Here is a 70,792-nt window from a genome sequence, read left to right on the forward strand (position 1 = left end):
AGACTGTTAGGAAGGCGCGCTGAGTGGGATGCTAGCAGCTAGCTGCTAGCTGGGGACTCTAACGTTAGTCCCTCAAGGTTCCTCTGATGTAACCTCGTCAGGCTATACAGACGTTTATATGTGTTCACTAACGTTAAATGTCTACAAGATCAGGCTGTTGGAGACGAGGAGGGTTAGACGTAAAACGAGGAGCACGTCATACGGGCGAAAAGTTAGTTTTACTTTCGAGTGATCTCATCTTAAATGTCCAACACAACAAGTTATTTAATAAGTTAGCTAATAAGCTGTTGTCCAGGCTACCATCGTGCCGCAGTGTTATTATTCTGTAAAATAAGGTGACAATAAGATCGCGCTAATAGACTTCGGAGTTTCCCTCTTCCACACAAAGCAGAGCTGCGATGATGCAATCCTCATGCAACAGGGAGAAGCACATGCGCACAGCTGACAGGCAACATAGTAACCCGTGGACCAATCAGAAAGGCGGGCTTAATTACCACCACGGCGCAATGCCTCCCTTAATTAACATTCCTCGCGAGATAACAGGCGAGATCAAATTAGAATACCGTGTAATTTTTTTTCACCGGGGCTAATAGGTAAACATCATGGTATCATTGAGCAGTGTGGTTCTTGAAGGAATATAAGGACAATAGTTTTTTGTTGTTTTAGCCATAGCTATTACTTGCAGCAACAGAGCTTGATGTTTCTATGATAACGGTAACCAACATCTCTCTTTTCTCCTTTTCCTCCACATGTAGACAGCCTCACCCGGCCCCCTCGTCACCCATCAACCAGTGCTAGTGGTTTTGTATCACCAGCGCCAGAAGGTGGTGGATCCAGACGAGCAGACCTCCCCATCAGAACCCCCCTACAACGCAACCTAACGGCGTGAGCGTCATCCAGAGCCAGGCACGCCGCGCCCCACCGGCTCCGCCCCTTGCCTCAGCCCCCCGGCGACCACGACCACAGCAGCGGCAGCAGGCGCCCCCGCCGGACCCAGCCCCTCGCTCCGCAGCAGGGGGCACAGCCACGCCCACCGGCAGGATGAAGAAGCCCTCGGCGGAGAAGGACAGCGACGAGTACCGGCAACGGCGCGAGCGCAACAACCTGGCGGTGAAGAAGAGTCGCATGCGCAGCAAGCAGAAGGCGCAGGACACGCAGCAGCGCGTCAACGAGCTGAAGGAGGAGAACGAGCGTCTGGAGGCCAAGATCAAGCTGCTGAGCAAGGAGCTGAGCGTGCTCAAGGACCTCTTCCTGGAGCACGCCCACAACCTGGCCGACAACGTGCAGCCGGCGGGCGCGGCGCCCGACGGGGCCAGCCCCGCCAACGGCGCCGCTAACAGCCACAGCCAGTGAAGCGCCGCTACGTGACGATTGGTCAGTTTTTTTTATTATGGAGGGAAGGGGGGAGGCACCGCCGTGAACATGGAACCGCCTTTTTTTTGTGTTCGCCGTTTTATGGATGGAACTATTTTATATACATTTGATCAACTCTTGATAAGTGAATAAGTTACTGGCTGAAACTCGACAAGCTTTGGTTAGTTGATTATATATTTTTTCCTTAGTACACTTCACGCCTCTTCCTCTTCCTCCACGGTTGGACAGTTCTGGAAGAGACTCTGAACTCTGTCACACCAAGTGGACTCACTGAGAAGAGACACTTTCTCCTGTGTGTGTGTGTGTGTGTGTGTGTGTGTGTGTGTGTGTGTGTGTGTGTGTGTGTGTGTGTGTGTGTGTGTGTGTGTGTGTGTGTGTGTGTGTGTGTGTGTGTGTGTGTGTGTGGGGTCCTGCTTGCTGCTGGTCAATAATCGGCAAACATAAAAAAACCATGTCTGTTAGAGGAAGGTAGGCGGGGGCAGCCAGATGCACTGCTGGCCGAGCGGACTCTGCACACTTGCCTATCCAGCACACACACACACACACTCTGGCTGTCTCTCTCTTTCGCACACAAACTTCAGGATCTTGGCACTGCAGTTTTTTCTATATTTAAATTTTCTACTGCTTTTACTCAACAGAACCGCATGTTGGTTATTTGCATGGGGGGGGGGATATTTTAATGTTCAGAAGAGAATTGATAACCTGTAAGGTTGTAATCAGCAACGTCTTGATATTATTCTGACGCAGCTTTGCAGACACCATTTTTCCACAGATCTGATGGTTGGTGTGAATGTTGCTGGGCGGCATTTCTCAGTGGTGGCCTGGTTTTTTTTATAAGTGTCTTGGGAATATGTATTGTAAAATAAAAATGTAATTATAAATGTTGACCTGTCTGTCTACTCTTCATTCAAGATGTTCATAATTCCATTCATATATAAATACACAGTGTGAATAAACACATTGTGTGTGTGTGTATATGTTATATGTAATAAATATGTATCACATATGCTATATGTGTAATATATATACAAATATATGTAATACAACATAGTATACAATATGTGATACATACTAAATGTAATAGTTTAGATAGAATATGTAGTATATTACCAGTATAACAATATATACAATATAGTATATGCGTATAATAATTATAACATAATATATCTGAGACAAAGACATTGGGTAACACTTTATAATAAGGTGCCATAATAAATAGCAAACTAGTCATTACCTAACCCTTAGGGTCGTGTGTTAGGGTTAGGGTCGTGTGTTAGGGTTAGGGTCGTGTGTTAGGGTTAGGGCCGTGTGTTATGGTTAGGGTTAGGGCTGTGTGTTAGGGTTAGGGTTATGCAAACAACTAATATTTAATTACTGATGAAGAAACTATTAACTTGTGCCAAATAGATATTTTAGTAACAATTGACAAATATTAACAAAGGATTAGGTAATGAGTAGTTTGCTATTTATTATGGCACCTTATTATAAAGTGTTACCAGACATTGCTACATGGCAGCATCCTAGGTGGCATACTGGGCTCCTCAGACCAGGAAGTGGTGGTGTTGGAAAACTGGTTTAATTAAAAGTTTGTTGAGAATGATCCATGACCTGGCGCTCCTTGTTGCCATGCAGGAGAGGAGATCCCTCCAGAGGTCTGTGGCGATGGCTGGTTTAACCTTTGACCATTGATTGCTCAATGTGCAACAGCTGTGCAGCCTCCCCCAGCCCCAGGGGCCAATAGCCTGACTTGGGCTGGGGAGGCTGCTTAAACCCGCCATCATCAACTCCACAATATCTATATAATATAGTATAATATATTATAGAGTTGATATATATAGTATAGTAATAATAAATATAATATACTATATTATACATATACAAGCCTATATATAATATAGTATATAATACATTACATATACTAAATACAGATTTGTAATAATCAACCTAATGCATGTTATAATTAATGTTATAATGCACCTAATGCATGTCAAAATCAATGTTATCATGAAGCTAATGCATGTTACTTGCGAATTGTTTTCGACCCTTTTCCGACGAATCAATACGAATTCCAGCGCTCCACTTAGAAGAGACATTGATGTGGTTTCAATAAAATCATGATAAATCACTCTCCCATAGAGGAGATAAGAGCGATCAATTGTAATGACATGTTTATAATAACAATAGTTATAATAACAATATTATTCATAACGTTTCCCAACACTGTATGTTAAGTACAGTGAAATGAGGTGGGATAAAAGCACAGTGTAATGAAAAATACAACAATGTTTATCGCAACCTTTTATTATACCATATGTTAAGTACAGTGTCATGTAACGTTAAGACAACAATGGTTACAACGTTTCATTACACTGCATGTCAAGCAAAGTGACATGACATATAATGTATAACCTGTTATGATAATACTATGATAGTGTTGGGTGAAGTGTTCAGCCTTGCAGTGGTATCTGGGAACGGGTTGAAGTCGGGTCCATCAGCGATCACGCACTAAATCTATTTATAAACCTGCTCTCTTGCTGTTGGTTTGCCTTGTTTGACAACTGGCCTGTCTGCCTAATGAGAACTGCTGTGCCTACCTGTGTGTCTGGCTGCAGCCTGCCTGTCTTTTTCCAAACCTGTCTGTCTCTCTGTCTACGTGTTGGACTGCCTCCCAGTCTGACCCCCTGCCATACCTGTCTGTCTGCCCTACCATGCGTGCCTGTACTTGTTTGTCGTCTACCATCTCTGTTTGCCTATCTGACTGTCTACCCTTCCGTCTGAGTGCCTGCATGAATACCTACCCGTCTGTCAGTCAGTCTGTCTACCTGTTTGACCACCAACACGTCTGCCCGTCCGTCTGTCTGCCTACCTGTCTGTCTGACCTGACAGCCAGAGGAGAGCCGGCTCGCTCAACCAGTCCGAGGGCTTCAATCTATTTTTAAACGGCGCAATGTCTCTCAGATGAATCATTAGACAACAGGCTGTTTAAGTTCTGTTGAAACACGCCTCAGCAGGTGGGGCTCGGACGTGACTCAGCTCCCACCGCCACATGGCAAACACTCATTACCCGGTATGACCGCCCTGCCTCTCCTCCCCTCTCCCTCCTCCATGTGGTCTGATAAGCAGGGATGAGCCCTAGACGTATCAGGCGCTCCAGGGAGACCCTCCCATCACAGAGTCCACGCTGGCCACAGTCGGCGGGCGGCTGCACGAATACACCGGCAGAGAGACACACCCAGAGACAGACAAACCCAGAGACAGACAGACCCATAGACAGACACACCCAGAGACAGACGGACCCAGAGACAGACATACACAGAGACAGACTGACCGATAGACCAGGAAACAGACATACCTATGGACACAGACAGACCTTTGAAGACATTGCTGGGAGTGAATGACTATCTGCTAATAAGCCGGCTAGGAGGAGGGGTTTAGGTGTGCTGCTAGGGGAGGCTAGGTAGGAGGCTAGGTAACAGTCGTACCTGGAGGCATGCTGCCAGGTATCCATGTCACAGCATACCTGTAGGAGTGCTGCTGGGACTCCATGTCACAGCATACCTGTAGGCGTTCTGCTAGGAGTGTAACAGTATACCTGTAGGCCTGCTGCTAGGAGGCCTACGGGTAAAAGCCGTACTAGTGTAAACAGAACAGGCCCAAGCTAAACACTCTCACACTACAGCAAACACACCCTATCGCAATAACTAACCAGCACTCAGGCCAGGCTAGCTCAAAGTTCCCCCATTGGAGGGACAGTAAGTGACCAGCACTCAGGCCTTGTGTGTCTGTATGTGTGTGTGTGTGTGTGTGTGTGTGTGTGTGTGTGTGTGTGTGTGTGTGTGTGTGTGTGTGTGTGTGTGTGGATGTAGGTGTAGGTGTGTAGGTAGGTGTGTGTGTGTGTGTGTGTGTGTGTGTGTGTGTGTGTGTGTGTGTGTGTGTGTGTGTGTGTGTGTGTGTGTGTGTCCAAACAAGAAAAGGAAGCCAACAGCCAAGTGGAGCTTCACACATGTGGAGCCACAGACAGGTGGAGTGAGAAATCTTGGGCTGTTCCTGGGGAACCATTCAGGGTGTATGCTGGGTGGATGATTGACAGGAGGACATCATTATCACAGCATACCTGTAGGAGTGCTGCTGGGAGTTCATGTCACAGCATACCTGTAGGCGTTCTGCTAGGAGTCTATGTAACAGTATACCTGTAGGCCTGCTGCTAGAAGGCCTACGGGTAAAAGCTGTACTAGTGTAAACAGATCAGGCCCAAGCTAAACACTCTCACACTACAGCAAACACACCCTATCGCAATAACTAACCAGCACTCAGGCCAGGCTAGCTCAAAGTTCCCCCATTGGAGGGACAGTAAGTGACCAGCACTCAGGCCTTGTGCGTCTGTATGCGTGTGCGTGTGTGTGTGTGTGTGTGTGTGTGTGTGTGTGTGTGTGTGTGTGTGTGTGTGTAGGTGTGTGTGTGTGTGCGTTTAGGTGTGTAGGTGTGGGAGTGTGTCAGTGTGTAGGTGTGCGTGTGTGCGTGTGTGTGTGTGTGTGTGTGTGTGTGTGTGTGTGTCTCCACCTGTCCACAGACAGGTGGAGTGTGAAATCTTGTTCCTGGGGAACCATTCATGGTGTAAGCTGGTTGGATGATTGACAGGATGACATCATTAGCATCCTGTCTAGCATGAAGAAGGTAGCTTAAGTTCTGTAACCAGCTAGCTAGAAGAAAGTAGCCTCCCTGCGTGAGCAGCAAGCTTGGGAGAAGCTCATGTCTGCTACCCTTTCTACCAGTTTGCCTACCTGCCTCTGACTAACTATCTGTGTCTGTGTCTGTGTCTACGAGTCTGACAGAGAGTTGTGCTGGTACTGTCTGTCGTGACAGAGAGTTGTGACGGTTCTGTCTGTCGTGACATAGAGTTGTGATGGTTCTGTCTGTCGTGACAGAGGGTTGTGGCAGTTCTGTCTGTCGTGACAGAGGGTTGTGACGGTTCTGTCTGTCGTGACAGAGAGTTGTGACGGTTCTGTCTGTCGTCACATAGAGTTGTGATGGTTCTGTCTGTCGTGACAGAGGGTTGGTGACGGTTCTGTCTGTCGTGACAGAGGGTTGTGACGGTTCTGTCTGTCGTGACAGAGAGTTGTGACGGTTCTGTCTGTCAGGCCAGAAAGCTAGAGACAGACAGATGTTATATAATACTATACAGCAGGGCTATTCAACCTCCTTAACAAGTGGGCCGAAAAGGAAAACCACTGGGGGTTCATGGGCCACACAGAGTAAAACTACGTCAATGAATCGCTAAAAATAAATCGTACTTCAAGTAGTGTTAACTTAATATATTGTGGTATCCGGCTTGGAGAACGTGCCGTGATTCAGGAAAACACGTGGCAACGGTTGGTTTAAGCCGACTTCGGCGTTTATTGCAATTATCAAAGACAGAATAAGGGTGCGCTTGGGTCTCCGTGAGCCTCAAGCCTCTGCAGTCCATGCGTGTCTCTGCCTCTCCCGTGCTCTTGGTCTGGACCTCCACTTAAAATGGCCCCTCTGTTTTCGGCCAGGTGTCCCCAAATCACCCTGATTGGGGGGAAGGACCAGGTGCTCTCCGTCGCCGGCTGGTGGGTGGGGGTGGTACACCCCGTCCTTCACGGTCCCACGGGACCATTCAGGCCGAGGCTTCAGGGGCGGGATGCCACACTCCCCCCCCGTTGCTCAAGCCCCTGGTCTCTGGGGAACCCACCCAGACAGGCATCCCGACGTGACAGGGCGTCGGCGTTGGCATGCTCGCGGCCCGGTCGGTGGTCCACCCGGAACCGGAAATCCTGGAGAGCCAGGAACCACCGTGTCACCCGGGCGTTTGTATTCTTGGCCCCCGCCATCCACTTCAGGGGGGCGTGGTCGGTGACTAGGGTGAACTCCCTCCCCAGGAGGTAGTAGCGCAACTTCTCCAGGCACCATTTAATGGCCAGGGCCTCCTTCTCCACGGTGGAGTAGTTGCGCTCATTGGGGAGGAGCTTCCGGCTGACGCAGGTTATCGGGTGCTCCTCTCCGGCCCGGACCTGGGACAAGACCCCCCCAAGTCCCACCTCCGAGGCGTCTGTGTGAACAATCACAGGGAGGTTAAAGTCAGGTGTGATTAGTACCGGTTCTGAGCACAGGGCCTCCCGGAGCGTCTTGAACGCCCGGTCCGCCGCCTCTGACCAGGTGACCCGGTCCGGCAAGGCCTTACGGGTTAGGTTGTTCATGGGGCTGGCCAGCGTGGCGTACCCGGGAATGAAGCGCTGATAGTAGCCCACCAGCCCCAAGAACGCCTTTACCTGCTTCTTAGTCCTGGGTTGCGGCCAGGCCCGTATGGCGGCTACCTTGCCTTCCTGCGGCCGCACTGTCCCTTTCCCGACCCGGTACCCCAGGTACGTCGTCTCCTCTCTCCCGAGGCGACATTTGGCAGGGTTGGCGGTGAGGCCCGCCTTGCGCAGCTCTCCCAGCACGGCCCTCAGCTGGCGGACGTTGATATCCCAGCTGGGGCTGTAAATGATGATGTCATCAATGTATGCCGCCGCGTAATCCTGGTGGGGCCTCAGGAGCTGGTCCATCATCCGCTGGAATGTGGCTGGGGCGCCGTGTACCCCGAAAGGGAGGACGGTGTACTGGTACAGTCCCCCCGGGGTGGAAAACGCCGTCTTTTCCCGGGCCGCACGGGTCAACGGCACCTGCCAGTACCCCTTGGTCAGGTCCAGGGTCGACAGGTACCGCGCCGGGCCCAGGCGCTCGATAAGTTCGTCGACCCGGGGCATGGGGTAGGCGTCGAACTCCGATGCCTCGTTCAGCCGCCTGAAGTCGTTGCAGAACCTAAAGGTTCCATCCGGCTTGGGCACCAGGACCACCGGGCTGCACCAGGCGCTGCGTGACTCCTCTATCACTCCGAGCTGCAGCATTCGGCGCACCTCGGTCCGGATGGCCTCCCTCCGGGCCCTTACCCGTATGCCGGGCGCCGTCCGGATGTCGTGGTGGGTGGCGGCAGTCCTCCCCGGCAGGTCGGAGAACACGTCCCGATGCTGGAGGATGATATCGTCCAGGTCGTGCCTCTGGGCCGGGCTGAGGTCCTCCCCCACCGGGACCTCCGGGATCTCCTGCCGGGCCGCCAGGGACAAGGGAGCGGGGTCGGCGGGTGTCTGCTCCCCCCCCCCTCCACTGCTTCAGGAGATTGATGTGGTATAGCTGTGTCGGCTTCCGCCTCCCTGGCTGGCGGACCCGGTAGTTCACCTCGCCCACGCGTTCCACCACCTCGTAGGGTCCCTGCCACTTGGCCAGGAACCGGCACTCCGCCGTGGGGACCAGGACCAGGACCAGTTCCCCTGGCTGAAAGGTCCTCAGCTGGGCTCCTCGATTATAGACCCTCGCCTGGGCCTGCTGCGCTTGCTGGAGGTGCCCCCGGACGATGGGCCACACCCGGGCCATGCGGTCACGCACCTGCTCCACGTGGTCCACGGTGGTGCGGTGGGGGGACGGCTGGCTCTCCCAGGCCTCCTTGGCGATGTCCAGGATCCCGCGGGGCCTCCGCCCGTACAGCAGCTCGAAGGGGGAGAACCCGGTGGACGCCTGAGGGACCTCCCGTACCGCGAACAGTACGTGGGGTAGTAGTTGGTCCCAGTTCTTCCCGTCGGCCTGCATGGCCTTCTTGAGCATCTGCTTAAGGGTCTTGTTGAATCGCTCGACCAGGCCGTCCGTCTGGGGGTGGTACACCGAGGTCCGGAGCTGCTTCACCTGCAGGAGGCTGAGGACCTCCTTCATCACCCGTGACATGAAGCACGACCCCTGATCGGTGAGCACCTCCTTTGCTATCCCCACCCGGCTGAAGAGGAGTATAAGTTCACGGGCGACGGCCTTGGCGGTGGCGGCGCGCAGGGGAAGGGCCTCGGGGTACCGGGTGGCGTAGTCAACTAGCACCAAAATATAGCGGTGGCCCCGGCTGGTCTTGGGAAGGGGGCCCACGATGTCTAAGGCCAAACGCTCGAAGGGGGTCTCGATGATGGGCATGGGAATGAGGGGGTGTCTAGCGGTGGCCCGGGGGGCTACCCGCTGGCACTCGGGGCACCCCTGGCAGTGGCGCTCAACATCCCGCTTAACCCCCGGCCAATAGAACCTGGCTAGGACCCGCTCCCGGGTCTTGTCCATGCCCAGGTGGGCTCCCAGGAGGTGGGTGTGGGCCATAAAAAGCACTTTACTGACGTAGGGACGGGGCACCACTAGCTGTTCCCCTCACTCCCCCCTCCCCGGAGGCTACTCGATACAACAGACGCCCCCTGGTGCTGAAGTACGGGTGTGGTGTGTGACTCACCGAGTCTCGGGCCTGCCCGTCATGAACCAGGACGTGGCTCCAGGCGTGCTTGAGGGCCTCATCCTGGAGCTGAGCGGTGGCGAACTGGCCGGGTCGGGACGAGCCTTCCCCCCCCCCGGGTAAGAAGTCCGAGAACTCAGTGAGGGGGGAGCTCTCCGGGTCTTCCGGCGGGTCTGGCTGCTCGGAGGCTGTGAGGGTCTCCGTGGTGTCGGGGGTAGGTTCCGGTGTCTCGCTCCGGACGGGACCTCTCGCTGTGTGCCCCGGGGTCCCCGGTGGGGAAGGTCCGTTCCCCTCCGATTCCTCGTCCTCCGCCGTCAGCTCCCCCGGGGATGATGGACGCCGGGTGGCCCCGTAGGCCTGCCGAACCCCCCCCGCCCCTCTGCGGGGAGGGCCTCTCCAGCTCCGTAGCTCCCGCGTCGGGTCCCACAGCCGGTGGAAGATCGGGCAGTCCCTCCCGATCAACACGGGGACCGGTAGGTGGGGGACAATCCCCGCCCTGATTGTGAACACCCCGTTTGGGGTGCGGACAACCACGTGGCACGTGGGGTAGGTCCGGGTGTCCCCGTGAACGCAGGCCACCTCCATAGGTTCCCCTGCCTTCCCCCCCGCCAGGTCGGGGCGAAGGAGGGTAACCGCACTGCCAGTGTCCAAGAGGGCCTGCGTGTCCCGGTTCATGACCCGCGCCGGGATCGTCGGACTACCCGAGGTTCCCTGCGACCAGCAGGTCGCCAACATGCAGGTGTGATCCACCCCCGGATCTGCGTATGCTGACGGCATCGATACATCCCGTCCCCTCGGGCAATAGCGAGCGATGTGGCCGGGCTGGCCGCACCCGAAGCAGCGCCGCACCTCCTGGTTCACCGGTACTGCGCTCGGTGGGGTGGAGCCGGGAGCCGGGGTCCTGACAGGGGGTCCCCTTGGGTCTTGGCGGGGCTCGGCGCGCCGGGGGGCTGGGGCGGGTCTAACGTTCAGGAGCTGGGCCACCTGCCAGTTCTCCAGCTGTAGGACCAGGTCGTCCACGGTGGCAGGATGATGGTGGGCCAGCACGCGGCGGGCGTCCGGCGGGAGTCGCCGCAGGGTGTGGTCGATAATCACCCGGTCGATGGGGTTGGGACCCTCTCCCGTTGTCAGCCACCGCTTCACCAGCTGGCTGTGCTGCGCGATCTGTGTGCGCACAGCTCCCTGCGCGTCAAACCGCCAATCCTGCGCGCGCTGTGCGCGCGCCGCGAGGTTGTGCCCGTAATAGGCCAGTATGGCCTGTTTGAGCGCCGGGTACTGGCGGGCGACGTCCGCCGGCAGGTCCTGGCTCGCCTGCTGGGCGGGTCCGGTGAGGAACGGCGCCACTATGTGCGCCCACTGCTCCTCTGGCCAGGCTTCCCTCTGTGCGGTCCGCTCGAATACCTCGAGGTAAGCCTCCACATCGTCCTCCGGTCCCAGCTTAGTGAGGCGGCTGGTCGGGGCGGCGGTCGGCGCAGCGCGGACGGCGTGCTGAGTCAGCCGCAGCACAGCCTCGCGGAGCAGGGCGAGGCTCTCGGTGGTCTCCCGCTGGTGTTGCTGGGCAGCCAACGCCGCGGCTCCGTCCGGGTTCTGTATGGTGGGGTAGTAGTAGTGGGAACGCTCAGAATGCCTGCATTCTCCACCATATGTGGTATCCGGCTTGGAGAATGTGCCGTGATTCAGGAAAACACGTGGCAACGGTTGGTTTAAGCCGACTTCGGCGTTTATTGCAATTATCAAAGACAGAATAAGGGTGCGCTTGGGTCTCCGTGAGCCTCAAGCCTCTGCAGTCCATGCGTGTCTCTGCCTCTCCCGTGCTCTTGGTCTGGACCTCCACTTAAAATGGCTCCTCTGTTTTCGGCCAGGTGTCCCCCAATCACCCTGATTGGGGGGAAGGACCCGGTGCTCTCCGTCGCCGGCTGGTGGGTGGGGGTGGTACACCCCGTCCTTCACGGTCCCATGGGACCGTTCAGGCCGAGGCTTTAGGGGCGGGATGCCACAATATATAGTACTATTACATGGAATAAACTTGTCAGACGCATTCATTCCTTCTTCACTTTTAATCATATCATTATAAAAGATTTCGTTCTCACATATTTTGGACACGTATTTAGAATTCCACAATGTGGTTTGAATCATCACAAAACAGAACTACTGTACATATGAGACATTTTGAGCCAGTGAGTCAGTGAGAAAGATTGCACTGCCTTGTTTGCCTAGTTTGGCTCATCCTGAGACACTCATGCAGCTTCTCATAGGTCATGGAGCAACGTGCCCTTGTTCTGATGGCATTCATATGAGAAAAGCTAGACTCATACGTATCGGTTGAGCCAAACATTGTCAGAACAGTGATGCCAGTTCCTGATTGTGGGATATTGATACTGGCTAGTATCAATGGCTACACACAGAAACCTGATTTGCATGCAACTATGTTTCTCCTTTATTTTATTTATTTTTTGCATGCAACCTCTTGCGGGCCAGAAAACAATTAAAAAGGGGCCGCTAGTTGAATAGGCCTGCTATACAGCAACAGAACAACACACACTTTGACCCTAACACACAAACTCTATACAGCTCAACATGCACACACATACACACTAACCATAACACACAAACTATACACAGCAAAACGCACGCACGCACGCACGCACGCACGCACGCACGCACGCACACACACACACGCTCCACTCCTCCCCTGATCTATCCCCAGAGAAGCTTTGCGCCGGGTCCTTTGCCATGGTTACCGCTAGCACACGTCAACCAAAAATATATATAACATCATGAACAATTGTGAAATGTCTTTACAAGTTTAGACAAGAGACCTGAGTTATGGTGAGAGAGTTTTGGTAAGAGAGATATGGTGAGAGAGTTTTGGTAAGGGAGTCAGGGTAAGAGGTCTTGTGAGAGGGTTTTGGTAAGAGAGATAAGGTAAGAGAGATATTGTGAGAGTTTTGGTAAGAAAGATAAAGTAAGAGAGATATTTTGAGAGTTTTGGTAAGAGAGATATGGTGAGAGAGTTTTGGTAAGACAGATATGATGAGACCTACTGTAAGAGATATTATGAGCGAGATATGGGAATAGAGTAATGGTAAGATAAATATGATAAGAAAGTTATGGCGGGAGAGATATGGTGAGAGAGTCATGGTCAGAGAGTAATGTTAAGAAAAATAGGTTTCAACAGATTGTCTGAAATGAGGTTAAGGTTCATGCTGATGTCATTGATTCAAAAATGTCTCCCCCACGCAGTCAGACCTCCGGAAATCTGCAAGCAATGGAGACCTGAAGATCAACAAGTTATCGCTCGTGTCTCAAGGAGTTTAGTTCCAGGTGTCAGGGAGAGGAGGAGAGGAGAGGAAGAGAGAAAGAGAGGAAAGGAACTGAAGTCTAGTTGTCTCTACCTCCTCAAATTGCCCCTCACACACACACTTACACAAACTGGCTACGAGGGTTCTGACCTTTAACCCTGGAGAGGGTTAATCTAGAAGAGTTGAGCTAATGAGTAACATCTCAGAGGCCATGAAGGTCAAAGGTCAAGTTGAGTGGTTGTACTAATATGAACAAAAATCTCTCTCACACACACACACACACACACACACACACACACACACACACACACACACACACACACACACACACACACACACACACACACACACACACACACACACACACTTTCTTCGACTTTCAACTCCCAAGGATCAGCTGTTAATTAGGGTTAGTGAAGGTAAGGTTAGGTTAGTTAAGGTTAGCCATAGTGAATAATCTAGTTCTTGCTCAATTACGTAACGACCACGTTTCTAGGCTCCACAACTCCAACCTTGCTGAAGATTGATATCAACAGCCCATGATTTGGTGAGTTGGAGCCTGATGAAGAATAATTGATTTTGGGACACTCTTCTTGACAGAAATGTATTGAATTTACCAGGCATATATTCAATGAGACAATTTCCCCTTTTCCACCGACAGTACCAGCTCAACTCGCCACGACTTAGCATGGCACGACTTGGTTAGGTTCCAGGCACGTCGTGTTTCCATCTAGAAAGTACCTCTTCAACGGTGACGGGTCGTCATAGCACAGCATAGCATAGTACAATAACATGCATGTACACCAACTTTCTAGATCACTAACACACTAGTATCTTTATATTCTAGATACGCTAACATGCTAGTAAACTTACATGCTAGGCAACCTAACATGCTAGTATACTCTGACCTGCTAGAACACTAACAGTCTAGTCCCTTAACATACAGGTACGCTACATGCTAGGTACTCTTACCTAGATCACTAAGAAAATGGTACCTTAACATTCCAGATATGCTAACATGCTAGGTAAACTCACATGCTAGTACACTCAAGTGTTAGAACATTAACATGCTCGTACACTAACCAACTAAATAGACACCCAACTTCACACATAAAGGTACCAGCTGGGTTTCAACCCAACGCCTTTTGGCTGAATCTTTGAATCGCCTGACTACAGACAGATTGAGTACATCTCCTAATAAATAATATCAAACATCATAAAGTTATTGGCAGCCCTTCTGGCTCTCATTGTGTCCATGTTCTACCGCTCAGGTACACCCAGCAGGTTCAAACAAACCAAAGAATTCTTCTTGAGCTATTGTATTTGCAAGCTCTTGGGACTGAACAGCGAACAGAACACATAAAACACAGCATGCAAGGCCGGCGTGTGGACTCCTGTATTCTCGCTCCCTCGTTTACATGTGGAACATGAACTGTTTTCATGCTTAAAATAAAAAATGAATAAATAATCGACTTGCTACAACTGTGCCACTTGCCCCTGTGGTAGTTATCGTACAGTGATTGTGATTAGTGATGATTGTACATTGTGTGATAATCATCGATGGTGTTATATTGGTAGGATGTGCGTTGGTCATCCTACAATTGCACATTGTTTTATTGTTATCGTATGGTAAGATCACGGTGTGTGTTCGTTATAGTGGGTGGTGCGTACATTGTGTAGTTAGTTATCCTACTTTCGCATCGTCGCATATTGTGTGATAATGATACATTTTCTGTATTTATTTTCTATGTATGTCTTTACTATTTTAGTAAAGACATACAGTCATAATTATAACTAACTGTATCATAGTGTCTTGCTACTGCCTGGGGGGGAGTGAACCCAAATACATGAAACAGAATCCAGAATCCATGGTGTTGTAAATCACCAAAAGGTTATACTAAAGGGAACTATCCCAATATCCTGCCATTCAAAACGGTACAATACCTTTTATTTTTATTACCTTTTATTTTATTAGCACCGGTACTTTAAGAATGAGCATATATATGAGCCATATTTCCTATGTGTTGCTTAGGTGTGCGACCGCGGGACCGCAGTGTTGTGTGCGCAGCGCTTTGTATTCACTCCCTGCAGGCATTGTGGGCATGTCATCAGTTATTTTCCCTCATATGCTCTCAGCTTTTATTTGAGAACCAGAGGCCCTTTCTCTCTAACTGATGGCACATAGTCTTTGACTGAATGAAGCTTATTTCATTCACCAAGCAGAGTGGAGGACATGACATGATGTTTTTTGCTTGCTATAATCCTAGAGAGCCCAGGCAGGTAAACTGATCATTGGCAGAAGACTTAAAATATTACTTTGAAGACTTGTTTAGCTGCAAAACACAGGATATTTTCAATGTACTACTTCGCCAAATGTGGAGTCAGTCTTCATTCATTGCAGAGCTTCTTTTGACATTGCTCTCGACGCTAAGCTCTCCGCCACACGCGGCGGACGGACAGGACTACACCATGCTGTCAAAGGTCATATTTAAGTTGGGAAATGCACATTATGATTGACATTTCTTACAATGTACTATGAAGAAACTAACAATTTGTGCACAAAGTATAATTTGTCTCAGAACCACAAAGTAAAAATGACGCTTTTTAATAAGTGATCTGGCTGCAAATATATAGAGATAGTTCAAAGAAAATTATAACTCACTGACCGGGATTTAAAGGGGACTTATTATACCACCAGGTGTGAGTGTGATTAGCCTTACAAGCCGTTTCGAAAATCTGCCTAATATGACATCACTAGTGGGTGTGTCCACCTAGATCTGTGCTGGATAGATGAGCAATGTTTACTTCAGTCCACTGGGTAGGCTGGTAGATAGATCTATCCAGCACAGATCTAGGTGGACACACCCACTAGTGATGTCATATTAGGCAGATTTTCGAAACGGCTTGTAAGGCTAATCACACTCACACCTGGTGGTATAATAAGTCCCCTTTAACTATTCAAAGTAATCGATTACATAATACTAATTATATAAAAAACATATTCATTGTCAAAAGCACACCTAAATTTATTTAAAAAAAAAAAGGAAAGCACAAAGTCAAACATATAACATACATTGAACACAAAATAATTACAAATAAATGACATTAACTCAAAGTCTCCCACTTCATGGCGATGAATCTGCACACAACAGTAGGGAAAATATGACGCCAAACTAATCATTGCACCAGCTTGGCGGAACTCAGTGTTCCTGATGTTTTAGGCGTTTGCCTTGGTATCGTTTAAGTATCTGCATCGAGAGATTTAAGGCAGGTATCATATCAAAGTCATAATTCTGGTAACATGACAACACTAGTATAGTGGGCCAGGCAGGTGGGAGAGGTAGCAGGCAGCATCAGCGGGTTCATACAGGCAAACTAGGCAATTTCCTAGTTTCCAAAAAAAAAAAAAGTGGGCCAATCAGGAGCCCACTTATAATAATAAAATAAAGGTGTCAATCACTCTGCACCCGCCTCCCTCCCCCAGCTCTCATACAAAATGAAAGCAGGATTACTAGCAGAAGCAGTCAGGGCATGATGGTAGAGCAGGCAGGCTTGAGGGACAGGCTGACAGGTAAGACAGGCCGGCAAAGAAAAGTAGGCCTGGCAGGACAGGGCAAACAGGTAGACCGGAAGGCAGATGGGGGGCCAAAGAGTTGAACTGGACACAGGGCAAACAGGGACTAGCAAACGTCGGTCAAAGTTCAATAGAATATTCAAAGTATACCAACCAGGGTTGGTATACTGCATTCTGATGATGAAGAAGATTTCTCTCAGGTGTGTGGGCAGGGGGGTTTTGAATGGATGACGTTATCAGGAAGCGGGAACTGGAAGCCATGCCGCCAACACATACGCATATACACAGACACGGAGAGGGAGAGAGAGCGAATGGCTGCTGGTAGGAAGCAGAAGTGCCTGGCACAACAGACCTGTCCTTCCTCCTTCCTCCATCCTCCCATCGACGACCCGGTGAAGGCGCACGTCATTAGAACATATTAATGCTGATAGTTGTTACGGTGCAGTCATATGTTGGTCACCAATTTATGCAATAAACGGTCTTGTTGGGAATGCAATGCAATGTAAATGTTTGTTTTCAAGCCTATACTGGTCATGGTGCTGACTAATGGTCATGGTGCTTACTAATGTTCAAGGTGGAGCTCATAGTACATGCTGAGAATATATGGGTCATGGGACAGTCCAGGTTTCTGTTGAAACATGCGTCACTTAAGCCTAACCCACGCACGCGCACACACATACACATACACACACACACACACACACACACTGTCGCTCTCTCTCTCACACACACACACACACACACACACACACACACACACACACACACACACACACAAACACACACACATACACATAGTCGCCCACACAATCGAACATATGAACAGACACACACATGAATGCACACACATAAACATTTAAAAGAAAATCATAGAGTCAATACAATTCCATCTGGTTTGTATACTCAGATAGGTATTTGAGTATACGAGTATACTAGTCTACACATTGCATGCAGACATCTCTATACACTACACACACAAACGCACGTACGCATGCACGCACACACCACCCCTGTGTATATTTTTGGCTCTCTGTAGTCAACTGTTGCGCAACGTGTGCTGCTAGTTGGCTGATGCGTGCTGTTAGCCTACGTATTAGCTGGGAGACTGATATTGCTGCATCAGCAGATACAACTATGGAACATGGCTTTGGAAGGCAGCCAAGAGATATGATGAAATAATGGTGTGACCTTTACCCTGCTATGCTTGCCTGTGGGAGCAGGGGTAACCCAAGGTCTGGTCTGCACTGAACACTGAAGATATATTCCATTATTACTATCATCTATTAATAGGCAGACAGTGTGAAGTGTGGGGAAAAGAAAGACAGGTAGATAGACAGGTAGACAGACAGGTTTGGCATGTAGGACGGGACAGATAGTTTGTACGACAGACAGTTGTGTAGTGTTGAGGATAGACAGATTGGTGCGGTGTACAAGAGAAAGACGGACAGGTCTGTGAGGAGAGGACGGGGGGGAGACAGTCTTGTATATCCCAATTCAACTTCCTAATCAATCCCATTCCAGACATTAATAAAACACCCAGACACCAGCCACACATCAAATGAGCTTCTCTTCACATCAGCTGATGTTTATCAGGAACATACGAGAGATTAATATATAATATCTACACTGGAGCTGATCACACAGTGTCCCTGCACTATCTTGGCACTCAGTCGTATGGACAGCTGCCCAAACTCAAAGCTCATTAAGTCAAGCGATAAGGACTGTGCAGCAGATACTACAGCTGTATTGGTCTCTAATGTAGGCCAACGGTCACGATGAAGTCATCACAGGTCAGCATGGAGACCAGTGATAGCCTGCACCACTTATGTTGGAGATCAGGCGTGCGTTGCACCAATCAGGTAGGACATCAGGCGTGCGTTGCACCAATCAGGTAGGAGATCTGGCCTGTGTTGCACCATTCAGGTAGGGGACCCCTGCATTGCACCAATCAGGTAGGAGAACAGTCATCCAATAGCATTGAAGACACTGGATGTTGGTGAATTCAACCAATCATCAGCTCTAGATGGGTTACTGAACATGCAATTCATGCACTGCTTTTACAGATTTGGTGTGTAGATGTCCTTAAAACATTAATTTAAAAAAAAAAAGGTTTTATGGTAAATGTTCATGAACATAGATAGATAGATAGATAGACAGACAGACAGACAGACAGACAGACAGACAGACAGACAGACAGACAGACAGACAGACAGACAGACAGACAGACAGACAGACAGACAGATAGATAGTCAGGAGGAATGTTATGTTATGATAGTTATGGAGGAAGTCAGGAAGCTGAGCTGCAACGAGCTGCAACGAGCTGCAACCTGCACTAGTGCCCTCCACATCCCCTGAGGAGACCCTGCCCGAGCAACAGGCCCATGGTCATTCTAATCTGTGGTGAGCTCAACGCCAGGACGGGACAGGGGTCTGACACAGCACACAGGGAGATAAACACCTACCAGGAGACGGGACCATCGCCTCCCTGCCAGATATAACCATGACAAACATGGACTACGACTACAGCTGTGCCGCACCCAGGGACTGTACATCGTCAACGGTAGATCCCGCGGAGACCCCTATGGAAGATACACCTACAGCTCATATCTCGGCAGTAGTACTGTAGATTATTTGATCACAGACCTTAGCCCTGGGTCTCTCAGAGCTTTCACAGTCAGCCCCTTAACACCACTATCAGACCACAGCAAAATCACAGCCTACCTACATAGATCAACACTTAAGCAAGAGGGATTAAAACCAAACAAACTACAGACTATAAACAAATGCTATAGATGGAAGGAGAGCAGTGTCGAAACATATCAGAACACCATAAAGCAAAATCTTTCAGTGCAACAACGAAGGGATCAGCATGGCAGTTGAAAGCCTTAACAACATATTTGACATCTCAGCCTTAGAATCAAACCTGAAGGTCTCAAACAGTCAAACTAAGAACAAAAACAACTTTAACGATAAGTGGTTTGACGAAGAATGCAAAAACACTTTGTAAAATGTGTAAACATTGTATTTAGAGTGTATCTTTAACTTATCTGTTTATACGAGATACTGTAATTTTTGTAATTTTTATAATATCACACATTTTACTTTTTAAAGTACTTTTATAGTTTAACATTTGATATTATGTATAGATATTTTGTGTTCAAAGGTTCATTCGCATTATTATTATAATATATACCTTACCTATTTACTTTTTATTTTTATAACACTGTTTATTTTATTCTTCACCTGCTTTGGCAATGCAAATGTAAAGTTCTCATGCCAATATAGATTTTTTGAATTGAATTGAATTGAATCTATAGATAGATAGATGGATAGATGGATAGATGGATGGATGGATGGATGGATGGATGGATGGATGGATGGATGGATGGATGGATGGATGGATGGATGGATGGATGGATGGATGGATGGATGGATGGATGGATGGATGGATGGATGGATGGATGGATGGATGGATGGATGGATGGATGGATGGATGGATGGATGGATGGATGGATGGATGGATGGATGGATGGATGGATGGATGGATGGATGGATGGATGGATGGATGGATGGATGGATGGATGGATGGATAGATAGATAGATAGATAGATAGATAGATAGATAGATAGATAGATAGATAGATAGATAGATAGATAGATAGATAGATAGATAGATAGATAGATAGATAGATAGATAGATAGATAGATACCATATCCCCGTAGGGAAATTACTTTGTTGCAGTACAACAAGACAGGACAAGACAAAGCAATAAAGAAACCCAGTGCAAAATAAAAGACAACAGTAATTGATTCATCATCCTAAAGTTTCGTACTTTCCATTTGTCAAAAACTATTCCACTATTCCATTCCAACCATACCTCCAGCAGCGTGCAGCGTGTACTTGCAGCGCACACGTACGTGCAGCGTACACGTACACACGTGTTATGACCAAGCAAGATATAGCCTGTCATGGAATTTCAAGGTTCATTTCGAAACAATAGCGGCCTCTACTGCCTGGTCTGAATGGTTGTGTCTCTATTGGGATGCAAGTACATCCTACGGAGTATTATTTTGCTATTCTCAGACCTGCAGTTGCATCGAAGCCGCTGACCAAAAAACCTCTTTCCCAAGTGAATTGCATTTCATGTTCCTTGTTGAGGCCTGTTTTTAACAGACTATAATGTTTACATTTATTCGTGTAGCATTAACACCTCTACTACTCTTATTGTAGGCCTACTGTAATAATTGTTACTTATTTTTTAGTTTTTGTTATTTTAAATCTATATTTTGAATAATCATTCCTGCCATTTACTTTCTGCTGTGACACCCAATGTACTAGTTGGGATTAATGCAACAATTAACAGCAACACATTTACGTTTTAAAAATTTAGAAATGCAGCAAATTACCTATAATATTTATTATAAACTGTATAGACCCTAGCTGGAGGAAATCCCTCCTACTGTGAACTTGGCTAGGCTTACTGGGGTCGATAATTTTAAGTTTTGGTATAAAAAAGAAGCCAGAGAAGGGTGGTGCGGTGATTGATGCATCTTATCTGATCTTTTTGCTTGGGGGCCTGAAAGCCAAGGTAAAGGCTTGTGTATGGATCACATCTCACAACCCTTACACCAACCGAACCCCTTATTTAAAAGCTACACAAGAGAAACTCACCAGCAGCTCTGCCAGAATCCGCAAGCCTCCCTATATATTTCAAGCAGTTTCATCACCCGGTTTAACCTCTGATGCAATCCCATGGAAATCTTCCAAATAAACCATCTGAATGGAGAAACAGCACCACCATGAGACCATTTTCCATAACACGCAAATTCGGAGGCAGTCACAGAGACGCAATATCACATTTTGCCCAGGCGTCCTTAAGAACAGGTCTGAAAGACTTCAAGAATATTAACTCTTCTGCTATGAATTCTTACTAGGGATTTTAGTCGCTTCGACCACTGTGTCTGAATTTAATGAGAATGGACAAGGAGGGAACCATGAAGGATGTGATATTCAGCCAAAATGTGAACTACCTCCTCACTGGTCTTTTATTAGATCAACTGGGATATTTACAATAAAACTCCCTTTATCACAAACACATTTCTGCTGAAAGATGCAATCTCTTCTTTATTGTTATCTTAAAATCAACATCAACATATCAACGTGCTATAGTGGCTTGAATCAATACAACTATACATTAACCACAGGGGAAAACTACGAAGTACAAAGTAAGTACAAAATGTAAAATTCAGAAAGATCACAGGATGTATTTGTGTTGATTGTGGATGTAATGCCTTTATGATGGTTGTGTATGTATGGTGGCTGTGTGTCTGTATGATAGTTGTGTGTCTGTATGATGGCTGTGTGTTTCGGGTGTTGACTGTGTCTTTATGATGGTTGTGTGTCTGTTTGATGGCTGTGTGTTACAGGTGTTGACTGTCTTTATGATCGTTATGTGTCTGTATGATGGTTGTGTGTTTCAGGCGTCGATTGTGTTTGCAGCTGCCAGGAGGGAGCTGAACAGAGAGTCTGGCTTCTGTCTCAACACATCAGGACTGTCAAACTCCACCACCTGGAAGACACACAGAGGATTGAAATGGGACTTTTGTTTGGATATGTGTGGGATTATAGGTGTACTCATATATCACCTGTCCTTGGTCCGTAACCAGGTCAGCTTCCATCACAGCGTTTATAAGTCTATGTACATCATGTATAGTAGTGTGCGTGCGTGTGCGCGCGCACGTGTGTGTGTGTGTGTGTGTGTGTGTGTGTGTGTGTGTCTGTGTGTCTGTGTGTGTGTGTGTGTGTGTATCACTGTCCCTGGTCCATGACTAGAATGCGGTGCGCTTGCATTAGGGTATTTATATGTCTATGTGTATCATGTATAGTAGTAGTGTGTGTGTATGTATCCAGTATATCTCTCACCTGTCCCTGCTCCATGACCAGGATGCGGTCGGCCTGCAGCACGGTGTTGATGCGGTGTGCGATGGTGAGGGTGGTGCATCCCTCGAACGCCTCCCTGATGGTGGTTTGGATCAGGGCGTCGGTCTCGGCATCGATGGATGCTGTGGCTTCGTCCAGGAGGATGATCTGAGGCAGGACATGGAGGAAGTGTGATTGGAGGAGGCCTCTGGATATATAGGGGTGTTCTAAAGTGTCAACAGAAGAACACCTTGATATATAGGGGTTCTACCGTACGTCCAGAACAAGATGTATGTCGGCTTTAAACAGACATGCAGAGAACAGAACAGAAAGGGACAGTCAGGCGGAGAGATAGACAGGGTCTGAGGGATGGACAGAGAGACACACCTTGGTGTTTCGCAGCAGGGCTCGGGCCATACACATGAGCTGCCTCTGTCCAACGGAGAAGTTTTCTCCGTTCCGCACCACTTCTGCCTGCAGCTTTTCAGGTAGCCCGGAGACCTGGACATGAACACAAATAGAGCTTGGGATCAGCGTCAGCCCACATTGATTACCACTATTAAAGGCAGAAACATTGTTACACAGAACAACCTCTACCACCATAGTGATTCTTGGTGGTAGATGTTTATACCCTGTCCAGACATTCGGGCCATACACATGACAAAAAAGCGCTATATAAATGCAGGCCATTTACATGTCCAGACGTTCGTCTGGACATGTAGATGGACTGCATTTATATAGCGCTTTTTTGTAACCAGTGGCCACCCAAAGTGCTTCACAATAGTGCCTGACATTCACCTATTCATGCACACACCGTTGGCGGACTCAACCATGCAAGACGACAACCAGGAGGAGGGGGCGGGGATCGAACTAGCAACCTTGCGGTTACCAGCCAACCCGATCTACTGCCGCCCCTGTGCACGCTGGTCATACTTGAAGACCGTGTTTCCGTGTCTGCAGGAGGTAACATACCAAGTCCTTCAGGTAGGTCTTCTCCAGCACTAACCAGAGCTCTTGCTCACTGTGTTTGTTGAAAGGGTCCAGGTTGTACCTGAAAGGGGACATTTGTAAAAAGCCTTAGTGTTTCTTTATAGGCTATCGCAGTCAACCATGTCTAGAAAAAGATGATGATTTTTGACCGTTATGCATACCCACAACACTCAACAGGCTATAAAATAAAACAACCTGTTGCAGGGCTGATCTGACCTGATGGTTACAGTGGGTAAGTCCGCTATCAATCACTCAGGCAGTATGTTAAAAGTACCTAAGTAATTGGTTCTTAGAGTGCTTTGAAAAAAAGTTACAGTACATTCACTTCTATTTCAGTACACTTTCACCACAGTAACATATGGTCGGCAAAGTAAAGAATATGTTGCCGTCATTCTTGCAATCGAGTGGCTTGAATAAAAACAAAAACAAAAACATTCGGAGTGTGCAAATTATTCTGAGGTCTACTCTCTGTGCGTAGCCCCGCCTACTCCAACAAACCAAGAAAGCTGGCTCCTTGACGAAGGAAGAATATACTCCCCGTGGTTATACACAGGCAAGGCAAGTGAAATTGCAGGGTGTTCCAAGCCACGACCGTACCGGCGTGGCGGTGTGAAAATGCCTCTACAGACACACAGTCCATCCATACTGGTGTGTGCCCGTTGATAACGCACCTTTCAAAATCAAACATATACTTGGAGGTTCCCCGATTCATACACCTTTTGCGAATCGGTGTGGGGGGATGTCAGGCTCAGGGATTACCTGACGGAACCGAGAAACAGGACGGGGTCCTGGGGGATGATGGACAGCCTACTGCGCAGGTCCTGCAGACCTATGTGTCTGATGTCCACCCCATCGATCAGGATGCTGCCAAATGCCGGCTCTACTAGCCTGAACAGGGCCACACCCAAGGAGGACTTTCCTGCAAACAAAGATATTGTGTATATCTTACAAGCAATGTACTCACTTACTGTTATTTCTCAATGTTACATGCACTATTAAAGGACCACAATGGCATATGCCAGTGTGGTGACACGCCCAGTAAATTTTGCTTTGGTAGATAAAGCAGATGATTCACCGACGGTCCCGAAGTCCCACTGTTGGTCACAAGAACGCCCCTTCAATGTAATGAAGAGTCTTTCCCTTCAGGAGTTCAAGGGAAAGGCTTTGTGTCTTGGTGTTTACACTCATGTTAAATATTCTTGATAGCAGGTCATTGAACACACAAATGCTAAGAACAGAAGGGAAGGAGCTATAGCATAAAACAAACATATCTGTAGTTTACCTGACCCGGTCCGTCCAACAATGCCAATTTTCTCCCCAGCCTTGATGTGGATTTGGAGTCCTTTGAGAACAATAGGTGTATTCTCCCTGTACCTCATCGTGTAGTTCTGGAAGTTTATGGATCCGCTTTGTGGCCAGCCTTCTGGGATCTGAGCCTCCTTCACATTCCGGGGACCCTCGGACCCACAGGTCTATACAAAACAAACCAACTGGACTTCAACCCCATATGACATATGCAGAGACCTCCAGTTCACAGACATATCCAATCCAACCAGCTTAAGGGAAGAATGGGAAAACGACCCAGATCCAGACGTTCAAAATGGACCCAAGAAGACCAGATACTGTTTCTACAAGATGGAAGGTGTTTCTATAAGAAGGAATATGTTTCTACAATAAGGAAGTTGGTGTTTCTACAAGAAGGAGGGTGTTTCTACAAGAAGGAAGGTTGTGTTTCAATTAAATCATCAGATCAGTTATCAGAAATATTATCATGTCTCTATTATCATTGGAGAGACTGTTGAATGACCAAGAAAGATTCCGTGTACTAATCATATGTAGGTAGCCAATGATGTCATGGTGTCTGAAGGAGGTTGGGTGTTGCTTGGTGATGATTCAGGCCATCGTGTCTTGATGTACCTTTATATACTCTTGGATTCTCTCTACTGAGCAGAACCTGGCGTCCAAACTTCTGGCCAAGTCCATCAGTGTTAGAAAACCGCTTACTAACTTAACACACACACACACACACACACACACACACACACACACACACACACACACACACACACACACACACACACACACACACACACACACACACACACACACACACCTTTATTTAACGAACAGACACTTTAAAGATAACCAAAACATTCATTGTCAGCTTGAAGGTGTCTTTACCTGTAGAACGCAGGTGAGTGCCAGGCCTTTCATGGAACCACTCGCGTCATCTTTGGGAGTGAGGACCACAAACAATCCAACACACAGATTCAGCAAAGAACTAATAAATGATGTCCAGAGATATACCCAGCTCATCCCTGATTGAAACATGTACATGTGGCTGGAGTTGAAGTCACACAGCAAACTGTACCTGAAACACAACAATAATACAGGGTCACACCTGTATCTGAAAAACAATGCGAAGTCAGGGTCACACCTGTACTGCAACACAACAAGAAGTTTTTGTTACACCTCTACCTGCAAAAAAAAACAGAGGTCAGGGTCCAACCTGAAAATAGTGCATTTTTAAGCATTTATTTGCCTCAAAAGATGACAGAAAATTCTCTGCTGATCCTGAGCAAAATTATCATCTGCATCATCTCTGTGAAGCAGTGTGAAGGGACCTGGATTTCCTCTTCAGCGTCAGCAGACCGTACCGTCGCTAGCAGTTGGACCGTCCTCTGGCTTCCATGCTGCCTGTGGTCTTATTTCTTTCTCCTCCTGCTCACTTGTTTTCTGTGATCCAGATTGCCAACCAGCTCAGAACCCTGCCTGCCTCGATCGCCTTGTTGCCTTGTTGCCCCAGCCTGGTTCTACAGTCTGATTCCCCTTCTCCACCTCCGGATAAGCCTTTGGTTCAACCTCCCCATGAGGAGTCTCGACCTGTCCATCCCCCCTACCCTGAGCTCTGGCTTCTTGAACCCCTGTTCGCAATAAAACCTACCCCTAACCCCTAACCATTAACCCTTAACCCTAACCCTAACCCTCTTTTAAACCCTACCAAAGTGTTTGCATCCTGCGTTTGGGTCCACCTGTGGCCTCAGCCTAACAACAGAATTATATGCCCATGCTACACATCATTAGCCTGGCTCCGCCCCCCTACGTACTTCCGCTGAATTTTCATTTCTCTTCAGTGCTACGTTTCGGTTTGCGGTATATTCGCGGGTTATCTCCAGCCAAATTTTTCCGGTCCAATCAGCGAACAGAGGGAGTGGCTGAGAACAATAACGTTATGATATGCAGATCCAAAGGAGCACTGGGCGGATCCCATAGTTTTAAACTCCAACAGATGGAGAGTGACCAGACTCTCTGTGCAAATTAAATGAAGTACGAGAGTCTGGCAGGACCAGGCTAACATATCATATTCATCCGTTCAAAAAAAACTATTTCCAGGTAGAATTTGACATTCCTAAATGTTTGGAATAGGCTGGATAAGAGCCTTTATAGAGCACACCTGGTATCTTACTGGTGTATGTAGCTGTCTGTCTTGCCATAGACGTGGATGGTGCTGAGGCCCTCGATGGTGGAGCTAGTATGGGAGATCCAGGGAGAGCGACTTGTGATCTCTGACCTCTTCAACTGACGGATTGCTCTCTGGCTTAATCTGCAGAGGATACATTTGACATGCTTAACATTCGCTTGCTTAGCATTCACTCTACATGCTTAGAATTTACTTTACATTCTTAGCATTCAATTGACATACTAAGCATTTAATTGACATGCTTAGCATTCACTTAACACTCTTAGCATTCATTTTAAGCTTAACATTCAACGTACATGCTCATTCACTTGAAACACCTAGTATTTGAATGCTCAGCGATGACTTAACATGTTTAGCATTTACTTTATATGTTTAGCATTGAGATTACATGCTTAGCATTTCTGTAAACTATAGGTAAATTATTGCCCCTTAGGTGTCCATTACTGTCACAAATAGTTAATTAATTTAGTCTATTGACATCAACATTTGAGTTGGAGCTCAAGGTGGATTGGTGACAACTTACACGTGGAAGGGGAGAGTGATAGCGAAGAAGATGATCAGAGGATAAACCATTTTATAAAATGCATAGATAATGAGGACGATGGAGCCCACAATTGATAGAGATGTGTTGACGAAATAGTTCACTTCAAAGGGAATCCAGAAATCGACTTCATCCATATCCTTGGAGAATCGATTCAGCATCCGGCCAATAGGGGTGGTATCAAAAAAACTCATTGGACTGGCAATTACCTGGAAGTGATGCACAAACAAGGCCTCATTGCACTACAGACCAGCTATCATGACTTATAATATAATTAATAATTAATCAATATGTTATTTTCTATCGGCTACTGGCCACTTCTAGGAGGTCTGCTTACCTTTTCTAACATCCTCATGTGAAATACTGAGGAAGCACAGAGGCTGACCTTGGCGAAGAAATATGTTTTAATAATAGAAACTATCACTATAACCAATGTTATTATTCCATAAACCTCCTGGTAGAAGGCGATGTCTGGGTTCAGCGTGACGTTAGCCTGGTCTTCAACAGTCACATTTGCAGCCTGGGTCAAAAAACACAAAGCTCAGTGCGTTACCGAGCATGCACGTTGAGAACAAGGAACCCATTCAGAACCACATGGTTTTACCCTCACTATGCTGCACCTATGCTGGCAGCTGCCCATTACTGCTGCAATCCTCTCCTCTGAGACATATAGGTATCTACACAAGGACGATTCCTTCTCTTGGAGCTTACCAGTACAACCCCTCTTCTGGTGGAGTCTGTGACAACCCTTTACCCCCTCTATGTGTCAGTGGATGTGTGTTGCTCACCCCAGATCCCTGCTCCATCCAGTAGGCGAGGAACATATTGCTGAATGCGGCTCCTCCAATTAGCGCAACGTAAAGAAGGAGGACGGCAACAGCAAGGAAATAACCTGAGGGGCAGAGCAACAAAATACACATGTTTCGGTCCCTTTAGACATGTGTGTGTTTTACACCCTCCAGAAACACTGAGATGTGTGCGCGTGTGTGGGTATTGGTACCTCCTAGCGCCTGGCAGTACACATGAAAGGTTCTCCAGGAAATAGAGCCTTGGCTGGAGAATTCCTTTATTATCAACTGCCCGTCACCCTCCTGGACTTCAAAGGAAAAATACTGTGGTCATTCAAAACGGTTTGATGCTTCTCATTTAACTATGCATAAGTGGAAAATATTTAAAGTCAGAGTATTTCCTATAAAGGATTGCAGAATTGGTGAGAACGGCCGGTTACATTTTCTGAACGTGCAATGACTGCTGGGTACATAAAGATAAATCAATAGTGAGAACACTGGTCGTAGTTGGTGTTTTTATCGTTGATCGACTTAACAACAATGGAGTCATGTAACTTATTCCCAAATCAGCTGATACTATAGGTATAAAGGTATCGGTATTGTTAAACACTTACTTTTTTTGTCAGACATGCTGACGTCATCCATTTCATCAGATATGTCAAAGGCTAAAAAGGAGACAGACGACAGGATGTTAAACGTGTAAGAGTCTACTGAACCGTAGCAATGATAATCTGTTATTTTCTCAGACCCATTGTACCTTTCAGAACAGCTGCTGTTTTATTAACCAGTCACCATTCCCAAAAATGTAAGAATAAGATAACCCAGAGCCGCTGCATGAAGGTTAACTGAAGAGCCATTGGACCTTCTACATTAACAGATATTAACACCACTGCATGAAGGTTAACTGAAGAGCCATTGGAACTTCTACATTAACAGATATTAACACCACTGCATGAAGGTTAACTGAAGAGCCGTTGGACCTTCTAGAATAGATTAACAGATATTAACGCCAAATCATGGAGGTTAACTGAGGAGCCTTTTTTTAAGACGCAACCACATTGGTCATTCATTTCCTAAACAAGTTATTTGCCTCACCTTGGTTCACAACGCCATTGGTTTGGTGGGGTTCAACAAATGGCGGATCCACGGCGTTCTCCTGTTGTAACAGAACCTGGGAACAAGGAAAGACAGAACTTTCACTTCGATCCATTGGGAAAGTGCACCCTTAAGGAACCTTCACAAAGTGGGTGACGAGGAGAGCAGTAGCACCCTCCTCACCAAGCTCCCATCCCCACTTCAAATCAAAACAAAGATGTAGGTTACGTTACACTAAGCTATGCTCTTCAATGAAGTATCATCAACGAGACTATTTTGAGCTGCCAACAATACAAGTGGATATCAGAGGTGGTAATGGTTGCTACACACACATAACGATATCGATACAACATTTTGAACATTATAAGACATATCAAACATGATGATCGAACTGACGATGGCCGCCCTCTTACTGTGGACTGTTCCAGCTGGTAGCGGCTGATGAGCTGGGCGTAACGTCCTCCCCCATTCATCAGCTCTTCATGTCTTCCTGCCTCCAGTATCTCTCCTCCGTCCAGGAGCAGGACATTATCACAGAACTGCATGTACTGGTAAGCAAATTTGATGTCAATTTTGTCATTTTTAAATGCAACGTAGTTTAGCACAACAAACACCTGGATCAAAATCCAGGTTTTCCAGGATGGTTGGAACCCTTTGAACTCATGCTTTCATTGAACGTGTTTCTAGCTAGCCTGCATAGGAAACAAATGGTTGCCTTGTATCTGTTCGTACTAATACCACTGAAGGAGAAAATGCAGTGGTCAATCTCACACTCTTGTTCCCCCTCACTCTAGTCTAGAACTACCTCCCAAGATGTCATCGACTTGGGATAACCACAACCTGGGTTGTAATGTTGACTCACGTAAGCTCACTAAAGAGTTAACCATAAGGTAGGTTGTTTGTGGTGTAAATGACCACAAACAACCTACCTTATGGTCAGCTCTTTAGTGAGATTACGTGAGTAAGCTGGGTAACAAACCGGGTGAAACAAAGAACGCTATTACTTAGTCCCAAAACAACATTCGATAAGCAGTAAACACTGTCCTGAGGCTTGAGGAGGCCACTCCAGTCCTATCAAAGACTGTATCAACGGGTCGTACCTGGAGCTGGTGAGTCACAAGGATGATGGACTTTCCAACAAGTTCTCTCTTGATGCATTCCTCAAAGATGTGTTTCCCCACGTGGGCGTCCACAGCAGACAAAGGGTCATCCAGGAGGAAGATGTCTCTGTCAGAGTACACCGCTCTGGCCAGGCTGATCCTCTGTTTCTGCCCCCCAGAGAGGTTAATACCTCGCTCTCCAATCTGCCAAGAACCCATGATATCATGTACAGTTTAAATCACCATGGCCAGTTACATCATGAACAGTAGCCTTCTTGTTCAATAGATGTTTGGAAGAACACTTGTCGATATAGATAGACACTGTCAGCCAGCCAACCCAATGTTTGCTGTAGAACAGGACCTACAAATTATGTCACAACGTAAGTTCACTATATTGGACCCAAGGTCCTATCCTCAGATTGGCTATCAAATAAAAGGATAAAATAGTATTGTAATATATTATGTTCGCTGTCTAGTTATAAACTTTGTCATTACCAACATGCAATAAAGTCCTCAGATACGCCTCACCTACAATTTGAGACCAATTAAAATACCTGTTACAATTACTTAGAAATTAGATTTAAGAATATAGAAAGCATTCATTCCTACCTCAGTCTGGTCTCCACCTGGGAGTATCTTCATGTCTGGTATGAGGCTACAGCAATGGAGAATTCTGTTGTAGCTGTGAGAAAAGAACCAAACCAGGAATTCATAAGTGAGGCTATATTGTCCTTGTTCTTGTAAATGCAGTTCATGAAGTATAACCAGGCAGAGAGTTTCAGATCCTGGGAAAATGTACTGAATGTCTGGCCTTCAGTAGACATATCATATCAGACATATCATTACCACAAGCACTTTGAGTCTGCCTTGTGTATGAAAAGTGCTATATAAATAAAGTTGCCTTGCCTTGCCTTGCCTTGCCACATTCAGATATGTGACGTTTTATAAAAATGCTGGTAATCTAGTCAGTAATAATGCAATTCATCTAAATCCATCCTTCTGGGTTTGTTCATTAAAACCGTTTCTACCGGTCCTGGTCAAAAGCTTCCCCCATCAGTATGTTCTGCTGAACCGTTCCGTGGAATATCCATGCTTGCTGGGGCACATAAGCAAAGCTCCCCCGGGCTGTGACGGAGCCCTGTTGAAGATGCATCTGCAATAGAAATCCAACAAATCCTTATTATAAACCAGCCTCCACTAAGTCCCTTCATGTACCCTCATGTGGGGCGCATTGTTCCATGGTTAGGAAAGTGTCCCTACGATTACTTTCGGTAAGCCGGTAACATCCTGTTTAGAAATGTATGGTAGCAACACATTAAATCACCTGTTCTAAGAGGCTGGATATCAGCGATGACTTCCCGCTGCCCATATTCCCACACACTCCCAGCAGGTGGCCCTTCAGGAGAAACATCAGAGGGAGATTTAAGCCTTGAACCCCCAGCCATGCCCATTTAGTATGCCTGACTCTAAGAGTCACCTTAGGTAATGTGAAGGAGATGTTTCTCAAGGCAGGCGGGACTTCTTCCTTTTCATCCTTGTCGTCCAACCGGTTGACCAGCAACCCGTTGTCTGTGTTGGCACGGACTTGTGTACTGGCTGGTTTGTTAGAGGCTTGTTCACTGGCTGGTTTGGGCCAGTACATAGTAGCATTTTCTGTCACTATGGCAGGGCCAGTATCCGTCTTCTGAATCAAGTATTTCTCAGGGTTCTTCAAAGTTAAAATTGACTGGCAAAATAAAGGTTTGAATTTGAGACAATTAAGAAAAAACATATGGCTGGCCACATCCCTATAGTCTTAGAATATATTAAAACAAAGTATACTATTGTATTTGAGTACTGGAAAGGACAGCAATTTAAGAACAGTCGTTTTAAATAGATGAATCAAAGTTAATGGACTGGATACCCGAGTCCGTCAGAATGCTTAATATTAGGCTAAATTAAAGGATTCTTACCTTGATTCGGTGCAGAGCCACTAATGCCTGTGCCAGGATCAAGATACCAAAAGGAAGCCATTGCGTCAGGGAAGCCATGGTGCTAAAGAGGGCAGTGATGGTCAAAGCCTGGAAGAAATGACATTAAGAATTGTATTTTAGAACATTTGACACCGTACTTAATCAACTGGCAATTGTATGAAGGTTTATAATTGTATCCAGTCAGCAGAAGATGGAAAAAACATGATAGCACATCATTAATATATATATATATATATGTATAAATATATATATATATATTTATATATATAATATATACATACATACATACAAATATACTAAAGAGCGGATGAGAGTAAGATTTAGATACAAATTGTTATTCAGAGGGGCAGGCATGCACTCACACAGTGCTACAAGCTACAGTGCTCCAGTGCCACGGCATTTATAAGAATCTCTTTCATAATAGCTATGCCTAAAGCTAGCTTTAAATTAACAATGAACTATAACATAGTTCATTCAAAGCTAGCTTTAAATGAACTATGTTTCTAAAAATATGATAATTAAAAAAAATGATCATAGTTGCAAACTTACTTGAGCAAAATTCAAGGGAAGGCCGATCGCGGTGTGAGTGATCATGAGAACACTGCCAGTGATGATAGAGTTGAGGATGATGATGTTAGCGTTCAAGCCGATGGTGAAGCATGACACTTCCAGCTTCTTCCTCTCCTCGATCCTTATATCTGTCAGATAAGTATAACACAACATTTGTGTTCACATATGTATACATATATATAAACATAGACCTGTTGGTTGGGGTGACTCCCTAATTGGAAGTTATTAGTTACAATTTCAACCCTATACTTGACAAAGAGACATAACTTGTGCATCACTCCCCAGCCTAAACTCTCAGTGTGTATTACTTTTGTCTGCTGGTGTCTCCCCAGCCTAAACTCTCAATGTTTACCATATTCTCAGTGCCATTAATAAATGTGGAAAATGGTGGAAACTAGTTCAGGCACTGTACTGCAAAACAACTCAAACTTGTATCGAATTGGACAGTGTAATATGTACTTCTGTTATTTTATGTATTACTGCATCCCTAGTGTGTGACTAGTTTGAATGTGTCTCAACGTTAAAGGTCCCATGACATGCTATTTTATGTATTCTTTAATATAGGTATTAGTGGGCAACTAACACAGTATTCAAAGACGTTCCCGAAATTCAGCCGTGGTGCAGAGTTACAGCCACTCCGAGCCAGTCGCACATTGAGCTTCCCCCAAATGCGCTGTTTTGGCGTCTGTAGCTATAATGCAAATGAGGAGGAGCGAGGCGGGTCAAGGAGGAGGGTGGGGGTGTGGCCCTCAGCAGCTTGCAGCCACGGTACCATGCACTCTGTTTACAGTGGATGTATCGCAATGGCGAGGCGCACACAGCCTTTAGCCGTGTTCTGTAAATATTCTAGAACACACGGGAGTCCTGGAACTCTATATCTAAATATTATCATATATTCTACATAGATATCTATATCATATAAAATATATTATCACGGCCAAAAGCTGTGTGAGCCGATATTATGAATCTCAAATGAACGCGTTGGGTTCTCCGACGTTCCTGGTTCTTCCACGTCCACATCAATGTGAAGTAGACTGAACCGCGGCAAGGAGGAGAAACGGATCGTTGCCGGGCAGCGCTTAGGCACCTCCGCCTCCGGCGGTGGTCCCTCAGCGGGTCTCAAGCGGGAGACATTTGCCGCCAACAATCCCTTTCTCATCCATGTCGTGGTTCATGTTCTTGAGGGAGTCAAAGCCAAAGTTCCTTCCCCCCAATTCATTCTCAACCTTGGCTGAGATAACCCCCACTACGAGTCTCGTTGTAGAAATACCAGAGACGAGAGTCGGACGTGTTATGCGCCATAACACCAAAAGCAGAACGGTTATCCAAATAACAAGGAAGTGTACAACACTTGCGTTACAGTCCTGGAGCTCTATATCTAAATAATATCATATGATACATAGATATCTATATCATATAATACATATTTTCACGGCCAAAAGCTGTGTGCGCCTCCAGACGATATTATGAATCACAAACGACTTTGTCGGGTTCTGCGACGTCTCTGGTTCTTCCACTTTCACATCAATCTGAAGTAGACTGAACCGCGCGCTGCCTGCTGCCGGCTGCCTGCTGCCGGGCGATGGTGCCTCGCGGCAACCGGCGGCATGTCGCAGTTTAATGTACTTCAGCGAGACAAAGCCATAGTTCCTTTCCCCCAATTCCTTCTCAACCATGGCTCAGATAACCTCCACTACACAGTCTCGTTGTGGAATTACAAGAGACGTCAAAGAACCGACAAGAAACACTTGCGTTACAGTGTGTGTATTCACACCTACACATGTGGCGCTCGCACGGCCGTGTCTCATTGGCGGGCCAACGCCTCTGGGCGGGCCAGGCAGAGTAAGGGGAGGAGCTTAGATGCTTTATGACGACATAAATAAAGACATTCCAAATCAGCGCACTTGAGCCTCCGTTTTTTCAAAGGCAAACAGAACAGCTAGTGCTCGTTTTACACCAAACGCAAGTTTTAGCCCCTGGGGGACCATAGGCAGGCTAGGGGAACTCATATTTATGTTGGAAAAACCACAAAAAGTGAGATTTTCATGTCATGGGACCTTTAATACATTTAGATAATCTCTTAGGTAAGCTATTCCCTGCTAGTTTAATACCTTAACCCAGGGGTTCGCACAGTTTTGACAGCTGAGGGCCAATTCAGGAACCCAAAATTTGACTGAGGGCCGCCAAAGGAAAAAAAAACTGTCGGGAAACGCCATCAGCATCCCAGTGGTGAAAAAAAAAACATTGCACCATGGACCTCTGGGAGTGAGGTCAAGTGAGGTCTAAATCACGAAACTGAGGTTCATCCTTTCAAAGTAATGGGATTTAATGGAAAGCTAGAGTTGACTTTTCTCTTTGCATTCATTTATTTTTGTTAAAAAAAAAAAAGTTATAACTTACATCTGTATGTCATTGCGGGCCACCAGGAATGTTTCTGCGGGCCGCACTTTGAGAACCAATGCCTTAAAGAGTATGTTCACTACCACATATGTTCGCTACCACATATGTACTATAGGTACATGTGGCATGTGGACTCAATTATTACTATAGTATTCTGTTTTGTGCAAAACTTCCGGTCTTACGTTTCCATAACGTGGCGTTTCTGCACAATATGTTCAACAATGTGAACAACTGGAACAGTGGGTAGTGTGGTCAAGGATAGGAGAAGCCGCTCTTACCTTTGATCTTCTTCTCGAAGGATTCCTCCCAGGCATACATCTTGATGAGTTTGATGGCGCTCAGCACTTCGCTGGTTGCGTTGACCCGGGCGTCTGTCCATCCAACTGATTTCCCTTTGCTCCATTGTATTGCTAAGAGTAAGATGAACTGTAAAAAGGTTTATTGTAGGAACAGTTACAGTATGATCTTTATCTTTATCTTTATATATGTATATATTAACCCCTATTGGTTGTGAAGTTGGGCCATTTCAAGGTAGGGGCCAATCAAGATGAGAATCTATCTAAAAACATTTTAAACAAGTTAAATTTTGCATTAAAATGAAAACACCTCAGAAAATAACCCATCTGTTGTGGTCATCTCAGTGAGAAGCGTAAACACAGGCATGCGATATACAGCGAACCAAATGTTGCAAATGTTAGAACGCTCACCTGGAATCCAATGAGGAGGAGGAAGACCAGTTGTCCTATGAGAGCAGTAGCACCCAGTAAGCAACAGGAGTAGATAGTGGCGATCAAAATAATAATCGGAGTAGCACAAAATATACTGATGGCAGTATATAGTTCCGGCAGCACTACGGAATCAGCAGTAATCACATTGATCATCTGAAAGACAGGAGGGAAAAAATGATCCATGAAGAGATTTGAAATCAATATGTTGTTTTGGCTGATAAGCATCAAATACAAATGTTTGGTTGAACGTGTGAACAATTTAGTGGTTATGTAGTGGACGATTCCTACCTCTCCCAGGGAGACAATTTCTCCCCTCAAAGCGATGATTTTCTTGTAGACAAACAAGCTGCAAGCACCTTTCAGCCTGATGCCTGATCGAAGATTAAACATCTTCATTGTGACGAACAAGAAGCTGAACAAAAGTTGCGTTACAAAGAAGGCAAAAGCCAGACCCACTCCCTGGCTGAGAGTCGAGGTCTCTGGCGAATACTGCAACAAATCGTAGACCACAGTACTCTGCATGGAAAGATATGAACATTTTAAACACTACTTCTCCGTGATTGTAGGTTTTTTTCTTCTGTTATTTATTTTCTGTTATTTGTAACTCAACCTAATCAAACTAAAAAGGAAGGGTTCTCTGTAGGTATGTCTGTTCTTCTATTTTCTCTACAACCGTATAGCAGTGCCCACTCCAAACTTGGCTGTTTGGAGTGGGCTGATTGCTTGACCTCAATTGCTGCTTGCAGCTTTGTCAGTATTTTTCATTATTTTATATAAAACAATAAATTAACAAAACTACTGGCTTCTATGATCTACAACACACAGAACTATATATATATATATATTGATACATTGATATATAAATATATATATGAAGTATAAAATAATATAGGCAATAATGTAATATAACATAATATAATCGATTTAAGTAATAATTATATTATTGTATAATAATTATTATAATTATATTTAAATTGAATGATCAAGAAGACAATTATAGAAATCTTACCGATCCAAAGGTAATCACACAGGCAAAAGCGATGGCAACAGTGGCAAGCACAAAGGAAGCAAACTGGAAGCGAAGAGCCACTCGTAACATAGAGACATTCTCCAGCCCTACTTTATCTACTTCTTCTTCTAAGAACTTCCTGAGCCTTTGAGGCAGGAGACAAACACAGAAACAAAAATAAGCAGACAGAAATTATTCAAATTTAACGATTTTCAAGAGAAAGACATTCCTCTATTCTATTCTATTCTATTCTATTCTATTCTATTCTATTCTATTCTATTCTAATTACTAGATTTCAGTAGAATAAAGTTGGATCTTTTGGGTCCATTTACTGGAAATGTATAGTTTTCCTATAGATCAACCTAACCGATTTTATTAAAAACATTCATACATATACGTACATGACATTTTCATGTCGTCAAGGGGCCTAGTCATCATGTGAATATTTAGCGCTAATTGAGGCTTCCTACGACACATTGGACTGAAAAACTGAAGAAGAAAAAAAGGCTCTTACAAGATCTCATTCCTGCTGGCTCCATTTCCTTGTGCCAAGGTGTAGTTGCTGACATCCAACTTTTTACGTAACAGACCCCATATGATGGTGCCCATCCAATTGCATGTTATAAAGGACAGGTAGCCTGGATCCTTCACTACGACGTTCCTGAACACATCAAACGATTTCAGTGTATCTTAAACACTCATTTAGATGGCCTCCTTCACTATTGTAAGTAAGTTACAGTTATTACTGCCGGTACAGCTAAGTTATCTTTCATGGGACCTTTATTCTTTATCAAAACATTGGAATATAACTGTCTTCCAATATCCACATGATAGGTAATCAATGTAGTACTTTAGTACTTTACTACTACTTTCTACAACTGTTTCTCATTTAAGGGTGGTGAATCCTTGAATTTTGGACATTAGAACTGTGCAAATACATAGCAAAACCATCAAAGTTACAGATTCACATGCAGGTTCTGATGTGTGAGTTACTGACTTCGAGACAAGGAACAGAGGTTTTGGAGTATGAACACTTTGATCTTCTGGACCTGTGAAGATGGTCTCTTGGTCTTCTGTGTCCTTCTTAGAGAGACAGAAATACACCAACATGTAGACTTAGACAGGCTCAGTGGTCATCTTTTATATGAAAAACACTGTTCTGACAAATGTACTTATTGTAAGTCGCTTTGGATAAAAGCGTCTGCTAAATGCCCTGAATGTAAATGTGACACAAAGAAGATCATATTGGTTTTCAAGGCCGATACTTACAGGAACAAGTTCCACTGCATCCTTGTTTTTCTTAGTGGTCCGTGACATTTTGCTGGTTTGCTCTGTCTGTTCAAATGAAGACTCCAGACTCCAGTGACTTTTATGAATACACGTAGCCTAACACAAAATAATAATAAAAATGCTCAAAACATTGATCATAAACATCCCTAACCTGTTATTTTAGTTTGTCATATGACATTCAGCTATTGTTGAAGGGCCGATTTGTCTTGTTTAAAAAATGGTACAATAGTATCATCTTGCAGTTTCTAGAAAATCTGCCACCTGAGGTCAAACCAAAATCCCAGTTTGACCATATTTATAGACACTCTATAAACAATATTTACAGCTTATCTATGGAAAACGCAACAGCAAATAGGATTATAAGGACGTGTATGGGAATTAAGCCCTAGTAATACTGTTGAACGACATATCCCACAACTTGAAAAACCTGGGTATCACCCTGGATATAAATAAATAAATACATTAATAGATTAAATAGTGTAAGATTAATATTTAAATGTCTCTGTTGATCAATAATTGGTTGGGTAGGACCTGAGTCACTATTTCGTAACCTATATCTCAGCTAAATATATATATATATATATATATATATATATATATATATATATATATATATATATATATATATATATATATATATATATATTATGTATATATATATATATATACACACAAGTGAAATAGTGTATTACCACGTACCTTGCAGAGCATCTTCAACGTGTCCCCTGAGAGCTCTTGGACAATATGATCTAACTAACAGCCTTTGCAATGTTTAACTTCATGTTTAGCTGGAGGCTTCGTACCAACAGATAAACTCATTCGCTCTCTACATACAAACCTACCGGAATAAAGGCAAACACTCAACCCTTGTGTATATATTAACCCGTGTCTCAGCCTCAATAAAAACGGAATTTAATACCATGTCATTTTTATTCACTAAAGAAGAGTGAAAGTAAGGACTTCATTGGACAAGTGACTAAGAGTTGCATCAATTAAGCAGTTAGTTATGTAGCCGTCTTGTTACTCCTTGACCAATTCTAGAATAAGCAATAAGTTATTATTATTATTATTATGATTGGGAAAAACACCAATATGCCAACAGCCTAGAATGTGCTTGACATCGTGATATTTCACCAACATATAGCCTACTGGACACGCTGAATTCATTCATTTTACTTGAATTCATTGTTTATTGACTTAGTTTCCATTTGCATAATAGTATGACAGTTTTAACTCTAGGCAACCATTATCGATGTATCTCAAAGAAAATAGTCCCATATTTACCCTTTTACTTTAAAGCAAACAGAGTTTGTTGTTGCAGAAGACATCTTAACAAGTTCACTGCAAACAAGCAACACTCTTGTACTCAACAATGACACTTGAGTACAAGAGTGTTGGATTGTATTCATTGACTTATATTTCTTCCAAAGTAGACTTATTGTGTATATAGACATATTTGATATGTATTTTTAGCTTTACAATTGTTTTGTATGTTGTATCTGTAACTGTTGTGATGTCCTTGCTGCTGTAGCACTAGAATTTCCTGTGTTGGGTCAATAAAAATCTTATTTGAAGCAACTAAAGGACCAGATAATGTGAGAAAGAACACCCATTAGCCAAGGCCTACCGTCACAGCATGGCTATGGGTCCAACAAAACTTGATTTCTTTCTTCGGAAGGATTGATTGAGGTCATGTACCGGAACCCCTCTCAGGTCAGAGGTTATGTACCGGAACCACTCTTAGGTCAGAGGTCATGTACCGGAACCTCTCTCAGGTCAGAGGTCATGTACCGGAACCTCTCTCAGGTCAGAGGTCATGTACCAGAACCTCTCTCAGGTCAGAGGTCATGTACCGGAACCACTCTCAGGTCAGAGGTCATCTACCAGAACCTCTCTCAGGTCAGAGGTCATGTACCAGAACCTCTCTGAGGTCAGAAGCCACCTCTGCAGTAGTCCACTTTGCATCTAAATAATCCTGGTAATAATTAGTGGTAACAAAAAGGTCCTAATGGTTTGTTTCCAAAGTGGTTGATAATATGAACATTGTTATAACTCGGTCCAATCTTATTTGACACCAGTTCAATCAGAACCACAGCGATAAGACTGAACAAGATGCAATACAGAAGAAGAAATAAGGTATTAATGATGCTGAGGAACAATGGATTTCAACGAGCATAAGCTAATGCTAAATAAAATATAATTCATTGTCTTTTAATTTGAATTGTGTGACAGTTGTTTGTCTTCTGTGTTTGTAAAGATGCTGTAATCATAAGGAATTCCAAGAACAAAATTATATATTGACACATTTACTCAAAAGCAAACATTTAGAAGGTTTTCAATCTAAGAGAATGCCCTGATGTCAAGACACTCCCATCCCACCACGCCAGCCAATGAGCTGTAAGCATGAGACACAGTCCTGCTGCACAGCCAATCAGGGCTCGCCCCGAGGTCGCCAAGGGGCCTCCCCTATATCCTCCCCTTTTCCCCTTATCTCTTTTCCCCTCTCATCTCCTTTCCCCCTTCCTAATCATCTCCTTCCTGTCATCTCCTCTCTCCCCTTCCTCTCTCCCCCTTCTTTATCTCCTTCCGCCTCCTCTCCTCTCTCCTCCTTCTTCCTCATCTCTCCCTCTTCCTCATCGCCTCTCCTCCTTCATCTCCTCATTTCTCCTCCTCTTGCTCCTCTAACCCCCTAGGGATTCACGCCCACACGTGAGATTCCTCCAGGATTAAAAAACCCGGAGCAGTCGAGAATGAAAACCGAAATCACCTGGAGGCCATTGATCTGAACCCTAGTCCCTCAGCCTCTGCTCAGGCTGCGTCACTTGCCCCCCTTCATGTTTCCCTAAATGTACTAAGAATAAAAGCTGTCCTACAAAAACCTTTTGGGACTATAAATAACCAATGCACAATGAATAAAGGATGTACGATGAATAAAAGCTTTGTCAAGAATAAAATATGTACTGTGAATATATAAGCTTCATGATGAATAAAAGATGACCTCTGAATAAAAGATGTCCCCTTAATAAAAGCTGAACTACGAATAAAAGTAGTATGTATGATTAATAAAATATGTACAATCAATAAAAGCGGAGCTATGAATAAAAGATGTACAATGAATGGACATTCACACTACATAAGCAAGCAGTATTCTTTTTTAATTCCCAGTTTTGTTTATTTAAAGGTGGAGTTATAAAACCGTCTGACATGGAAACGTTAAATGTGTCATTACAACCCAAACATATTTCAACCTGTTATAAAACTTCCTAATGCACAAATGAAACAAAAGTCATATTTCCTACCCAAATACTGGATTACACTATGGGAAATTAATATTTTCTGTTTTTCTGCTCTTTAGACATCATCATAACCGGTATCCAAAACTTTGGCTATTTTTTAAGGTTATTTCCCTACACAAAAATTGTCCACTTAGATTCCTTTCAACCAGAACTTCCTCTCTGCCTCAGCTGCAGCTGTATGGCGGGAAAACTCTGGATCTACTCCACAGTATCAAGTAGCTTTGTTCAACCAGATTCTCCCTGGGCGGGCCTTTAGTTCCCGGATCGACCACCAGAGGGCGCTTTTTCTACTTGCGGAAGCGCTTGAAGAGCGGGTGGCATCCCTTGGCAGAGGCAGCGGCCGAGCGGCCCCGGCTGTGGTACTCCATGTAGACGGCGTCATCCGCCCCGGACATGGAGCTCATGGTGCCCGGTCGCCGCGAGAACTGAGAAAAAAACAATCACCAGAAATGTCTGAAAACAAATGCTAGAAATACCTGTAAGCATGCACTCCTTCTAGTGTTCAACTAAAAGTAAATCAGTGTAGTTATTCATTGAGACTTAATTATGACATCATTATAAAATAGTCACCGAAACTCATTAAATTACATTGAAATGTTACTTATACAGCATAATGTTATATTCTATATTTGTATATAGTTGTATGCTATTTATGTTATATTTGATCATTTTATGGTTTGTAATATAATTTTAGATATAATTATGTGATATTGTAAACATTAATTTTATATATTCTAATTTTAATTACCGGTAGATGTTACATCATATATTTGAATATAATGTAACAAAAACAATGCTCAAATATATTTGATTATGTTACGTTAGATATTATATTATAATATAATACTGTTACATAAAATAGTATTGCGTCATGCTTTAAAATAACGTTATATACTCTACAATCAGCACTGCTCTTGCTGACACACACTGTTGTCAGCAAAAAGTGCAAACTGTTGTACATGGTCCATTTTTGTATTTTCTCATTGTGTTTTGTATTTTGCACTACTCTGTCGTCTGTTATTTGCACCATCCTCTCTGCTGCTGTAACCCTTCAAAGGTCCCACTGTGGGACCAACAAAGGACTCTCTTCTGATCTCACCGTGGGCCGGCCCCCCATCTCCCCCAGCACCACCTCCTCCTCGGCGTCCAGTTCCGAGGCGGCGATCACCTTCTGCAGCAGCAGCTGCTGCTCCTCCCGCGTGGAGAACATCAGGTCGTCCTCCTCCATGCCCGCCATCTTAGTGATCACCTGCACACGCACACGCACAAAGAAACACACACACACAAACACACACACACACACACACACAAAGACACACACAAAGACACACACACGGTAAGGGTTTAAGGGCTAGGGGTTAACGGTTAGGGTTTAAGGGCTAGGGGTTAGGGGTTAAGGGCTGGGGGTTAAAGGTTAGGGGTTAAGGGCTTGGGGTTAAAGGTTAGGGGTTAAGGGCTTGGGGTTAAGGGCTAGGGGTTAAAGGTCAGGGGTTCAGGGCCAGGGGGCAGTATCTGACCTTGAAGCTGTACCCCTGGTCCACCAGGAACCTCTGTCTCTTGGTGGAGTAGGCCATCTCCTGAGTGTCCTGAGACACCAGAGAGTAGAAGTAGGCGTTGTACTCCTCCGCCACCATGCCTACACGAGCAGGAGAACACCGCGCGAGGTCAGACAAAGCAGCTAGAGGCCTGCTAGACTAGGGTTGAGCGATATCGCTTTTTTTTAAAAGTGTCTCACCCCAAAGCATGGCGGTTTATCGTTCAACCGTCAAAAAAGCAACTTGTATAAACCGAGCCAGAGCACAACTTACAACATCCGTTTCCAATGTGCCATGAGCTTCTACCCTCTTTTCTGATACATCTTGCTGCAATTGTAAGCAAATCACTTTTTCCCCCCTTTCTTGTTTCATACAAAATATATCAATTTTAAAATCCAGTATAAGGCTACTAGTCTGGCTAGAGTAATAGAATAGCGATTAACTATAACCTCCATAAGCTTACAATTCGTATCTGTGTGTGAATGGGCTAGGCTAGCATTAAAGCCAAAAGGAATTACTAAAATCAGAATGATATCTATCCAAGTACACACACACACACACACACACACACACACACACACACACACACACACACACACACACACACACACACACACACACACACACACACACACACACACACACACACACACACACACAGTACATAGACACATATGAAGTCAGACGCACCTTTCTTGGCTCTCAGCACGCGGCCCAGCCTCTGGGCCTCCTGCCGCCGGGACCCGCCGTGGGAGGAGATCTGGATCAGCACGTTGGCCTCCGGGAGGTCGAAGGACGTGTCTCCTACCTGCGGGCGGAGGGACAGGGCTGTACACACAGCACACACGAGGGAGGGCAGTTCTGTGGACGACGTGAGGGACGGAGCCCGGACGACCCCACAGGAGAGAGGGACTCACCTTGGAGATGAAGATGGTGTTGATCTTGGGGTTGAGTTTGAAGTTCTGGAGGATCTGCATGCGCTCCCCCTGAGAGGTGGGGCCGTAGATGTAAGGTCTAGAAGGGGGGGGGAGAAAGAGCTCAACACACTGGTCCTCGTGGCCTACAGTAGCCGATATTGAAATCTCGATAATTCAAACGATTATTTTTGAGTTTCAAAACATAATGCCTCTATTGGGCATTTCTCTCCAAAAGAACACTTCGAAACTGGGAACCTTGACATTTCCACTAAATGTTCAAGTAGAAAACGTTTCAATCGAAAATAATGTACAAAAATGTATCCAGCTGTTCCATTTCTATAAAACAATTAATGAATAAAAATAAATAATAATAACAATAAATATATATACATATCGTTTCAACTCGATTATATTAGTTTGCAGATCGTTTGAGCCAAAAATCGAAATCGCGATCAATATTCGACTAATTAAGCCTTACATGAACCTCTCCGTGGCTGTCATGGCTTCGGATCTTACTTGTTTAGGCGGATGGCATACTCCTTGAGGGCGAACACGTTGTCGGCAAACACGATGATCTTGTCGTTGCGGCGCTCGTGGAAGCGGATGAGGAACTGGCAGGCGCGGAACTTGTTGGGGTTCATGGTGTAGAGGAGGATCCTCTTCTTGGTCTTGATGGCGACGTACTCCCGGTAGAACTCTGGAGACATGGGACACCACACCTAGGGGAGGACGGTCCCGACATTAGAGACCTAGACCTGGCATCTCCAAACGGCGGACCGGTCCGGGTCCGGACCAAGTGACGGTCCTATCCAGACCCATGACCAATTTAAAACAATAAGATCTTTATTTTTTTTCATGATTTCACTATACAAAGCATGATTATGTTAATAAAGACATTTCTCACTGAAATACAAATTGGAAGGCAGAATAGTCTGTAGTACAGCATAAAAACAGCAAAAGGCAATGATCTTCACATAGCGAAGATCATGCCCTCACCGAACTCCCCCCCTCCCTCCGTCTGTCACAGCATGTGTGTAATAGCGTCACTAAAAAAATAGCCAATCAAAGCGTTTGTTTACTGGAAGAGCGATTTGGAATGAGAAAAAGGCTTGCTCGAAATTAGGAAAGTTGACCACGAAAACAGAAATTTTAAAGATGAATGGACTGACCAATAAATGTTCATTCTCCCGCAAGGCAGTACTAAACCTTTGTTGCGTCTTTTATGTGTTGAAACCGTGGCGCTGATAAAAAGCGGGAATATCAGGGGGCATTACGAATCCAACATAAAAAAACTTTCAGACTATTGTCGAGGAGTGCTTGAACGCCGCTGCCAAGACGATACTTGAAGGTAAACAAAGGGATGAATTGTGTGAAAAAATAAAGCATATCCCAATGTCAGCTGCAACGACAACCAGAAAATCTGAAATGTTATCAGAAGACGCACTGTCACAGTTTGATGCGGCTGTTCAGAGTGCCCCATCCTTAGCCATCGATGAGTCTTCAGATGTAACGGATAATGCCCACCTTTTGGTTTATGTGCGATTTTTTCATCAAGACAAGAAAGAGATCTGTGAGGACCTGTTGGGTCTAACACCACTTGAGACACACACAAGACGAGAAGATATTAATGAGGCTATTAAGGAGATGCTGTCAAAGAGGGGGATTGATCTAACAAAGGTTGTCTCAGTCACTACAGATGGGGTACCTGTTTTGCCTACTTGAAATGAAGGCCTAATGCTCTTTTTGCATTTGCGTTAAAGTAGGCTATTTAGAAATTGAAATTATAAGGAAATATGTCGTGTTGATTGTATTTGACAAAAGTAGGCTATTACGACGTGGTAGGTTAGAGGTTCAGACCTTTCTTGGAAGGAACTTCTATTAACTGGACCTTGTTCAATTTTAATTGAAGACCCCTGGCCTAAACCCTTCATCCTCACCCTAGACTCTAGCTCCTAGTATACCCTAGCCCCTAGTATACTCTAGCCCCTAATATACTCTAGCCCCCCCTAGCTCCTAGTATACACTAGCCCCCCTTAGTATACCCTAGCCCCCCCTAGTAAACCCTAGTATACTCTAGCCCCCCCTAGCCCCTAGTATACCCTAGCCCCCCTCTAGCCCCTAGTATACCCTAGCCCCCCTCTAGCCCCTAGTATACTCTAGCCCCCCCTAGTATACCATAGTATACTCTAGCCCCCCCTAGTATACCCTAGCCCCCCTCTAGCCCCTAGTATACCCTAGCCCCCCTCTAGCCCCTAGTATACCCTAGCCCCCCTCTAGCCCCTAGTATACTCTAGCCCCCCCTAGTATACCATATAGTGGTGCAACGGTTCACGGGTTTCCCGTGATCCGTACGGATCAACCATCACGGTTCGGGACGCAAATGATCTGCGGATCAGCTGATAAAAAAAAAAAAGTTGTGCGTTGACGTGATCAGCGCATGTTTAGAGGACAATTCCGGTATCAACAACATCATCAAGTATCGTAGCGAAATACCGTTTCTGTTGTGTTTTATTTGGCGTTCCGTAAATCCCATTGAAACGTGAACCGGAACCGGACGTGTTTAGGTTTGGTTGTAGTCTTTTCGCTCGGTTCGCCGCATCAACAGTAGGGCTAGAACCGAGCGACAAGACTACAACCAACCCCCCTTGCAATGAGCAATGAGTCTCCGAACCGAAATCAATGGATGTACAAAATGCCAAATAGAACACCACAGAAACTGTATTTCGCTACCAAACTAAAAAAAAGAAGATAAGGATGTCTGCATTGCCTTGGGAGAGTGTAGACTCTAAACTCTCCCCAGGCAATGCAGACATCCTGAATTGTAAATCCAGGTTTAGGGATTATTTACTATCCTATCCATGTTAAAAAGAAGAAGGAATAATGCTCAGATTGCACATTTTTTAAATATTGACCATGCTTAAAGGAAGCAGGATTATTACCTACATTTTCACTTTATTTTGTTTTTTCACAGTTGAAGATTTTATATAAAGTCACATTTGTCTTGTTATCTTTATTGTTGTTGTTGATCCGAAAATGATCCGACCCATGACTCAAAAACCGTGACCCGAACCATGAGCTTTGTGATCCGTTGCACCCCTAATACCATAGTATACTCTAGCCCCCCCTAGTAAACCCTAGCCCCCCTCTAGCCCCTAGTATACCCTAGCCCCCCTCTAGCCCCTGGTATACTCTAGCCCCCCTCTAGCCCCTGGTATACTCTAGCCCCCCCTAGTATACTATAGTATACTCTAGCCCCCCCTAGTATACCCTAGCCCCCCTCTAGCCCCTAGCCCCCCCTAGCCCTTAGTGGAACCTTTAGCCATAGTTGACCCTGGTGAACCCTAGTGGATGCCGGTGGCCCCTAGTGCCCCCTAGTGGCCCCTGGTGGACCATGGCGGCCCTACTGGCCCCTGGTGGACCATGGCGGCCCTACTGGCCCCTGGTGGACCATGATGGCCCTAGTGGCCCCTGGTGGACCATGGTGGCCCTACTGGCCCCGAGCCCCACCTCAGCACACTGGACCTTGGCGATGTATCCGTTGTTCTGCAGCTCCATCCAGTTGGCCTCAAACAGCTTGGGTCCGATCAGGAAGTTCAGGTCCACGATCTTGTCGTCCTCTCGGACCAGCGTGGCGGTGAGACCCAGCTTACAGTGGCACTGGACGATGGTCAGTACCCGCCGGAACATCTTGGCTGTGGGGAGGCCAGGTGTATAGTGAATGTTAGTGCAAATATATTTATAATGTTAATATCACAATATTAATACTACACTTATTTATTGATCGGTTATCCTCATTTTTAAAAGTTGACAAATGTATATCTCCTTTTGTGAATAAATAAAAAATAGAATTTCAGTTCAGATTTTGGAGGATAAACTACAATTCACAGTGTTTGAACAAAGGGGAATGGCGGTCTCACCAAGCAGCCTTTAGATAAATAGGAGCGCCTCACTTTCGTTTGCCCTAAATGTATTTTGTCCAAACATGCTGCTGGGGTCGGGGATCAGTAGAGGTGTGTTAAGTGGAATGGGTCTCTCTACTGTGAAACTCTACAGGCCGAAACTCGAAAACTTGATATGGCTGAACATTCATCTCGCATCCAAAAGAGGACTGATAACTTGCCAATGTATAAATCAATTCTGTTAAATCTACTTCTTAAACCTCCGTCTTGCACTCATGAATGAGCTTATCTTTAGCGATACAGCCTATGTAACTCTGGCCCTCAGACTGTGGTTTCAGGGCCAGGCTCTCTGTAGCCTAGGCCTGCAGGGCTTTCAGCTTCGCATCAACGAAATGTATGCATAAAGGGGGACAGGGAGAAGCAAAGTATAAGTAAAACCAATAGTATCAGAGTGAGTAAATAGAGTTGGCAGTAAAGAAGTGAGTAAATAAAGTTGGGCCGAAAGCAAAAGAGTGTGTAAATAAAGTTGGGCCGACAGTAAAGAAGTGTGTAAATAAAGTTGGGCCGACAGCAAAAGAGTGTGTAAATAAAGTTGGGCCGACAGTAAAGAAGTGTGTAAATAAAGTTGGGCCGACAGCAAAAGAGTGTGTAAATAAAGTTGGGCCGACAGCAAAAGAGTGTGTAAATAAAGTTGGGCCGACAGTATCAGAGACTGTAAATTAAGTTGGGCCGACAACAACAGAGTGTATAAATATAGTTGGGCCGACACTATCAGCGTGAAGAAACAAAGTTGTCCTCTCACCAGGAATGGTGTGCACCTCATCCAGTATAATCAGGCCCCACTCCTGGCTCCTCATCCACTCCATGACGCGCTCGGCCTCCCAGGACCTCTTGGTGGTGTGGCCCAGCATGGAGTAGGTGCTGATGGCCACCGAGCAGCCAATGGGCTTGTCCTTGGCGTCCGACGTGAAGCGGCAGATCTGGGAGTCGTCGATGGTGGACCACATCTTGAACTGGGCCTTCCACTGCTCCACCGACACCGACGAGTTCCCCAGCACCAGGCAGCGCTTCCTCACCGTGCAGGCGGCCGTCACGCCCACAAGAGACTTCCCCGCACCTGCACCCGCCATACACACAAACAGGGACGCAACACACACAAATCCACAGTGCAACATACGCACACAAAAAGACGCGCAACACACGCACACAAATCCACAGTACAACACACACACACAAACACAAAAGGAGAGAATGCCCGCTTTACCAACAATTATATCGGGAGGAAGTTCTACCAAAGAACTTTGAGTTTCTCGAACAGGGTTTTCCTTTAGGTTGAACTCGAAGATTATATAATATCTTACTGATACCTACACATTAATACTACTATATTTAAAAAGGCTGATGAAGCGTAATCCGTACCACAGGGCAGCACGATGACGCCGGAGCGAGCGCGTCCGTTCCCGAACATCTTCCGGAGGCTCTTCTCCTGGTACGGCCGCAGCACGGCCGTCGGCTTGAGGTCCATGTTGATGTCGGGGTTCACCGTGTCGTTGCGGAAGTCGTACTCCGCCAGCAGGGGGTACTCCAGCTGGATGCAGCGTTTTTGGACCTCCTCGATCATCTCCTGGAGTGGGACGGATGGACACACACACACACACACACACACACACACACACACACACACACACACACACACACACACACACACACACACACACACACACACACACACACACACACACACACACACACACACACACACACACACTTAAAACTCATATTACCGGTAAATGTTTTATCATAGTACAAAATATTTTAAAGAACAGTAATGCTGAAATATTGACCTGTCGTATCTCAAAGGACACGGTCTGTGTCTCCTCCTCCTCCTCTTCCTCCTTGTCCATCTGCTCGTAGTAGCTGAAGATGTCCTCAGGAACCAGCGCGGTGGAAGAGGTTCCTTCTCCTGCCGCGGTGGTCGAGGTCGCCGCTGCTCCTGCCTTCTCAGCCTGCACAGATCTGGCGATCTAGAGAGAAGAGACAGTCAGAGATGTACTGAGGCATGATGTTAGACATCTACTGAGATCTACAAAGAGGATAGATAGTTAGAGGCACACTGAGAGGAGAGATGGCTAGAGATCTAATGAGACAAGATATTGGCAGATAGTAAGATATCTACTGAGAGACAAGATAGTTATAGATCTACTAAGAGAAGATAGCAAGAGATCTACAGAGACAAGATACTTAGAGAGCTACCTAGAGGAGAAATAGTTATAGGTCTGCTGTGAGGAGAGATAGTTAGAGATCTAGTGATAAAAAGAGAGTAGGGGATCTACAGAGAGGAGAGACAGCAAGAGATGTAGGGGCTAGGACACCGGATAGGAGCTTGGGGACAAGGAGACATGAGCCGTTTCTCAATTCGCGTTCTTTTCTGTACTTGTGTGCGTTCTCGTGAAACGTCATCAGTCGTACCCCAAGTACTGTTCCAATTCAAAGTATGCATCAAGTCAAGTACTGTCGTAAAACCCGGAAGTGTTGTTGATCCGTTCTTCAGTTGCCCGTTTCATCGAGGATGCATCGGAGGTGACTTGTGTGGACTAAATATCCCAGGATGCATTTCGCATTCCTATGTTTTAAAATAGGGGACAGTAAGTGACCAGCACTCAGGCCTTGTGTGTCTGTATGCGTGTGCGCGTGTGTGTGTGTCTATTCTATTCTCGCTCGTTCGTAATTCTTATATCAATAGCCTACTCTCCAATAATAAGATGGTGTCGTCATCGAGTCCGCTGCTGTTCCAATTACAGGTGCGTACTCCCGGCCTCGGAGGTTTGTACTTGGAAGTCCGGACTTGCCAAATGCAAACTTCCTAGTCCGCGAGTCCGCAATTCGCGTACTTGGCATTGAGAAACGGCTATGGTTTAGGAGGTAGGGGCTAGGAGCGAGAGGCTAGGAGGTCGGTTGCAGGTAGGGTCGGTAGGAGGAAGGGTCGACCTACCGCTGACTTGCTGCTGATGATCTCTGTGATGAGCTCCGTGTCCGCTCCGTCGGCGGTGCGCAGGCGACAGTCTCTGATGACCGAGTCCTGCAGTAGGTTCTGGATCACCTCGGGAAACGCACTCTCCACAAAGTACCTGAGCAGACACACCGGGAGGGAGCAGGTCGGAGAGGTGGAGGGAGAGCCCAGTTAGGTGGTAGAGAGGAGAGGGATTAGTTAATAAGATAGAGAGGTGGTAGGTTGGTTAGTTAGTTACATAGAGAAGTGGGTAGTCATTTAGTTTAAGATATAATAAATTGGTTAGTTGATTAGAGAGGTGGGTATAGTTAGTCAGTTAGATAGAAAGGTGGGTAGTTATTTAGTAGTAGTTAGTTAGTATATTAGTTATAATAGTATGCCTGTAGTAGTACAGGTCAGCAGTACTATAATATTATACCTGTTGTGTTTGAGAACCATCTTGACTTTTCCGTAGCTCACAGTGCAGAGCTGAGGAATAGAAGGAAGGTGACGACATCATTATATCTGTACATAATATATACAGTAAATATGTTCGTACAAATATACATACGTACAAATATACATAGTGTTCGATTTCAGCTTATTTCTAAACTGTTCGTATAGACTCTGCGTTGTGTATTTTCCGTCTTAGTAGTAATTCTTGAAGTCGAAATCAAAGCAACTTGACAGGTTGGATAAGAGGGGTGAACAGATGGTTTATTCCAGGATGTATTACAGCGAGATACAGACTTAGGTTGAATAATCTATAGTGGACACGGTTGAGGAGCAGTTTTGAGACCAGTCCATACAAACATTATATATATATATATATATATATATATATATATATATATATATATATATATATATATATATATATATATATATATATATATATATATATATATATATACACACCTGTATATATATATATATAATAATTCATAGTATTTATTTATATATTCACACACACACACACACACACACACACACACACACACACACACACACACACACACACACACACACACACACACACACACACACACACACACACACACTTATTCATTCTACTATTGGTTACATGTTGATTCTAGTTGCCTCAAATTACCTTGATGAACTGAATGATACCGTCGGGTACGGAGGTCTTGCTGAGTTTCTGCAGGTACTCCACGATGTCGGAGGTCTGCAGGCCGACACTGACGGCGGCGTACAGCGAGTAGGCCGTCAGCTTGTACTCGTGTTCGTGGACGGGCCGGCACACCGGCTCAGCGATGGCCACCAGGAAGTCCTGGGCGTATTTATAGACGGGAGAGAAGGCCTCCAGGAAGATGTGACCATCTGGGGCCTGGGATGGGAGGGGGGGGGAGGACAGGTTTAACACAACCCCTGGGCTTTCTGGATGGATCTCCCTACAAACAATTGCTGATCTAGCTCTAGTAATCTGAAACGCACTTTGTTGATCGGTAGTGTTGTGGAGGACTTAGAAGGCACTTCGAAATTTGATACACCTGCTGTTGCAGTACTTATAAAACAGGGTGGCTACACCAATTTAGAGGCCGATATGGAATGAGTATCTTAACGAGATTAGTCAGCAGCAGTATGTTGACGGAGGGGGGGATCTGGCGAGGCGATGACAGAATTTGGGGGTCACATGAAGTGTTGGTTGACATTAGTATTGTAACAGTATTTTCAGAGATTCTCTAACTGTGTGTGTTCAACTATTATTTGTCACATCAAAAGTCACACATGCACAACTAGCTCTGAAACACTTTACCTACTCCATCGATCCATTGTGCACGAACCAACTGAAGAAGCACTACAATAACCATGAGGACGTAGGCTGCAGGTCCTTACCACCCATAGCGGTCGTGAGGAGTGGTCGTTCTTCAGTAGCATCTGGGAGCGGTAGTCCTTAGCTCCGTACTCATCCAGCTTAGTGGTGGACTCCTCCACATGCTTCCCCGCAGCTGCAGGGATCTCCTGGGAATCCGCTCCCCCCACCTCTTCATCATCATCCTCTTCCTCGTAGGAACGTTTCTTGGACCGCTTCTCTGGGGACGGAGAGGAAGAGATAACTCAAATAACATTATGACGAACGACGCTTTTATTCTTAGTGACTTACAGGTGGGGCTGGGAATAACTGAAACATACGAAAGAGTAGTGACGACTAACACTGAGAGAAAAGTGCTGCGTAGATGGCGTGACAGCAGTTTTAACTTATATATTATGTCAAGTCCAGAACAGTTAGTTAGTTTAACATAGAGCTAAATCTGGATAACTGGTGAAACGCTTGAATCTGATTCTTTTAAGGGATGATTCATATTTTATGACATTTGTATTTTATATAACGTTACACATTGATTTTTAAAGCTTAACTGCGCCGTGAGTTACTCACCACCCCGGTCTGCTTTGTCCTTCTTCCCCATCTCAAAGATCACACTTTAATAACCACAGGACTCATATGTTTAGATCAACTTATAGGTCTTCATCTACCAATAAGTTCTAAAGGTATCAAATCAAACTGTGTCTGTAGCTGCTGCTAGGGATGATGATGATCATGATGATGGCATGGTGGTGGTGGCAGAGAGGAAAACAACACACACAACACTTCCGCAGAGATGACCACGTGGTCCATATCTGGGCGCTGATTGGATGTACGGTCTTATGTTTACTTCCGGTAGGCTACGGGTTCAAATCCTTTTTGTTCTCCCTAATGTTTTTTAAAATTCAATCTTACACGTTTTACATTTGATTTCAGCTTCGTTTTGGTCAGAAATCATAAACTAATATGTCTAGTCGTGGCGTCATCGGTCCCGCCCTGCCGCCGAGGAAGACCCGCGACGAAGACTCCGAAAGTGATGATGATGATTGTAAGTCATTTTTAACTATGGACCAATTAAGCAGAAACACGATGTCTAGCCCTAACCCTAACCCTAAAGACGGAGTGGAGTGTGGATACTATATTTAACGTTTTAATTGTTGTTACTATGCATGTTACGTGTGTCCCTCCCTGGCTGACAACTGTATGCACACCAGAAGGCCCTTTGGGGACAGTAAGATGCTCTGTCTCCTCTGTATGTTGTGTGTTCAGTCGCCGGTCCAGCTCTCCCTCCGGGTTATAAACCAGGAGGACGGTCATCTTCATCAGAGGACAGTGAGGAAGAGGTGGTGGCGAAGAGAGCCAAGACCAGACACCCTACCGAAGAGTAACCACACTATACACTAACGTTACCTTTCTACCTGCACTCCTACCTCAACAGCTAGTTAGTTTTATAACTAGTTACATATTCTATTACCTCCCGAAAAGTTATTCAGTTTTATAACTAGTTACTATCTACAACCACGACAACAGCTAGATAGTTGGATAACTGGTGTAATGTTCATATTGATATGTGTTCAGGTTGGATAAAGACACCAAGGATGACGATGCTGGATACTTTGGACCGGCTCTGCCCCCAGGGTTTAAGAAGCAACAGGCTTCACCTGAGAGGTGAGCACTATTCTGTTCCTTAACCTCGCACTCAAGTAAACACATGGTATGGGATGAACACCATGACTAAAGTGCTTCAGGTTGCGATGGTGACTGGAAAAGTGCTGAACTAACCCTGCACATTTCCTTTTTAACATTAACCACGGACAGTGTGACTGTTCAATTTAGGAGATTAAACATGAAACATGGTTAGCGGGTATGTTAGGTTTAAGAGTTAAAACATGAACCATTGATAGTTGCTGTCTTAGTTTGAGGAGTTAAGACTTGAAACATGGATGGTTACTGTTTTAAGTTAAGCAGTTGAAACGTGAAACATGGTTTATGTTTAGTAGTTGAAACATGGAGACTTAGACATGGAAAGAGTGACTTTTAAGTTGATTTATTCACATAATATGAATGCATGATAGTGATGTCATGTAAATGAGGTGTAAATAATGATTAAAATGGTGAATGAAATTATTATAAATCCTTGAAAGAAGAAATTATGGAATCAATTCTAATACAATGTGATTGAAGAGATAAATAATGTGTGTGTGTGTGTGTGTGTGTGTGTTCAGGCCGTCTGTACTAGGTCCTGCCCTACCACCAGGGTTTCGCCGGGCAGCGTCGGACGACGAGGATGATGGAGACAGTGACGACGGGATCCCGGGACCCGCTCTTCCTCCGGGCTACACGGCCGAGCGGTCGAGCGGTGAGGAGGAAGAGGACGTGATCGGCCCCATGCCGGCCCGGGGGCCCGTGGATGACTCCGTTCTTCGGGACATTGAGCGTCGGGCTCAGAAGATGAAGGACAAGCTGACTGGAAACGTGAGTCTGTTTATTATTGGTTCTCTTTATTTCTACGGCTTAAACCTCTACTGAGCCTGCTGTCACCTCCTTTAACCCGCACACCAACCAGCTCTCTTGACCGCATCCTGTCTCTTCCTGACCACTTCCGGTCCTATTCCTGAACACATCCTGTCTCTTCCTGACTACATCTGGCCCTATTACTGACCACATCCTGTCCTCTTCCTGAACCCATCCTGTCTCTTCCTGACCACATGTCCTCTTCCTGACAACTTCCTTTCCTCAGACACAAAACTGCCTCAGATGTACACTTTTAGATCAAAACGTTTGTCTGTAATTTCCTTGTAGTCACAAGGCCACGCGTGTGTTACCTCGTACTGTGGCTGTCTTGATTATCTGCGGTCCTCTACACACCGGAAGAGGGGCTGGCCCTGGAGGCTCCAATTAAGTGACAATGAGATCACAGACATTAATGCACACACGTGCACCAATATGCACACACACACTTACTTAAAACGAGTTGAGAGAGAGCCAGAGCCTCCCGCAATACGCATACAAGAACTAGATGACTGGCTGACTGAATACAAGTCTGATTGCAGTTCTTTGGTACACCTGGAAGGATTCCAGAGTGCAATGTTCGGAGACAACTCAGTTCAACTAGCATCTTCATTCACAGAGCTTGCATTATACTAGTCAGGCATTATACTAGTCCAAATCACCCAGACGGGGGATTTGGATGCCACAACAGAAAGTACTAGTACATGGTGATAAATAACAACAATTATACAGAAAATAATCTGCGTGTCTGTTGTCCCCATGGCCACAGGAAGCCCCTGAGGTGGTTGCCAGGGAGACGTGGATGACAGAGCTCCCTCCAGAGTTGCAGCACATCGGCCTCGGCCTCGCGGCGAGGACCTTCAAGAAGAAGGCCGGTCCTGAGAACAAGGACCGCTCCATGTGGACTGACACCCCCGCCGAACGGGAGCGCAAGCTACAGGTAGGAACCCCCCCGCCTCTAACGGTAGAAACTTACACCTTGCCCCCCTCTAACAGGTAGGAACCCACCCCCTCTAACAGGTAGAAACCCACCCCCTCTAACAGGTAAAACCCACCCCCTCTAACAGGTAGGAACCCACCCCCTCTAACAGGTAGGAAACCACCCCCTCTAACAGGTAGGAAACCACCCCCTCTAACAGGTAGGAACCCACCCCCTCTAACAGGTAGAAACCCACCCCCTCTAACAGGTAGAAACCCACCCCCTCTAACAGGTAAAACCCACCCCCTCTAACAGGTAAAACCCACCCCCTCTAACAGGTAGGAACCCACCCCCTCTAACAGGTAGAAACCCACCCCCTCTAACAGGTAAAACCCACCCCCTCTAACAGGTAAAACCCACCCCCTCTAACAGGTAGGAACCCACCCCCTCTAACAGGTAGGAAACCACACCCTCTAACAGGTAGGAACCCACCCCCTCTAATGCCGCTTTTCCACCGCACATGTAGCTCGACTCGACTCGACTCGACACGACACGACTCGACACGACTCGACACGGTAGCAGCACGGGTCGTTTTCCACCGCAAATAGTACCTCCTGGACGTGGGCGGGGTCGGCTGCGCGAAAGGGCCGTGACGTATTTTTGTACGCGACGCAAACAACACCTACGCAACCCACACATGGACAGAACCCACATAACAACAATGGAGGACATCGATAACATTACTATTATTAGCTGGCATGTTGAAGAAGTTGAAGAAGTGGAATATGTTGGCTGCGGCGCTGCTATGGCTGTTACCAGCAAGGTTGCCATGTCGCTCTCGTGACTTCGTCACACTCTGGCCAATCAGTGGCCGGCCGTCTGCCGATGTCACCTTTTAGCATCGGCTCAGCGGTGGAAACGCAAAAAATGCGAGCTGAGTCGAGTCGTGTCGAGCTGGTACCATGCAGTGGAAAAACGGCATAACGGGTAGGAACCGACCCCCTCTAACAGGTAGGAACCCACCCCCCTCTAACAGGTAGAAACCCACCCGCCTCTAACAGGTAAAACCCACCCCCTCTAACAGGTAGGAACCCACCCCCCTCTAACAGGTAGGAACCCACCCCCTCTAACAGGTAGAAACCCACACCTAGCCCCCTCTCCTTCTTTAACATGAATCCACAACACTAGCTTATAACTAACCCCCTCTAACCAATAGCCCATCCCCTCTCTAAAAGGGTAGACCCTCATCATTAGCCCAGCCCCCCATCTCTAACAACTCGCCCACAACCAACGCTCTCTGAACACTAGCCCCCCTCTCTGACCAGAGACAAGGATGTGTTTTGTGTGTTCATTCAAGTCTGTCCTTTTATTGACCTGTCTAATAGGAGCGCCTCGAAGGAAAGGAGAAGGTAAAAGAAGACGCACCAAAAATGTCCCGCAAAGACCTGGAGATGGCGGAAAAGGTTTCCAAGTACAATGTGAGTGTCCTTTGGTGTTCGTTGCAGTTAAAGCTACATTTCCACCATAGGAACAACAACTTTTATCAATAATAAAAAATATTAATAATAATGTTTTCTTTATGTCCCGTGCTTAGGACAAGAAGCGCAGCGAGTCTCTGATGACTTTACACTCCAAGAAGCAGAAGAAAGAGGCCCTGACGAAGGTCAAGGAGCCAGTTGAGAGGAAGGCGTTTGACCGCGACGCAGACCTGCAGGTGAACCGCTTCGACGAGGCGCAGAAGGAACGCCTGCTGAAGAAATCTCAGGAGTTGAACACAAAGTTCTCCCACAGCAAGGAGCGCATGTTCCTCTAGGCCTCCAGAGGAGTGGCTGTGTGTGAAAGCTGTACGTTTTATCTCGAAGGCAAAGGGGAGCCAGCTGTTACCGAAATGTGTTAATTCTCCTGTTGGTCGATCCGGAGACCCCTGGACAGTCCAGTAGGTCTAGAAATCTGTTTCGTGTAGCGCTACCTCCTGTGGTCTTCTCCTATATGGTTTGATGATGTTGAAAAAACAGGGAACTGCCACATAGTTTGAGACCTTTCAACTTCATACTGTGTCCAAATATGAATGAGTTCAAACTTAAAGCCATCATTTCATGCCTTTAACCTTCTTAGGAGCATAGCCTGGATTTAATACCTGGATGTCAGATATTGATTATTGTTATGTATTTCAATTTAATGTTTTAATAAAGTAAAAATTGCTTTGTTTACACAATTTTGAACAGATCAGTATAAGCTGGTATTCCAAACTCTTCTTCAATTTATGAATTTATTCCTGGTGGACACTGAATACCAACGTCTTCTCCTTGTGGTGTTGGTATGACAGGGTGAAGCCACTGGGAGGCGCTGGACACTTGCTTCTTTGGTAGACCAGTACCTTGGCTTTTCTTTCAGGAAATTGACGAGCACAGATCCTGGGGCAGGTGCTTGGCAGTGGCGTCCCCTGGCGAGTCATGTATAATATGATTCTGTCTGACATTTTGCATTATTTACTATTCATGAAAACTATCTAATGTCATTTTTTTAAATTGTTAGAATGATAGAAAATACCAGGTGCATAACCAGCCAGACCGAGTAAAGGTTTTGTTCCTTTTACTCAAATTTAAGCTGTATATTTGTCTTTTGTCCAAAAAAAACCTGTGGCTATTTACTGAACAATCTATTGCCTAATACATGTATAGACAGATACATACACATTAAAAAAGGATTGTTGTGGAACACAATGCTACCTACCGGTTAAGTCTCTGCACATCAGTTGCAAAACAAAACAGTATAGCATTATGGTTTTCTTTAACTCTCATTTTTTACATAATATTCATCTAGCCTTAATAATTCAACAGCACAATAGAATTGCTGTAAGTCTGTTTTGGCTTTCGGTTAAGGTGTGCCATGTGTGCAACCCAGAATTTTCAGAGCTCCATCTGGCCACCCCTATGAAACATGTTTGAGTGCCAAGTCTGTCAGCTCGTCTGGAACAGAATAAATCATTTTATTACAATTGATGGGACTATCTATATATAGCAGCATGTTCCTTATTTTCTGTCTAGAACGACATTGTTGACTGTTTTGCCTGCCATGGCACTCACAAACAATAATGAATAAATGTGATATAAAGAATATGGAGCTGCTTGAACATTATACTGACATTCCCCCATCAATTATAAAATATTTCTATATTAATGTGTTTTTTTATTATGCTAACACATGTTCACAACTGACGATTGACTGGTGTAATAGTTCACTGATAGTCAGTACTCGGGAATGCATTTATGCTCCACATTGTATCTCAGGCATACGGTTATTATTGAACATCATTCTAAGTTTATTATATAATAAGAATAATCTTTTTCATAAATACGTAAGTCATAGATAATTTGAAGGATGTAATTATATACAAGTTTAATACTATGAGAATTAAGTCCCTGTCCCCAAAAAGTGGTCTGCTTGCTGGTGTTTTGGCCTCGTAGCGCCACCGTACTTCTCTTTCTGTCTGTGTGTTGTTTTTTTTAGCGTGTAGCCTTTAGCTTTGAGCTTGATTGTTTATTATTTTCTTCTTTATCCTTCGCTTCAAATATGTCAGACAAGGGTGAAGTGGATCTTACTGGTGCCAAACAGAACACGGGCGTATGGCTGGTCAAGGTGCGGATGTGATTCATATAGTTAGTTATTTACGTTACGTGATGTGATGTGATGTTTTGTTGAGATGAGAAGAAGCAGCACAGTAAAGCTATTGCTATCGTCCTCAACTACTGAAACCGCCAGTTAGGTAGTTAACAGACCACACATAACTTAGATCTCATCATTATGTTTAGTTAGGCAACGATATTTGATAGTCGAACACATACACCTGACCATGTTTATGTTAAGTATCTCTTAGAGAACCAATAATCTTTGTTAGCGATGTGATGTAATATCATTTATTGAAAGCTCTGAGAAGTACTGTGGGACAAAATTAAATTACATACCCGACTCATCAACGTGGAAATAATATCTCTGACGACGGCTACTATATTTTATACGAAGGGCTCGGTGAAAATATCAATTCATCAATGCACTGCAATTTATTTGTTCTCGATTCAATTTCGATTCTGATTTTTTTTGTAAAAAAAAAAGTATACTCAGTCATTGTAATCTAGAAGCGAGTATGCCTAAATGTACATGCCCTTTTACATTTGTCCATGTTATGATTATTACTTTTATGCTGCAAGTTTAGCTCAGGAACAATACTATACAATGGTGTATTCCCTTTTTGCTAGTTAAAGCACAATGAAATGGTTAATTAATTTTGAAATGGTTAACTCTAAATAATATTAATGTATTTTTGTCATCTGCACGTATTATTGAATCGATATCGAAGCAATTAGATCAATATCAAATCGAATCGATATTGAATCAAGACTTAAAGAATCTAATTGAATTGAATTGTGAGGTACCTGGCAATATACCCAGCCCTAATTAGCCTAAATTGTGAGAGCTTGTGGTAGGATGTTCAAGATGTTTTGCCTGGTATCTGTCCATAGATTCCATGATCAGAGTTAGTGTGTTTTAAATGCTGTTCTGGTGATATTCCGTCTATGATCATAGTGAGTGTGCTGTGCTTACAACTGTGTTCTGAAGGTTTACTAGTATTCAGGTCCTTAAGAGTCTGTTCATTTTTTGTTTTTATGATAATATTAGAGTGAGTGTGTTTACATGTGTGTGTTCTATATGTTTCCCGGTATCCAGGTCCCCAAGTATCTCTCCCAGCAGTGGGCCAAGGCTGCAGGCAGGGGAGAGGTGGGGAAGCTACGGATCAGCAAGTATGTACAACTAGTGGTCTTCATCAAGTATTAGATGTTAGCAGTTAAATACGGTAAATAAATTAATAGTTCACATTTAATAAAATGTGCTGAATCACTCACTCCACACTTATTAAGGTGATGAGAAAAGTTTATATAAACCCTAAAAACAAAACTCTGTAAAACAACCATAGCATAATACATGGGTATGTTTGCACTACACACCTACCAAACACCTTGTCCAGTCTCGGAAAGACTCAGGATTGGTAGGCTCGCTGTGTACGAATGAGTTCACTTCATAACTAAATTCTTACTCCTACTCTTTTATAGAAACCAAGGCAAAGCAGAGGTGAGTTATTTCTTACTATTAATGGTTGGTTCACTGATGTGGGTGGGTGTTTTTGAGTAATGTTGGGGAATCCAGACAAAAATGTATGGCTGGTGCTCGTTGTTAGGTCAGTAGATGAGAGGGGGCGGTGTTAGTGAATGTACAGCTTGATGTATGGGTGGTGCTCGTTGCTAGGTTAAAAGATAAGAGGGTGGGGTGTTAGTGAATGTACCGCTTGATGTATGGGTGGTGTTCTAGGTGGCCTTCACACTGAACGAGGACCTGACGGCCATCGATGGCAGCGGTGATAAGAGAGTGCACGCTCCCCGGGACCACCCCTTCAGCATGCAGACCGTGGGAGGCCAGATGCTAGCGGTCTTCACCGAGACCCCCTCAGGTCAGTCCACCTTCTTGTAGACCCCTCAGTTCCAACTTTATAACCCTCAGGTCAGACTGCCTTAGGTCATCCTGTATTCTGGGCTGGTCTAGGTTTAGTCTGGGGTGGTCTAGGAATAGTGTGGGGTTGTGGTTTTTGTCTCCTGTGGTCTAGGTTTTGCCTGGGGGGGGTCTAGGTTCAGTCTGAGATGAATAGAGAGTACTGCTGCTCTGTAAATGGCTTACTAACTCTCCACTCCATCATGTTTTTCCTGTAGAACATTCGAAAGGTAAGCTTTTTTTGTTTGCCGATGTATTTGTGTGTTATTTGTGTTGATTTTGCTTTTTATGTCTCCCACAATAAGACGACAAATACAAAACTGTCTTTGTATTTGAGTTTTTTGTCTTTTACGGGGTACAACAGCTTCTGGTGTGGTTTGGGGTCTCTCTCTCACTCACTCTCTCACACTCACTACAGACTCCGTTCTCTAGGTTTACAGATAACAAACTCGGTGGTGTGCAACAAGTGGCTTCGCTCTATGATTTTAACATCCTTTTAACCAATCAATACCATTCTACTGATTGTGGCTTTATTTGGTGCATGAGTTTGTGGAATATTCTGATCCTGCGTGCTCGCTGTTGTGGCATCTTGGTGTGTCTGTTGATTTATTATGTGTTGTTCTGCTGAGCTCATGGTTTTGTGCTTGCTGAAGGTGCGCCGCAATAATGATCTGCACCCTCTTGCCTCAGATTCAAACTGTAGGTCATAAGATACACAAAACCATTCATTAGTAATTATTACCATCTGTTCATGAGCCCACATCTTTATAAACTGCTTAATAACCTGAACAACATATAGTAGATGGTGCTACCATGTGTGTGAGGTGTGTGGTAGTGTGAGGGGACGTTTGCTGATGTATGTTATTTATACTTGCAACAAAATTGAAGATGTGTTTTATCGACCCAACAAAGTGGTGCCTTTGGCTTCTATTGCCCCAGAATGCACAGGGTGCTGAGACCAACTGAATGTCTACATTCCACCAATATGCATCTGCCTGCGATTGGTCAACAATACCAGATGAACGATGACACCAGTTTTAGAGCCCAACTCTCTATTTTGAATATCGGCCAATTTACGATCTGTAATTTTTAACTCCCTTATATCCGTATAGGCATCGGCCCCTAAATATGCTATATTTAGGGGCCGATGCCTATACGGATATAAGGGAGTTAAAAATTACAGATCGTAAATTGGCCGATATTCAAAGTAGAGATTTATCTGCCATTATTATTGTGGTAGGGTTATTGTGGCTCACCCTCCTGCAACGTTACAGACCACAGCACCATTACATTCAAATAATGAGCTAAATTAACCAATTAACTGTATGGAAAGAAGCTACTCCTACCACTACTATTTAGAGCTTCAAAGGCACAGTAGAGGTTTCATGAAGAGATTACTACATTTATAAGTCAACACCATTTCTAAAGTTTTCCTATCAGCGCATATTGACAAACCTACACGCTGATACTGATATATCTATGATAGGACAATATCCTCCAATAAGGGTCAGATCCAAATCAGCCAACCGATATATTGGATGGTCGCTCTCGGGTTATTTTAGTAATTCCCAGGTAGAATCAAGACTTTTGTAGAGCGCTCAAATAGAGATGACAAGGACACGGAGATTGTAGGAAACTTCTAGAGTCAGTAAACACACCACCATAACATCCCCGTCTTCAACAGCATTTGCACGGCCACTGCGAACAAGCAATTTTCGAGTTTGTTGTGTGTTTGTGTGTTTGTGTGTGTGTGTGTGTGTGTGTGTGTGTGTGTGTGCGCTTGGTGGCTCGTCTGCTGGTTAGAGGTATGGGGACTTGAGGGGGGCGGGGCTTCCTGCGTGGCTAAAGGAGAATCCTGGGTGTGTTGACCGTTCGCTCCACCCTGTATCTCCCTCCCTGTATCTCCCTCCCTCCCTGCATCTCCATTCCCTTAACCTGTCTGTGTCTCCCCTCCTGTTACCCGTTTGGCTGCATCTCCCCTCCCTTAACCTGTCCGCATCTCCCCTCCCTTTACCTGTCTGTGTCTCCCCTCCCGTTACCTGTCTGTCTGCATTTCCCCTCCCTCTACCCGTCTGTCTCCCCTCCTGCTACCCGTCTGTGTCTCCCCTCCTGTTACCCGTCTGTCTGCATCTCCCCTCCCTTTACCTGTCTGCATCTCCCCTCCTTTTACCCGTCTGCCTCCCCTCCATGTACCTCCCTCCCCGTACCTCCATTCACCCCTCCCTCCTCCCTGTAGGCCAATCAGAAGAGAGGGCTGAGGGTAGCAGCTCTGGGGGGACATGTCCAGGTGAGTCCTCCGTCGCCCCCCACCCAGGGCCCGGTGGTCAAAGCTCCTCCCACTCAGCCCCGTGTTGAGATTATTTTTATGAGCTGGCCATCTCATAGTATCGGTGTCTCTGGACATTTCAGTTTAACTAACCTTCAGATGTGTTCCCTGTCACAACACATTAACACAATAGTCTGTTCCTGGTGCTGATGGGAGATGTAGTTCTGAAGACACTGTGTGGGGATCCTTGGTATTTGTGTCTCTCCTCACACAATACATGTTGTGTGTTCCAACAGTTTAGAAGGATGAGAAATCTGATGTGTTAAAACTGAGGAGGGTTACAATCACACTACAATGAACAGTAGTAGTAGTCATACTTAGTGTACAGTAGTAGTCGTTCTACTTGGTTGTGTACGGGGAACAGTAGTAGTAGTTCTACTAAGTAGTGTACAGTAGTATAAGTTCTACTGAGTAGTGTATTTGAACAGTAATAGTAGTTAACGTTAAAGTAAACAGTAGTATTAGTTCTACTTAGTAGTGTAAGGGGAGCAGTATTAGTAGTTCTACTTAGTAGTGTATTGGGAACAGTTGTAGTATTTCTACTTGGTAGTGCACATTCGTGTTAGTTCTACTTAGTGTAGTGTTAGAAGCATTAGTAGCTTATAAGTATGTGGGAACCGACTACTCTTGTTCTGATGTTTGTTTTTAAGGTTCAGATAATGGTTTGAAGCAGGAATAAGGTGTGTGTGTGTGTGTGTGTGTGTGTGTGTGTGTGTGTGTGTGTGTGTGTGTGTGTGTGTGTGTGTGTGTGTGTGTGTGTGTGTGTGTGTGTGTGTGTGTGTGTGTGTGTGCGCGCGCGCTTGTGCGTGCACATCTCCCTTGTACTTTGATTGGCTGCTGAGGCACGGTGATGCTGTTGAATGTTGAGTCATGTTGTTTACTCATGGTAAACTGATGAATCCTGTGGTATCATACGTTACAGCCCTGTAATCCCCAGTATTTAAAGGAGCATCCATCTTCGTAAATTAAGGGGCTCCAAAGTAGTTTTTGTTGGAACAAGAGAGGAAGAACTATCAAAGTCAATTATTTTTGTATAGCCCTTAATCCCAATCAGTTTCAAAAGGCTCAATAGGCCATATATTTATGACATCCCCTATCCCTAGCTCCCCAAATGGCAAGAAGGAATCATTCTAGTGATGGTAAGGAGTGCAATGGGGGCCATACTTGACATACATAGAGCAACATATTCAGGGTCAATTGTGATTGGCTGCTGGCCAGTGCGGAGGTGGTAGCCATTAGGTGGGGATCCAGGCATCCAGACACGATCACCGCAACACACTGAAACAGAGACAGCATTATGGTTAGATAGGGCTTCGTGGACAAATCTGTAATCAAAACATCTTTGGTCATCAAAGCATGACTGAAGTCATCAAAGCTCGAAAGAAAGGAGTCTCCCTTCTTCTCTTGGCGTGGGCGCCAATGAAGAGATGGCTTGTGGGTAAAGGCTGTGATGTGGCTGGTCCTCTGTAGACAAGGTGGCGTTGGAGGGGGTCGTGGTGCAGAGGGCCGAGTGTCGTCCAGCCGTTAATGACAGCTACATGAAACTCAAACGGTGAGAACTGTCCTCAATAACCTGTCTCTATACTGTATAACCCATTACTGCTCCTTACTGACCTGTCTCTGTGCTGTCCAACCCCACCCTGCTCCTAAATGACCTGTCTCTCTCTGTACTCTTTGCCCCCAGGATGCAGCTTGAGGAGTCGATCAAGCCGTTGCGATTGTCTCAGCAGTTGGACAAGCCTGTGACCAGCAACTACAAGCCAGTGGCAAACCACGCCTCCAACGTAAGTAGTCGTACTACCAAGGGACTTCCTAGAAGTACCAACGTTACTGCTAGTACTAAAGAGATTTTTCCAGAAAAACCCACGCTACTAGTAGTATTAGAGTATCCTGCTTTTTTTCTTCTGATTTTGATATTTTTTATTTGGCATTTCAATTTACATTTTTAAGTGTTCATTCTGCGTGTCCCAATTGTCAAGTGCCTAGGGTCCGGGTGGAAGGCGCTGTAGAGATTAGTTGTATCATTATTCACTTCTCTGGCTCAACTTCACCTCGGATAATAGTTTGCATTTATTTTCCTCACCGTCAGGGATCAAGTGGCATGAAGTCCTTTTGAGCAATAACAATGAAATGTTCCTGCTCTTACAGTGTTGTTTTTTTCAGATATTGTTGTCCTCATTAGCCCCTTAGACCCAACATGATCTGAAAATAGGGTCAAAGTTGACATGCTATTTTATGGATGCTTTAATATAGGTATTAGTGGGCAACTAACACAGTATTCAACGACGTTCCCGAAATTCAGCCGTGGTGCAGAGTTACAGCCACTCCGAGCCAGGCGCACATTGAGCTTCCCCCAAATGCGCTGCTTTGGTGTCTGTAGCTATAATGCAAATGAGGAGGAGCGAGGCGGGTCAAGGGGGAGGGTGGGGGCCACACCCCCACCCTCCTCCTGGGGGCTCAAGCGGGAGACATTCGCAGCCAACCAACCCTTTCTCCTCCATGTCGTGGTTCATGTTCTTGAGGTTGTCAAAGCCAAAGTTCCTTTCCCCCAATTCATTCTCAACCATGGCTGAGATAACCCCCACTACGAGTCTCGTTGTAGAAATACCAGAGACGAGAATCCGACGTGTTATGTGCCATAACACCAAAAGCAGAACGGTTATCCAAATAACAAGGAAGTGTACAACACTTGCGTTACACTCCTGGAGGTCTATATCTAAATAATATCATATAATACATAGATATCTATTTCATATAATACATATTATCACGGCCAAAAGCTGTGTGCGCCTCCAGACGATATTATGAATCACAAAGGACACATTCGTCGGGTTCTCCGACGTCTCTGTTTCTTCCACTTTCACATCAATCTGAAGTAGACTGAACCGCGCGCTGCCTGCTGCCGGCTGCCCGCTGCCGGGCGATGGTGCTTCGCGGCGGTGGTGCCTCGCGGCAACCGGTGGCATGTCGCAGTTCATGTACTTCAGGGAGTCAAAGCCAAAGTTCCTTTCACCCAATTCCTTCTCAACCATGGCTGAGGTAACCCCCAATACAGTCTCGTTGTGGAAATACAAGAGACGTCAAGGAGCCGACAAGAAAAACTTGCGTTACAGTGTGTGTATTCACACACACACATGTGGTGCTCGCACGGTTGTGTCTCATTGGCGGGCCAACACCGAACGCAAGTTTGAGCCACTGGGGGCCCATAGGCAGGCTAGGGGAACATAAAGTGAGATTTTCATGCCATGGCCCCTTTTAAACAAAAGTCTCTTGTGTGGAAGGAAACGTATAGAAATGTCCAAACTGGCTCTAAACCAGGACCTTATGGCTGTGAAGCAACATTGCCCGGACTGTACCTGACCAATCGGACCTTTTTTCTCCCTTCACCACCCGTTCTGTCCCCCTTTTTCCTCCTGTTCCCGCTACCTCTGGCCCTCTTCTCTCTCATCATGGTTATCTCCCTCGCCCCCTGGTTCTCTTCTCTCTCCCCTGCAGTTGGAGTATGACAGGAAGAAGAAGGAGGAAGGGAAAAGGGCGAGGGTCGACAAGCAGCAGGTCCTGGACATGCTGTTTTCGGCGTTTGAGAAGCACCAGTATTACAACATCAAAGATCTGGTGGACATCACCAAGCAGCCGGTGGTGAGCAGCACCACCATGTCTTGAACTTTCTGACAGCTCTCTTCTCTATACCATCCATGCTGGATGCTTTTTAATGGGACTTTCATTAGATGTTAAATGGTGGCTTTGATTCTTGTTTTTACTCGTTTCCCATTATGTCGTGAATCTTTAAAAGGGCAATATAAACACGTTATTTCTGTATTATAAAGTTCACCTGCGTGCGAGCGTATCTGTACCGTTTCTCGCTTTCTTTGTCTGTGGTTTCAACTCTTGTAACCAAGCATGAATGCGTCTATAGGGGACTGGAATACATAAGTAATCCTTATTTGTTTCTCGCAGACGTACTTGAAGGAGATCCTGCGGGACATCGGGAACTACAACGTGAAGGGAACCCACAAGAACACCTGGGAGCTGAGGCCGGAGTACAGACATTACCAGGCGGAGGAGGAGAAGGTAGAGGAGAGGCTCTAGCCGCAAAGGGTTAGAGATGGACCAATAGTTTCCCAGTCTCGAGACAGAAGGATGAGGCCCTCGGTACTGAACTCCTTCCAGCCTCTCGTCTGAAGATTACACTGGTTCCTCCCACACGCTCATGTTTTTAGAAAGTGGTTTATATTTGTATTTTCTGTGATGAGTGGACCTAACCGAGTGGTGACCTGGTCCCGCGAATCAGAACTGCTTGATGGGGTTTTACACATGTGCTTTAAACGAACCCAGTCTGACTGGGTAGTCCACTCGGTGCATTGTTTGTAATGTTGCCAAGTGTTATTTTGGTCCACTCCGTGTCTGGGCTGCGTCCCATTTTAAACTTGAAATCATTTATACATTTGAATTAAATTTATTAACATTAATTTGCCTCTTATGTACAGTAACCCTTGTTTCACATATTAAAGTAACTGCTCAAGATATTATCCAGGCTAATTTCTGCTCAATGGAAAATGGGTTTTTGAATAAAGCAATATAAATGTTAATACTAATTAACAAGTCAATAAGTTAACCTGGCAAGTGTATGGGGCTGCCGTTTTGATCTCATAAGGAACGGAATGCATGTAATGTTTGACTCAGTTGGCTGACCAATGAGGGCCCTAGTCTTAACTCGGGACTTTATATAATTGAACTGCGGACATGACCTTAAATGACAGGGAAACGATATATATTAAACTTTTTTTTATTAACATTTAAAAGTAAGTACAGTGCATAATTTAGAGACAATACATTAAGATTTAAAAAGAACTGCAATGCAGCCACTAGTTCATTTGAAATACAAATGGGTTCAATAGGGCAACTTGTCATGCTATGAATCCAGTCTGGATGTTGGTGTACAATATGTATCAGACATATTAAAAAATATTATGCAAAAACATCTCAGCTCTTTACAGAATAAATAAACGGTTTTGTAATGCAGCCATACCTCCATGGTTACCTACAAGAAAAACGAAACAGCATAGAGTTAGACATAATCTCTTCTGAACCATTGAAAAACGACCCAGGTGTTTATTTCTGTAGCATAAAGCAACCAATGTATGGTATTTGTACTTGATGTGACGATTATTAATTATCAAAATTAGATACATTTTCAGTCTAGCTGACTAGCCGTTGCAACCAACCATCTTTTGTCAACAGTATTTGTGAGGTGAATCTGACATTTACAGTATGTGGGGAGGTGAATCTAATATGTACAGTATGTGTAAGGAGGTGAAGTGTTCTCCACTCATCCTCCTTAACCACCGAGGGGGAGGTGGGAAAGGAGGCGTAAGAAGGAGGTGAATGTAGCATCTCTTTGCAAACCCAGGAGCCAATGAGTCATGCTCCGGGTCTATCAGGGGATGCAAGCTTTCCATGACATCAGCATCTACCGTGCGCTCCACTCACCTGAGAACTGGCGCGTAAATCTCTAGTTCACCTCCTCGGCTTCCTGTAATTAAATTACATTTTCTTCCATTAATTTCATTTCTAATCCAGGATAGATTACCTCTTCAACACTTGTGGTCAAATCGCATTCAGAACTTTCTGTTTCAAGTCAAACCGAATTTTAAAAGTTTAGGCTCTTTGGTCATGCTTATGGGCCGTCACTGGTTGAGGATAACGAAGTCAGTTTGGAGTCAGTTGTATTTGATGTTTATTTACGTACAACCAAGAATTATACCAATTCATTTTGTATATTAGCAGTAATAGTCGCAAGAAGGTAAAAAGCCAAGCCGTGATTCATTGTAATCTCGTAAACTCGGAAAAAAATGAATGAAAAAATATGTACTTTGCGGGGACAACGGGTTTAGTTAAATGAAATACATATCTTAGGTTTGATTAGAGATCCTCAGTCACCCCACAGATTCAAAAACCAAACCAACAAGTAACCCAACGCTTAACTTCAACAATATAACGTACAAATAATACAGTAGAATTGTTAACAAGTATAGTATTCTTCCTGATAACAGGCTTGTACAATTCATTTTAAACACATTTAAGAGTCGATGGCTTTTGATGTTAAACTCACGTGATTCATCACCTAACGCCGGACCGAGTAGAAATAACGGGAGGCCAAATCTTCTTTTTATACCTCTTTTTCTTCTTCTTCTTCTTCTGCTTAATGTTACAGCGTTGGCTACCGCCACCTTTTGGTCAGGGTAGGAATTTAATCACCCCCACACCCCATCTCAGACTCTTAACAATGCACTTTATATTCCCTTGTAAATTATGGATTATAAAATATATTTTGCTACATTTTTTTAATATGTTTATTTTCGATTTATTTTTCTTTATTTTTTATAAGGAAGTGAGCGACTACGTCAATTTTGTCTTTGGACTCCCGGCGGCACGATTGGCGCCGTGGCTACAACTCAATATTATTTGTGTTTGTTTAATCAGAATCAGAATCAGAAATACTTTATTGATCCCCTGGGGGAAATTGTTGAAATAAAAATGAAAAAAATATTGTTGAAATTATAGCTTTGTCTTTAGAACTATTATTATA

At 45.1% G+C, this 70,792-nt stretch overlaps 5 protein-coding genes and 1 long non-coding RNA gene across 12 annotated transcripts in view; 3 read left to right on the top strand and 3 right to left on the bottom strand.

Moving 5' to 3' along the window:
- Positions 1–2,261, top strand: part of cebpg (CCAAT enhancer binding protein gamma) — a 2,464-nt gene extending 203 nt beyond the window's left edge. Inside the window, exon 2 of the mRNA XM_030377704.1 lies at positions 756–2,261. Within this exon, the coding sequence (XP_030233564.1) occupies positions 1,042–1,353 (312 nt within the window). The 5' untranslated portion in view covers positions 756–1,041 and the 3' untranslated portion in view covers positions 1,354–2,261. The remainder of the gene's footprint in view (positions 1–755) is intronic.
- A 19,146-nt stretch (positions 2,262–21,407) lies between these two features.
- abcc12 (ATP-binding cassette, sub-family C (CFTR/MRP), member 12) lies at positions 21,408–39,238 on the bottom strand. 4 transcript variants are annotated; one of them, XM_030378036.1, is made up of 31 exons: positions 39,145–39,238; positions 38,425–38,541; positions 38,153–38,235; positions 37,670–37,816; positions 37,156–37,300; positions 36,435–36,662; positions 36,126–36,299; positions 35,697–35,844; positions 32,998–33,146; positions 32,428–32,535; positions 31,953–32,201; positions 31,800–31,871; positions 31,504–31,628; positions 31,085–31,157; positions 30,476–30,679; positions 29,789–29,923; positions 29,376–29,451; positions 28,895–28,945; positions 28,493–28,588; positions 28,281–28,384; positions 27,830–28,012; positions 27,475–27,701; positions 26,937–27,074; positions 25,652–25,841; positions 25,388–25,477; positions 24,753–24,942; positions 24,230–24,389; positions 23,453–23,531; positions 22,868–22,981; positions 22,484–22,648; positions 21,408–22,130 (listed from the first exon to the last, which is right to left on the bottom strand). In XM_030378036.1, the coding sequence occupies exons 1-31, from the start codon at positions 39,154–39,156 to the stop codon at positions 22,038–22,040; spliced, it is 4,125 nt and encodes a 1,374-aa protein (XP_030233896.1). In that variant the 5' UTR covers positions 39,157–39,238; the 3' UTR covers positions 21,408–22,037. The 4 variants fall into 4 exon arrangements, 3 of the variants coding, with proteins under 3 accessions (XP_030233896.1, XP_030233897.1, XP_030233895.1); XM_030378037.1 differs by having other exon boundaries at positions 26,937–27,064; positions 27,597–27,701; positions 38,153–38,238; XM_030378035.1 differs by having other exon boundaries at positions 21,409–22,130; positions 38,153–38,238.
- Positions 39,239–41,579: 2,341 nt separating this feature from the next.
- Positions 41,580–53,709, bottom strand: ercc3 (excision repair cross-complementation group 3). The gene is made up of 15 exons (XM_030376119.1): positions 53,480–53,709; positions 52,939–53,135; positions 52,193–52,429; positions 51,521–51,570; positions 51,085–51,220; positions 49,937–50,116; positions 49,512–49,716; positions 48,895–49,209; positions 47,701–47,885; positions 44,710–44,912; positions 44,194–44,290; positions 43,967–44,084; positions 43,259–43,377; positions 42,841–42,990; positions 41,580–42,166 (listed from the first exon to the last, which is right to left on the bottom strand). Exons 1-15 carry the CDS (start codon positions 53,508–53,510, stop codon positions 42,029–42,031), a joined length of 2,361 nt encoding a protein of 786 aa, XP_030231979.1. The 5' UTR covers positions 53,511–53,709; the 3' UTR covers positions 41,580–42,028.
- Positions 53,710–53,732: 23 nt separating this feature from the next.
- Positions 53,733–59,059, top strand: gpalpp1 (GPALPP motifs containing 1). The gene is made up of 7 exons (XM_030376120.1): positions 53,733–53,954; positions 54,176–54,290; positions 54,485–54,574; positions 55,132–55,381; positions 56,187–56,357; positions 57,722–57,814; positions 57,931–59,059. Exons 1-7 carry the CDS (start codon positions 53,873–53,875, stop codon positions 58,147–58,149), a joined length of 1,020 nt encoding a protein of 339 aa, XP_030231980.1. The 5' UTR covers positions 53,733–53,872; the 3' UTR covers positions 58,150–59,059.
- A 725-nt stretch (positions 59,060–59,784) lies between these two features.
- Positions 59,785–68,792, top strand: gtf2f2a (general transcription factor IIF, polypeptide 2a). Of its 4 annotated transcripts, XM_030376121.1 has the most exons (10): positions 59,791–59,975; positions 61,062–61,135; positions 61,445–61,463; positions 61,701–61,839; positions 62,096–62,107; positions 64,114–64,164; positions 65,674–65,755; positions 65,888–65,987; positions 67,699–67,842; positions 68,161–68,792. In XM_030376121.1, the coding sequence occupies exons 1-10, from the start codon at positions 59,910–59,912 to the stop codon at positions 68,290–68,292; spliced, it is 819 nt and encodes a 272-aa protein (XP_030231981.1). In that variant the 5' UTR covers positions 59,791–59,909; the 3' UTR covers positions 68,293–68,792. The 4 variants fall into 4 exon arrangements, with proteins under 4 accessions (XP_030231983.1, XP_030231981.1, XP_030231982.1 ...); XM_030376123.1 differs by lacking the exon at positions 64,114–64,164 and having other exon boundaries at positions 59,785–59,975; XM_030376122.1 differs by lacking the exon at positions 62,096–62,107.
- Positions 68,793–68,973: 181 nt separating this feature from the next.
- Positions 68,974–70,383, bottom strand: LOC115558222 (uncharacterized). The gene is made up of 3 exons (XR_003979305.1): positions 70,316–70,383; positions 69,694–69,736; positions 68,974–69,244 (listed from the first exon to the last, which is right to left on the bottom strand). It is a non-coding gene; the product is annotated as an uncharacterized LOC115558222 (long non-coding RNA).
- Positions 70,384–70,792: the final 409 nt, after the last annotated feature.

The sequence above is a fragment of the Gadus morhua genome, chromosome 14 (assembly GCF_902167405.1).
Source record: "Gadus morhua chromosome 14, gadMor3.0, whole genome shotgun sequence".
Taxonomy (NCBI): Eukaryota; Metazoa; Chordata; class Actinopteri; order Gadiformes; family Gadidae; genus Gadus; species Gadus morhua.

Excerpts from the sequence above, each read along its gene's own strand:
- gtf2f2a (XM_030376121.1), top strand. The coding sequence starts at position 59,910 with ATGTCAGACAAGGGTGAAGTGGATCTTACTGGTGCCAAACAGAACACG. Across the intron at positions 65,756-65,887 it reads AGCTACATGAAACTCAAACG|GATGCAGCTTGAGGAGTCGA; the intron begins GTGAGAACTGTC and ends CTTTGCCCCCAG. Across the intron at positions 67,843-68,160 it reads ACATCACCAAGCAGCCGGTG|ACGTACTTGAAGGAGATCCT; the intron begins GTGAGCAGCACC and ends TGTTTCTCGCAG.
- abcc12 (XM_030378035.1), bottom strand. Across the intron at positions 33,147-35,696 it reads CTTCGAGAAGAAGATCAAAG|ATATAAGGATCGAGGAGAGG; the intron begins GTAAGAGCGGCT and ends CTTATCTGACAG. Across the intron at positions 23,532-24,229 it reads CTGTTTCTCGGTTCCGTCAG|GTACAACCTGGACCCTTTCA; the intron begins GTAATCCCTGAG and ends GTCCCCTTTCAG.
- ercc3 (XM_030376119.1), bottom strand. The coding sequence starts at position 53,510 with ATGGGGAAGAAGGACAAAGCAGACCGGGGTG. Across the intron at positions 52,430-52,938 it reads CCTCACGACCGCTATGGGTG|GCCCCAGATGGTCACATCTT; the intron begins GTAAGGACCTGC and ends CTCCCATCCCAG. Across the intron at positions 47,886-48,894 it reads TGAGGTGCACACCATTCCTG|CCAAGATGTTCCGGCGGGTA; the intron begins GTGAGAGGACAA and ends GCCTCCCCACAG.
- gpalpp1 (XM_030376120.1), top strand. The coding sequence starts at position 53,873 with ATGTCTAGTCGTGGCGTCATCGGTCCCGCCCTGCCGCCGAGGAAGACC. Across the intron at positions 54,291-54,484 it reads ACCAGACACCCTACCGAAGA|GTTGGATAAAGACACCAAGG; the intron begins GTAACCACACTA and ends ATATGTGTTCAG. Across the intron at positions 54,575-55,131 it reads CAACAGGCTTCACCTGAGAG|GCCGTCTGTACTAGGTCCTG; the intron begins GTGAGCACTATT and ends GTGTGTGTTCAG.